General features: G+C 40.4%; 1 long non-coding RNA gene across 2 annotated transcripts; it reads left to right on the top strand.

Annotated features, from left to right (window-relative positions):
• The first annotated feature begins 1,783 nt into the window (after positions 1–1,783).
• On the top strand, positions 1,784–52,159 carry LOC149124919 (uncharacterized). Of its 2 annotated transcripts, XR_016212524.1 has the most exons (4): positions 1,784–1,855; positions 2,362–2,508; positions 49,359–49,448; positions 52,026–52,159. It is a non-coding gene; the product is annotated as an uncharacterized LOC149124919 (long non-coding RNA). The 2 variants fall into 2 exon arrangements; XR_016212523.1 differs by lacking the exon at positions 1,784–1,855 and having other exon boundaries at positions 2,241–2,508.
• Positions 52,160–60,948: the final 8,789 nt, after the last annotated feature.

Here is a 60,948-nt window from a genome sequence, read left to right as displayed (position 1 = left end):
GAATACATGTGTTGGGCCAGGCATTGTGGTGTAGCTGGTAAAGCCGCCACCTGTGCATCCCATATGGGCACGGGTTCAAGTCCTGGTTGCTCCACTTCCAATCCAGTTCCCTGCTAATGTACCTGGGAATCAGCAGAGGATGACCGTAGTAGTTGGGCCCCTGCACCTCCATGGGAGAACGGAACACATGGGATCCATTGAAAGATCTTTCAACCCATAGCATTTTTCCCTCTGGGGCCTCCAAATTGCTGGAAGAAGCTCCTGGACATTGGCTTCAGAATGGCCCAGCTCTGGAGGTTAAGGCCATTTAGGGAGTGAGCCAGCAGGTGGAGGATTCTCTCTCTCTCTCATTCTCCCTCTCCCTAGCTATCTTTTAACTAAAGAAATATTTAGAAAACAAACCAAATAGAAGTACATGTTCTGAAGTCCCAATTTCCAATGTGACTGTTTTGGGCCTTTAAAGGTCAATGAGGTCATACAGGTGGAGCTCTAATCCAATGGAATTAAGGTCCTTTAAGAACAGGAAGAGAAACCAGAGAGGGTATGTCTGGCATCTCTTGGTCTCTCCATTCACACACAGAGAATCATCTGTGAAGACGCTAGGAGAAGGTGCTGTCTTCATCAAACCAGGAGAACGTGTTTCACCACCAACCCTTGAGCTTAGACTTGTTCCCTCCAGAATTGTGAGAAAGTACATTTCTGTTGGTTAAGCCACATAGGCTGAGTATTTGGTTAAGGCAAATAAAACAGAATATTGAATTGTTTATGATAAAATCTTTTAAAAAGTTACATGATAATAGGTGCCAACTTCATCTGAGAAGACTATTCCCTTCCCAACTTAGAACTAACAATGTTAATAATGGTTAAATTTTAGAGGCATTTCTTTTAAAAATCAAGATTTGGAGGAGTGACATTTAATCTAGCACTTGAGATACCAATTGAGACATCTGCTTCCTAGGGTGCCTAGATTCGAGTCCTAACTCCATTCCCAAGTCCTGCTTCCTGCTAATTCAGACACCAGAAAGCAATAATGATGGCTCAAATAGTTGGGTCCCTACCACACACATGGGAGATCTAGATTGAGCTCCAAGCTCCTGGCTTTGGCCTCATGCCTGGCCTATTCCCGACCATTGTGTGTATTTGGGCAGTGAGCTAGTAAATGAGAGCTCTCTCTCTTTCTCTCTCACCTATCTTTCTATATCTCTCTACCTCTCAAGATAATTAATATCTTATTTTAAAAGGATAAAATCCAAAAGAGGGAATTTTTATTATCATTTTTAATCAAGACATCACTGGGTTTAATAGCCAGTAAATAGTTTGAATGTCTTGGAGATTTAAGGAAGTGTTCCGAGTTTAGGGTTAGGTTATAAAAAACATTGAGAGTACAAACTGATAGAAAATATGTTAAATACAAACAAAGAAACAAGGTACATAGCAACAAATTTGACAGACCTTTGGCAACACTATTATGGATAAAATTGCATAAACTTTATTTTTTAAAAACACTAAGCAATACTTAAATTAGTGGGATGTATCCCATGTTCTTGGATAGAAATGCCAAATATCAGATGGGTCAGTTTTCTAGTTGATCAATAGATCAATGCAATGCCAATTTAAATGTTGCACAACAGTAATTCCTTTTTAGACAATTTAACAAGTTGACTGTAAAATCTATATGGAAAGAGCGAAAGTCTAAAGGGTAACAAGCTTTATTGCATGTATCAGTGGTTCTCAAAACACTGTTTCTTTAAACCACTTCCACTAAAAGGCTTTTTAAGTGCACATTACTATCACTTGGGGAGGTGAGGTGCTAAGCCCGGATTTCTGGACATCAACCACCAAGGTTTCTGATTTAGTAAGTCTGTGAGGGGGCCCAGGAATTTGCGTTTCTAACAAGTCCCCAGGTTCAGTTGGTGCTGTAGGCGGGGAGACCACCCTTTCTGGAGCAAATGACTTGTGTACGCGCCCTGACATGGTCTTCTTTCTAGACCTTCCAACAAGGTTGCATAAAGATGAAACCCTGTGGCCGGGGCCGGGGCTCAATAGGCTAATCCTCCGCCTTGCGATGCTGGCACAAGGGGTTCTAGTCCCGGTCGGGGCGCCAGATTCTGTTCCGGGTGCCCCTCTTCCAGGCCAGCTCTCTGCTGTGGCCCGGGAGTGCAGTGGAGGATGGCCCAGGTGCTTGGGCCCTGCACCCCATGGGAGACCAGGAGAAGCACCTGGCTCCTGCCTTCGATCAGCACGGTGCGCCGGCCACAGCACACTGGCCGTGGCGGCCATTGGAGGGTGAACCATTAGATTTGCAGGAAAGACACGTGGGTTCCTGTGTCTGATGTGCCGGTTCTTTACAATGAACGTTAGGCTCCTAGTGTCCTCCCATCTGACAAAATGCATGGGATCAGATGACCTTCATGCTCTAGCACTCCTGGCATCTTTATCAGCAAAACGGGAGGTTCCATGGTGAGATGGAGTTTGACTATGAACACACAACATATGCTCCGAAACAAGGTGAGTTAGTATTGCCCATTTCTGTCTCTTTCTAGTTCAGTGAGAACTGATTTGTTCAGAATTATGTAATGTGTTCTATTGGGAATGTTAGGTCCAATAAAAAGATGAGAAGTTTCTAGAAATGCCATGGTTTGCCGAAATGAAAATGACTTTCTGTTGAAGTTTTGGGAAATAAAGGTGTTTCCTATCCAGTATTTGGGACAGCTGGCACACACAGAGGAAAGCACCTGAGCACTCTCACGCCTCTCCTTCCTCACTGACAGCATTAGGATTCCGCACTGCTCCCAGCCCAGGCTCACTCCCCAGCCTGACAGCAGGCTTTGCTCCTGCTTTCTCGGCAGAATCGCCCTCCCTCGGGACGATTTTCCCCTCTCTGAGCTACATCTCAATCAGTAGACGATTCACCGAGGAGACGGAGTTTGAATTCTGGCTTCATCTAGTCACACTCAATTGAACACAGAGGCCTGTGATCATTAAAGACCCCTGCTTTCTCCTGACAGTTTCATGGACGCCATCCAGAGGCACTCAGTGTGTGAATTTCACATCCCCTTGAAATTGGAGCTGCACACCAGCTCTGCTGTGACCTTTTCCTGTCGGCTTTTTTTCCTCCTCTGCAGTTTTTTTTTTTTTTTTTTTTTAACAGGCAGAGTTAGACAGTGAGAGAGAGACAGAGAGAGAAAGGTCTTCCTTTGCCGTTGGTTCACCCTCCAATGGCCGCCGCTGCAGCCGGCGCACCGCGCTGATCCGATGGCAGGAGCCAGGATCCAGGTGCTTTTTCCTGGTCTCCCATGGGGTGCAGGGCCCAAGCACCTGGGCCATCCTCCACTGCACTCCCTGGCCACAGCAGAGGGCTGGCCTGGAAGAGGGGCAACCGGGACAGAATCCGGCGCCCCGACCGGGACTAGAACCCGGTGTGCCGGCGCCGCAAGGTGGAGGATTAGCCTATTGAGCCACGGCGCCGGCCTCCTCCTCTGCAGTTTGAAAGGTATAGGCACATCAGAAAAATTTCACTAAGGACGATCACATAACAAAATGTGATAGAAAGGTCATCACATCCAGCAGACATTAATTTAGTTCAGATAAGGAGCTCTGCTCTATATTATTAAATATTTGGGGTGTAGAGACTATGGTTACTGCTATATATATATTTTTTTTTTGGAGTGAGTTAAGTAGATGGATCACTTGACTGTTCCAACTGTTTAATTCTTATTCAGGAAAATGTGAATTTGGATTTTTTGGGTTTGTTTTCATTTTTGCTTTTTGAGGGCACAGAGAATCAGCTTAATCCATATATTATATGGCTATTCCGAATTGATTTCAAACTGTGACTCAACTACCTATTTCAAATTGCATGTTTCTATCATTTTATGGCTCATGGCTTTGACTATCTTGTGACTGTTAGACATTGATCATTCCTACATTAATACCCAGTGATGCAGTTTGTTACTACAACTATTCCTTTAATGAATTCTTCTGGTCCTAGAGTCTTACTGTGTAAGGAGGGGCACTGTGGTGCAGAGGGTTAAGGTGCAGTTTGGTGATCCACATTCACTCTCAGAGTGTGGGTTCGAGTCCCGGATGCTCCACTTCCAATCCAGCTTCCTGCTAATATGCCCTGGAAGGCAGCAGCAGATGGCCCTGCTAGCCATGTAGGAGACTTGGAAGGACTGCTTGAGTCTTGGTTCAGCCTGGTCCCAGCCTCATCCAAGCCTGGCTGTTGCAGCCATTTGGCAAGTGAACCAGCAGATAGAAAATCTGTCGCTTTGCCTTTCAAATAAATAAATATGTCAAAAAGAAAAAAAATATTAGTGTATAAGCAAGACAGCAACTTGCTAAACATAGAGTTGCATTTTATAAAGTTTTGTGTCTTGAGAGACTGCAAAACTCTATTTATAGTGATTGTTTTCCAGGCCACTGAGATACAGATGAGGAAAGGATATGCCTGTCCTGTGTGTGGCTAGAAGGATATTTAAGAGAAGGCAGAGGGCTGAAGACCTTGGGCTTCCCTAATTCAGCATTTAATATTCCTTTTATAATATCGTTCCCTGCCTAGATGGGGGAAGTGAGTACATTGATTTGCATACAGGCTTACCCAGCTGAGAGGAAAGAAAGAAAAAGGAGATTTGCTTTACTTTTTTAAATTTTGGCTCCCACACATGAGGGAGACCAAGCGATATTTGTCTTTCTGTGTCTGAGTTATTCCACTCAGTATGAGATCCTCTAGTTGCAAATGAAAGAATTATATTCTTTTTTATGGCTGAATAATATTCCCCCGAAAAGGAAGAAATGCCATCTGTATCAATATTGCTGAAAGTATAGTTTTGTCAAGCTTTGTTTTATGTGTTTGTGAAACCAATGATTTAAAATGATATACTAAAATAGTCTTAATGATCTGCGATTATTTTCAATTTGACTATATATGAGTGAGATGGACATCGTTTCATTTGAATGTTGTTTATGGATAGCCCTTTCTTATATTCCTATGGAGCTATGGTTTTTCACCTCTTGAAATCCTTATTGAAGTTTTACCTGTTGAACTATTTAGTCGAGTACTAACTTGTTGACTATAATGTAAATTAAAAATATGCTATCACACAAATTTAAAGAAAGCAAGAAAGAGGGAGGAAAGGAGTTATCATTGTATTCTTAGACTTGTACCTATGGGCTACTTTGATTCTGTTCTCTTTGTTTTAATATAACATTAACATGAGAATTGATGAAAATTGTACTGTAGTAACTATCATGCATTTGTTGTGTCCTGAACATTTAGTCTAGTAATAAATTCCTTAAAAATAAAAAAATAATAAAGTGATCATGATGGCAAAACAGAAAAAAAAAAAAAAAGAAAAGGAAGAAGAGGCACAGCCTTCCTGGCTCCAAACCATCCCTCCACTACAGGACACTTGCTATAGGCAAAATTGGTAAGAGAATGAGTGGCTTAACATTCTGTGTGAATTTTGTCAAGATAGCCATTTTGGGGCTAAATTTCCCTTCTGTAAGTAATGTTTACCTTGTAGAAAGATTGTGAGATTCTATATTTGACAGGCAGAGTGGACAGTGAGAGAGAGACAGAGAGAAAGGTCTTCCTTTGCCGTTGGTTCACCCTCCAATGGCTGCCGCGGCCAGCGAACTGAGGCCGGCGCACCGCGCTGATCCGATGGCAGGAGCCAGGTACTTATCCTGGTCTCCCATGGGGTGCAGGGCCCAAGCACTTGGGCCATCCTCCACTGCACTCCCTGGTCACAGCAGAGAGCTGGCCTGGAAGAGGGGCAACCGGGACAGAATCCGGCGCCCCGACTGGGACTAGAACCCTGTGTGCCAGCGCCGCAAGGGGGAGGATTAGCCTAGTGAGCTGCAGCGCTGGCCTATATTTGAAACTCTTTGCAAGTAGTTATAATTGGCTTATACCTTGCCAAAGCGGTGGTATGTAAAATCCATACATTCTATGCAAGAAACTAAAGAATTATATAGAAAATATATTCCTACTTCTTTTTCCCAAAACCACTGATGTGGTTATATACACACACTGATATATGATACTGATACAGATTGAAAGTAAGTTACACATGAATATTAGAAAATATACTAAAATCTTTCACCTTTTACTAAAGATTTCCATGGAGAAAAAATGTTAAAGACTAACCACATATTTCATAGAATAACTAACAGAATTCTAGCAAAACCTTATAGAGATGTTAAAAATTCTATTTGTTGATAAGATAGTATTCTCTTAAAGTCCACCTACCATTTAAAGTAATACAAAGGAAACATTTAGTAAATAATAGCTATGCTAAGTGAAATAAGAAAATTTACATGTTATCTCTTATTTGTGGTAGCTAATATGTAGAATATAAAAATTGTGATGATGCCATTAGTTTTAAATATTGTTTCATTGAATCATACCATGACAGTATGTCCTACTCTATGAAGTACATGTCACAAAATGCTAAAAAAAAAAAAAAGCTATCGAACTTTAAAAAAATACATTTATAGAAATGAAAATAAGAAATAATACACACAGATACACAAATAGAGAAACTTGGAGAAAAAATAGTTCTAGTATGATGCTTTCAGAGACAGGTCCCTTAGGGAAAGAATATACTTAAGAACATTTCACAAAGTGGTGTAGGAATTGCATGAAGACAACTGACCCAGATCCATAAATTGAGTTGTAAATAAATTTTAGTTCTATTTTTAAGAGTACACTAAGAGGAGACTCCGTGATGGCACTAATGTGAGCCTGCTTCCCGGTGCCTCTACTGACAGCGTCAGAATCATCCGGGTGCAGATCAATATTATAGATTGCTGTTCCCTCCTCACAGTCCTCTCCATCCAAGTCTCCAAGACTGGAATACAGAAATCTGTATCTTTAACAAGTTTATCAGTTTCCCCAGGGTGAAAGCAGCTAGAGGTCACCCTGAATGAAAGACTCAAAGACAAGAGAGTGTAGCTAAAGGTAATGAGATGCAAACATGGCTTGTGCCCTGCAGACAGAAAGCAGGCTGAGTGTGTGATAAATCACTGCTCTGTCATGACCTTCAGAACGTCCTCTCCACATGGATAATGTCAGTCCTTGAGCCCTATTCTTTTGTGTGCATGGTGTTAGGCTTTTCTTGTGCCTTGAAAGCATAGGCTGTTATCCCTGGGAGTGCTGTTTACACTGAGACATAAATATGACACTTTATTGATTAGCAGGAAAATTAGTTGCACTGAAAGAAAAGTGGTACTAGTAATAATGTCTACTACTCGTATGGCATTTTTCAGTTTACAAACAGGCTTTTCAAACCTTATGAATTGATGCTGACAGCAATACTATGAGATGAAAGAAGTACCGTTAGCTCACTCTGTGGTTGTGGAACTTGGACTCAACTTCCATCACTTTTGTTATTGCAGAAATAAGATAGGTGTCCCTAAGCCATTTGTTATAAACAGAGAAAATTATTTTGGCTGAATGCAAATGCAAATGGATCCAATAATCTCTTTTAAATAAGAAAAAGCATATAACTGCATCATGACTGAAGACTCACTACACTAAATTAAAAACATATAAAATAAGTGGATTCTGCAGCTTCAGCCAATTCAAGTGTTTTAGTCCTTTAGAAATAAACCCAGATGAAAAGATGTATGCATTTATACCGAGCACCAAAGTACTCAGATTTAATCCAAATAGGAAACAGTGTATGATACGTTGTTAAAGACTGAAAATAGACTGGTGATTGATTAGGAGAGAGACATGCTGATTTTGACCAGCATGGAGGAACTGCAATCCCAAGGGGGAGCTGGAGAGAAGTGTGCAGTTGAGAGACACTGTGGAGCTGCATGGACAACACAAGCACACAGCAGTGAGAGGAGACACCACCCGTGATCATTGCAGCTGGGGACCGCAGGAGCAGCCAACTTCTGAGAGTAAGCACATGCCTCTGGATATCCACTCTGCTAAGCCCCAGGGGCATGGTTCAGAGATAAAAACATCACTGGAGAAAACCAACAACGTTTCCACAAATGCCTAAACATAAACAGAGAACTACACAAAGGAAGAGAGTGTGACTACCAAAAAGGAACACAACAACACTTCACTATTAGAATGTGAAGGTGAAGAGATGGATGCAATGCCTGAAATGGAATTCAAAACACTAATCATGAGATTATGCAGAAACACAAAGAAACCAATTCATGAATTAAATAAATCTATACATGAGGCTGGTGCTGTGGCGTAGCCGGTAAAACCAACACCTGCCATGCCTGCATTCCATGTAGATGCTGGTTCAAGTCCCACTTCTGATCCAGTTCCCTTTCTAGGAAAGCAGTGGAAGGTGGTCCAATTCCTTGGGCATCTGCACTCAAGTGGGAGACCTGGAAGACACTCCTGGCTCCTGGCCCTAGCCATTGTGGCTATTTGAGGAGTGAACCAGTGGATAGAAGATTTGTCTCTCTCTCTGCCTCTGCATCTCTGTAACTCTGCCTTTCAAATAAATAATCTTTTTTTTAAAAAGAAGCCCATACATGATATGTATGATAAATTTTGCCCAGAGATAGAGATATTAAAGAGAGATCAAACTGAAATATTAGAAATGAAGAATTCAATATAACAAGCTAAAAATACAACGGAAAGTCTCAAAACAGACTTGGTTATACAGAAGAATGTCTGAGCTTTCAAATACTTGAAAATATCTCAAACAAAAACAAAAATGAAGAAAAATTTAGAAATATTGAAAATAATGTTTGAGACTATAGGATACTGTACAAATGACCAAACATACAGGTTTTATGAGTTCCTGAAGGTATGGAAAGAGAGAACAGATTACAAGGACTATTTAGGGAAACAATGGAAGAAAACTTCCCTAATTTGAAGAAAGAAAGAGACATCCAAATACAGGTAGCACATAGAAATCCTAATAGACATGATCAGAAAAGATCTTACCCGTGACACATACATAGTCAAACTTTCAATGGTAAAGCATAAAAGATTATCAAGTGTGCATGGGAGAAACACCAGCTTACTCTCAGAGGATCTCCAGCTGATTTCTCACCAGAAACCCTGCAGATGAGAAGAGAATGGAGAGCTACAGTCCAAATCTCCTCAGCGATGGGTGTGATGAGTCAGACAAGGATCCTACCCAGAGGTGTCCACATCCTAATTCCTAGAAATTGTGCATTTGTTAACTTATGGAGTAAAAGGGCTTTACGTATTTTATTGTAAGTTTTGAGATAGGAGATGGCCCTGCATTAACCAGAAGGTTAATATAACTACCAGAGTTCTTATCAGAGGAGGCAGGAGAATCAGAGTCAAAGTCAGAGAAGGGCATGTGAAACAGGACACAGATGTCATGGTAATGTGGCCAAGAGCCGTGGGAGGCCTCTGGAAGGCAGAAAGGAAGGAACTGAGTCTCTGTGATGGCAGCAAGAAAGAACACAAGCTGTGTCACTGCTGCCTGACCTCCAGAAATGTGGGATAATTATGTTTCAAGCCATTGAATTTGGGCTATCGTTACCACCTAATACAAAACTAATGTAAGAGGACTAAGAAGAAGCCCCATTTGGGATGGTAATTTGCCAGGTTTAAAACATGCAAAAGTATTTCAAAAAGTTTGTGCAAAATGGAATTAAAGCATAAATGTATTTGAACATTTTGAAATCCATGTAGAATTATTTCACAGTATGTTTTCCAAGAATGTTTTGAACACCCTTCATATCTCCAACATCTTTGACCTTTATTCCACTGCAAAGAGGACCTATGTTATCTCTGGTATTTATACTGAAACTTGTGATTTATTTATAGTCATAAATTCAAGACAGTGAAGTTGCATGGAGTCTCACTCTAGGTCATAGACTGTAACCAGCAGGAACTCTGCCCTGTGCTGGTACCATCACACACAGAGTTTTCAGTTATCATGTAGGATTTCCAACTACCCCCGAGGCCACAACCCTGTGAACAAGATTTCACAAGTCCACTGCACAGTGGAGCTTCCAGCCAGCAGCCATGGGAGTGAGCCAACTTTGACATCAACACAGCACAGCCTTCACATAACTAGAATGACAGCTAACAATGGACTGTAACAGCATGAGATAACAAAAACTGCCCATTTGAGCTCTCTCCAAATCCCTGACCCACAGATCTCCTGGTATATTAAAATGAAGGTTAAGACATTGATGAAATCATCAGTAATAATGGGAAGAGCCAATAAACTTCCAACAACATCTACATCACTAGTGTTAAATGTGTATCAACAGCAGCTTCGCAGTTTTAAAGGATATGCTGCTAACTTCTGTTGATTTACTAGCCAATAGTCAAATACTGTTGACTTCTAAGTCAAGAGTTCAAACTTCAGTTCTCTCCTCTGGCCTCACATCACTAGAAAATGTCCCCTAAAACATCAAAGTCTTGTAATAAAATGTAATGCTTCCCTGTTTCAGCTTTGCTTTGGAATCTCTTTGTACTACATTCTCTGTTTTTGATAAGGACACCATTAGCCAATCAATTGTCAAAACATGAGGTCAGGTCTAGACATCGTATTCAACACCTCTCTCTCTCCTTTCATAATTGATCACTCACTATGTCAAGTTATTTTTCATCTTAACTCTTCTCAGTTGAATCTCATTTTCTCAACTATTGTTTCCATGGCCTTCATTATAAACCCTAACATTTCCTACTTGGCCTAATTAAATGACTTTCCAAACATTTCCTTTCTCATCTTTCTAATCCTGTCATTGTAATTATCAATGTAATTTGTCAATGCACTTGTTCCTGATAGTCCTTTTAATGATTTGCATCACCTTTTCCTAATAAAGATGTAACATTTTAGAATTCTTCCTTAACCTAATTTACTATTGACCCATATTTGCCAACTTTCACAGGGATGCAAAGAAAGAAATGGTTACATAACTGGTATTAACTCTGTAAATTATATTGTTTTTCCATTCACCCATGTGACTCAATAGGTGTTATGGTGTTTGACGTACCTCTGGTGCGATTGAGGTGCTGAATAGTGATGATAGAAGCCTGGAATAGAAAATCAAAGCAAATGACACTGCAAAGTTGTGCAGCTTCACACAGAGCCAGAAACACCTGGGAGCATTCTACAATTCAAGAAGTTATGCACAAAGAAATCTATCTCAAATAGATACTCAAGGCATAAGTGTGTTTCAGGATAAAAATTTGTTGGTATACTCTGTGATTCAACTAGAGATCTGGTCCACTGCTTGTCTCAACATACACATGTATTTGTGGGGGGGGGGGCTCACCATCAACTAAAAGAATAGACATATATATATATATATACATACACGTAGTATAAAAATATAAATAGTATAATATATAGATAGGTTGATATAGATACAGAGATAGATAGATAGATAGATAGATAGATAGATATAAATGAAGCCTCTTACAGAAAATTCTGTATGGTATGTTTAAATGAATTGAAAATGGTTTACTCATTTGTGTGAGGACACTGGATAAGGTAACTTCCATGAGGAAGGATTGCAGAACAGTTTATTTCTCCCCTTTCCTAAAAATAGAGATAGCGGGATGTAAAGAACCAGTAGTTATTTATATGTAACCCAGGATCTGGGAGGACAAATAAGAAGACTGATAATGAAAAATATGGGATAAATGTAATGGGTTGTGTTTTCAGAACAGTCTAAGTTGGTATTTGTGTCCCAAGGGGATGCTCACCAAATGGCCCTAGCTTCAGCTTGGCCTAGCTCTGGCTTTTGTGGCCATTTAGGGAGTGAATCAGGTGGAAGATGTCTCTGTCTCTCTTTCTGTCTCCCTCTGTCTCTGTAACTCTGCTTTTCAAATAAATAAATACTTTTAAAAAGAAAGAAACAGTATAAAATCTTATTCTATTTATACATAATTTGAATTTTATTATACAAAACTTCATAGATGATAGGATTCATACCTCCTATTTATTAGTATTTATCTTTTGTCATTACTAAATATCAAATCTATGCATAAACAATTGTTTTCAAAACACTTTTTTATTGCTGTTCTTTTAAAAATTATTTAAAGATTATTTATTTTTCAAAAGGCAGAGAACAGAGAGGGAGAGAGAGAGACAGAGAGAGCAAGAGAGAGAGAGAGAGAGAATCTTCCTTCTGCTGGTTCACACACCAAAATGGCTGTACCAGCCAAATTCAGTATCAAGAACTCCATCTTAGTCTTGCACATGGGCGGGTGACAGAGGCCCAAGTACTTGGGTCATCTTCCTCTTTTGTTCTGGGTGCATTAAGAAGGAGCTGGATGAGAAGCGGAGCAGTAGTGCAACACTGACCCCTTAAAAAAATCTAGGTATTTTCCCCCTAAATAGTTTTGAAAAGGATTCATTGATTTATTTGAAAGGGGGGGAGAGGGAGAGAGAGAGAGAGAGAGAGAGAGAGAGAGAGAGAGAGAGAGATTTACTTCCCAAATTGCTGCAATGGCAGAGGCTAGGCCAGGCCAACATCAGGAGCCAGTAACTCCATCTAGGTCTCCCATGTGAGTGGCAAGGAACCAAGTACTTGAGCCATCATCTCAGCTCCCAGACATTTTAGCAAGAAGCTGGGTCAGAAACAGTAGCTGGACTCAAATCAGCACTCTAATGTGGGATGCCAGCATCCCAAGCAGAGACTTAACCCACTGCACCATAGTGGCCACACCCTTAGTTTTTGAATAACATTTGTAAGAGTGACAAAAATTAGATTCCATTAGATATAATTTGTTGATACTACTACTCTTGTACTACTTTGTTGATACTCTTTTAAGTTGTTCCTTGTGCTGTAGGAATATAAAGTCTGGAAACTTTGATATTTAGATTCTCTGGACATCAGGTTAGAATCTATCCTGTCGAGGTAATTGTGCAAAATTTGGTAGGCAGAAGAGAAATACAATGCCATTATGCTGCTGTCAGCAGGTCTGTTGGCATTGGGTGATGGCAGACATAAATGTTTATCTGTGGTGTGGACATCTTCTCTGCTGGTGGCTAGTTCCATTGGTGATAGTGACTTTGATACCACTACCATTTGGGAATTCCTAACGACTTCTTTGAATTTCATTCTTCTACCTTCCCAGTGGCTTTGGAAGCCCTGTTTAATTCTCTATTTTCCACTCAGAATGCCTAGAGTGGGTTCTTTTTTTTTTTTTTTCAACTGAACCATACCAATAAAATGGTAATCTCTGTTAAGTGAATGGATATGTAGCAGATAAAAATCATGCTCACCTACAAAAGAACTTCCCAGCAGAATACCTCTGTAATCATTTCTCAAAGCCATCACCAGGCTTCTGTCATACAATGGCAATCTTCCTGCCAAGTTCACCATCCCTTGGCACAAGGTCACTGGCTTCATGGCCGAGCACACAGGTGTTCACTGTTTGGGTGTACAGGACCTGTAGGGACACTCAGGCTGTGCTCCAGGATTCACAGGTGCTCCTCAGTACAGAAATATTTTGAAAGTAAATGGCAGTTTTCCAAATCTTCAGAGAATACACACAGAATGTTTTTATGTGTAAGTTGTTCCCACATGATCTAAATCGCTGGTGTTTTCTAGAAGGGGAACATGAGTAGAATAAAAAGTACACCGATAGGAGTAGAAAACTTCCCAAATGACAATTTAGTTTTTGTTTTTATTTCCATTTAATGACATGCATAAACACATTAAGTGGGAACACTCAGTGGTTTCTGAGTCACTGGAGTCTAAAACAACTGAATCAGATATCATCTTACCTCAAAAGGAGATGAAGGATGGGAAACTTAATAGAAGAACATCCAAATAGTGGCGCAACAAAAAGGACTTTATCAAAATTTAATAGATCTGCAAAAACTACTATCAAAACAATGAAGAGCCTGAGATTCTTCTCAGTTGAGAAGTCTGTTAGAGCTTCTTGGATACTAGGTGATGACAAAATTTCCTGGGTCAGAAATGCAGGATAGTGTAACACTTATAGCAATAGTAGTAGGCAGATATCAGCATTTTTATTCTTTAGGAACCCAACTTCTTGAGCCATTACCACTGCATCTCAAGGTACACATGAACAGGAATCTAGTATCAGAAGTGGAGCAAAAACCGAACCCAGGCACTCCTCTGTGGAATGCAGGCATTGCAATAGGCATCTTAATGGCACGTCCAATGCCTGCCCAGACGTTTTTGGTAGGTTTGTTTGCTTGTTTAAGTTGGTAGGGTATGGAACGTTTTGTTATCCCACAATAGATAACGACTCGTAATTTTAGCACTGGCAGATTTGCTGCTTCCCCAGCAAAGACATAAATGTGGTGGTGACCTTCGCATCAACAAGCAGTGAGTGGAGTCTAGAAGGAATTTGAAGAATGTTCTAGAAAACTTGCATGGCCTCATCAGACAATTAGAATTCTGAACACCAAGGACAGTGTCTCTCTTAGGTCACAAAAGGAGGCCAGGAATGTATTATTGGAAACTGCAGGGAGGCAAGCCTGGATACTCAGAAGATGAGCAGCATGACTGCCTTCTCTAAAGTGCAAAGTAGAAATGTGCCTGATCCCCTGTGTGACCCAGCCACGGAACTTCCCAAGGAAAGTGTGAACTATGACCAGGGATTTCTTTGTCCTACTTAGAGAGAAATGTGAAAGTGGAAGATGAATTGAGGAAGGACTGTTAGACAGAAGAGAGCCAAGACTTGGTCTTTCTGAACATTCTTAACTTTCCCAGGTGGCAAGTGCTATCCAAGTAAAGAAGTGGCTTCTGAGCCAATATTGAATCTAGGGCATTGCCAGGCAGTGTGACTTATAGACACTTCTGTTAAAAATCAGAAACGCCCACAGTGGTGCCAAATCAAAGGATTTAAAAAAAGATTTATTTATTCATTTATTTGAAAGCAAGAGTTACAGAGAGGCAGAGGCAGAGATGAGAGAGAAGTCCTCCATCTGCTGGTTCACTCCTCAAATGGCCGCAATGGCTGGCGCTGCATTGATCTGAAGCTGGGATCCAGGAGCTTCCTCTGGGTCTCCCACGAGGATGCAGGGGCCCAAGGACTTGGGCCATCTTCTATTGCTTTCCCAGAGCATAATATAGTTGGATCGGAAGTGGAGGGCTTTTTCCTTTTCGCCACAGTGCCAGCCCCAAATCAAAGGACCATTAAGGGCCGGCGCTGCGGCTCGCTAGGCTAATCCTCTGCCTTGCGGCGCCAGCACACCGGGTTCTAGTCCTGGTCAGGGTGCCGGATTCTGTCCGGGGTGCCGGATTCTGTCCCGGTTGCCCCTCTTCCAGGCCAGCTCTTTGCTGTGGCCCGGGAGTGCAGTGGAGGATGGCCCAAGTGCTTGGGCCCTGCACCCCATGGGAGACCAGGAGAAGCACCTTGCTCCTGCCATCGGATCAGCGCGGTGTGCCGGCTGCAGTGTGCCGGCCGTGGCGGCTATTGGAGGGTGAACCAACGGCAAAGGAAGACCTTTCTCTCTGTCTCTCTAAAAAAAAAAAAAAAAAAAAAAAAAAAAAAAAAAAAAAGACCATTAAGGAAATTAAGGGTGTGCTCCTGGGATCCTCTCAATAAGGCAAACAATAAATAACTGATCATCTGGGAAGCTTTAAGTCATCCTCCCGCCACAGTCTCAACTGGAGCTTAGTGTCAAGAAGGGCTTGTCACAAAGATCTGCTGCTGTTTGGAAATCTAAATGCGTAATTTTCATAAAGAATCGTGGAAGGGGTGCAATACTTTTCTAGGGAACTAAATCCGCTGATCCCATGGCACCTTTGGTGGAATGCAAGTGATAATTCAAAATGAAGAGAGGTCATTGTGTCTGGAAAATTCTACTAAAACAAAGCAGGCTGGCACCATCACCAGCCACAAACCCATGTGGCTTCGGGTGGGGCTTACAGGAGGGGGAAAGAGGAGCCACAGAGCAGAAAGGGGAGCTCACTGCCCAGAGCACAGGGAAACGGGGAACTGTTTCCTGGACTTCAGGAATACTACAAATCACTAATTCCTTTGTGTGAATGCGAATGTCTACAGCATTCTGTGCTTGTGCCAACCATTAGTTGGGTGTATGAGAGACAAATCACTTGTCTTCTCTAGTCTCACAGATCCAACGATAGAGAACTGAACTCTAGGAGCTGGATGTAGGAACCACGAGGCAGCCTCCTCTGCCCCAGGCCCTAAACCAGATAATGAGATCCCAGACTTTGTGCTAATGCTGGGAGGGATGATGAGACTGTGGGGGCCTTGAGAGAAGGTGAGGGTATCCTGTAGGCCAAAAGGATGTACGTTATGGAGTTCAGAGAATACAAACAGGTCTGTGGAAATAAATCATTACTGTAGGCTTGCAATATTTAGGTGAAGAGTTCAGATTTGGGAGTTGGCATTGTGCCACAGCAGGTTAAGCTGCTGCCTGGGACAATGGTATCCCCTGCGATGGCTCAAGTACTTGGGCCCTTGCTATCCATATAGGAGCTGTGGATGGGTTCAGGCTTCTGGCTTTGTCCTGGCCCAGCCCATGCTGTTGCAGTCATCTGAGGGGTGAACCAGCGAATGGATTATTTCTCTCTGTCTCTCCCTATCTCTCGTTCTGTAACTCTGCCTTTTAAATAAATAAACAAATATTATTTTAAAAAAGTGGCTTTCAACATTTACTAACTATGACACTTTGAAAAAATATTTAACCTACCCAAGGGTAATTATCCTTTGCACTACAGTTATGATGTGGGGTGCTCAGTGAATATTTATTGGTGGTGATGTTTTAGCAATGCCCCTTGGAAGTAAGCTGCATTATGTGAGCTCACGTTTTTTCTTTTATTTCATCATAATTCCTCAATTTATCTTGATTACAGACCCCCAAAAAAATCCGACTAGTGATCAATGTATTACACCCTTTCTCTCTCAATACCACAATAAGGTCTACTGAGCTGTTGGTATATGAATCTCAGAACACTTTTCATATTCTTTAGGAAATCCATAAACACAAATTTTTTGTTCATTTACTTGCTTTCTCTCAAACATAACCTACTCATTGTAAGTTATCTTACAGTAGGAACTATTTTATTTTTTATCATTTTTGCCTTTATTTTTTGTTTTTTTAATTTAAATTTTAAAAATAGTTTTCATAGATTCAATATAGTTAATAGATACAATTCTAAGAATATGATATTCCTTTTACTCCCTTTTACTCCCTCTTCTCGTCCCCTTCCCTCCAGCCCAAGCCCTTACTTTCTCTTTTTAGTTTTTGAGATTATTTAAATTTACATTATAGTCAGAAGGTTTAATGCTTCAACAAATAAGTTTAACTAGTTAAAATAAAAAAGACCCTAATTTAGTGGGAATATGGACAATTGCTCTAAACAATAATTGAATGGAAAAAAAAAATTTCTCCCATAAACAGTAAGCTTTAAAGTAATCACAGATCATTAAAACTATAGTAATGGTCGGCGCTGCAGCTCACTAGGCTAATCCTCCGCCTTGCGGTGCCGGCACACCGGGTTCTAGTCCCGGTTGGGGCGCTGGATTCTGTCCCGGTTGCCCCTCTTCCAGGTCAGCTCTCTGCTGTAGCCAGGGAGGGAGTGCAGTGGAGGATGGCCCAAGTCCTTAGGCCCTGCACAAACATGGGAGACCAGGAGAAGCACCTGGCTCCTGCCATCGGATCAGCACGGTGCGGCAGCCGCAGCGCGCTGGCCTTGGCAGCCATTGGAGGGTAAACAACGGCAAAGAAAGACCTTCCTCTCTGTCTCTCTCTCTCACTGTCCACTCTACCTGTCAAAAAAAAAAAAAAAAAAAACAACAAAAAAAACAAACAAACAAACAAAACTATAGTAGTATAACATTCTTAACCACTGGTTTTATGAAGGTATAAAACAGATTTTTACAAAACTGTACCAGTACTGATACACCCAGAAATTTCTTCCTTTTTCCTTTTTTCCTTTTTGTTGTTTCTTCTTTGACTTTTTTTCAACTTTCATTTAATAAATATAAATTTCCAAAGTACAACTTTTAGATTATAGCAGCTTCCCCCCCATAACCTTCCTCCCACCTGCAACCATCCCATCTCCCACTTCCTCTCCCATCCCATCTTTCACCAAGATTCATTTTCAATTATCTTTATATACAGAAGATCAATTTAGTATATACTAAGTAAAGATTTCAACAGTTTGCACCCACACAGACACACAAAGTATAGAGTACTGTTTGAGTAGCAGTTTTACTGTTAATTCGCACAATACAACACATTAAGGACAGAGATCCTACATGAGTAAGTGCACAGTGACTCCTGTTGTTGATTTAACAATTTATGGTGTCAGTAATCACCCGAGGCTCTTGTCATGAGTTGCCAAGGCTATGGAAGCCTCTTGAGTTCACCAACTCCAATCTTATTTAGACAAGGCCATAGTCAAAGCAGAAGTTCTCTCTTAGCTCCCACATAAAACATTAGTTTAAAATGTTGAAAATCAAAATATTTGGCTTTACAGTAGGGACAAATTTTCAAATACATTTTTCATACTAGTACTTGTTAGTAAGTCAATTTTAAGTAACTATAAATACACACTAGAAAGCTTTGTTGAACAATTAGTGTGTTGTGTCACTCAGTGAGTATATGTTTCCAAGTGTGAAATCAAACCGATGTCAGACACAAATCCAAGGATTTTTGTAAGAACAGTTTATTCACCAGTTTTTCCCTGTCAAGTTCTCAAGCTTTATTTCTCATTGTGTCAGGCTTCTTCATGAGGACTGTGTGGATGGGTGTGCATAGATATGAGGCATCTTAAAAAACTTCTTGGAAATTTATATTACAAAAATTATCCATAGGATTCAATTTTTAATAACAAAATAAATGTTTCATTTCTATTTTTCCAGAAACGTTTTTAAGGTACTCATGTATGAAAGAAACACACATACATGAGTATAGATTTCTCTATTTTAATATCTAAGCATCTGTTTTATACAGGGGAGATGAAACTTTGATAATCTCCAATCAGCATAAAGACTATGGCTGTGTATTTATGGTCGTGCTCCTCACTACTGGGTGGACTCATGGGAATTCTTGCCTGGAATATATCTGTGCGTGTACAGGAGACTCTTTTTATCCTCGTCTTGATGCCTTTCCATTAACTGGTGTTTTAGGAAGAAAATTCACCCTCCGCCACAGGTGCCTAGTTAGAAGATGAGAATTTTTAAGAAATCTGCCCACTGCCTAGATGAAGGTGCAATGTCCATTATTCCTCACAACAGTTCATTTGCATATGTGTAGTCCTAGCTTCTTTTTCAAGGCCTCTCTCTCTTCTGGGCTGTGAAAAACCCAGTGTTTTATCTTCAACCTCTAACTCTTAGGACCCACTCTGCAATGTGTGAGCGGTAAGTGTTTCACATTTATCCTAATTACATTCAGAAAACAGCTTTCTGAAATTTTCTCAGAGAAGCCACAGGAAACACAGAAACAACTGGAACCAGAGCCATAAGTTGCACCAGGGCTTCTCTTTTCCCTGCTTTTCAGGGCCTCTTATTTACATTTGTTTCTGAGGCAGAAGAGTACTTTTTAATAAAACAACATTAAGTGATATGTGACCAATATTTCTCATTACATGACCGACATTCTCATGTTTCACAAACCACAGCTTCAACTCCAAGGGAGACTGTGTAACTTTCTTAGGTCTGCTTCTCCAAACTACAAAATTCAGGGACCATACTCTGACTGTTGTGGCACAGGCCTGGGATAGCCAGAGACAGACGATTACTTATGGTGCATGGGCCGGTCATGCTGGATGACGGAGATGTCCCTGGAAATCACATGGTCATGGAGAAATAGTGGCTGAGACGAGTGGGGTGTGTGTATTGAGAGGAGAGAGAGAGGATCAGGTTGAAATCATTCTCTAAGCAGTTCAGTGCCTATCACTACAGTAAATAACTCCTAGCTTGAGCTTTACCATTCAAATACTGGATCTTCAGTTTATCTTGAGAAAAATCCTTAGTCTGCTATACTAACATTTGGTAGTCTTTCTTTCACAATATGCAGTATATAAAATCCATGAACTGCAAGTTATGCTATATTCATGGATGAATGCCTGTGCTGTCTGATAGATAGATGCAGATTATATATAAAGAGCAAAGAGATCTAGATTTTACTCTATCTCCCCATCTTCTTATATCAGCTTGGGAAAACTGTTCATGGTCAGCAATATAAGAGGGAAAATGAAAATAATATATATCACAAGGATTAAAGGAGGTAAGGCAGGTAACATGGGTTCATAATGAAGTTTCCATGAAATCTGTCAACTGACCTCATGAATTTTTACCTTTTTAAGATAGGCAAAGAAGTCAATTGAATTGTTTTTGAATGAGCTACAAACTGTCTTCTAATACTAAACTAATCTTTCATGTTATTCAGAACATAAACTGGTCTTTCATATATCATTATTTGGACACTTGGTTTTTAAATATCAAGAAGAAAAATCTGTAATTTCCAAGCACAGTTTCAAAATTTTTAGTTCTAAATTGAATGTTATTCAAACCAAAGTTTGAGCATCAGTTTCTTGAACAATGTTAGCAGGAATGTATGCCCATTCCTAAGCCTGAATCTGGAAACAATGTAGACATAATTGTTGAAATACTTATTCTGTTACTCTAATTAGCAGTGTATTGACTTGAAAATGTATTTCCATGGATCTTTCACGGTTTCTTATACTTGGCTTCCCTCTCAGTTTTGAGCCCTATTGAAGATGGCTGTGTTCATCTACACATTTGAGTCTTCTGACTTCACAACACATTAATTTTATATCCATTGGTTGAAAGTGAGAAAGTTAATTGCATGCCTAATCATGTGCATGCATTTCTCAAATAAAATTCTTTTTACACTTAAAATCATGCCGTTCAAACAAGTCCTATTGTGTCATCTTATGCTTAAAATTCTCCTTTGTGCTAGGTGCTTCACAGATAAATCCACGTTTCTTAAGGAAGCATATAAGATCCTTTCCATCTACCCGTCTAATTTTCCTGCAGTGTTACTCTTGCAGCTCCAACCTTATTTGTATGAGGAGGATATCATCCTGGAATTCCACTGAAGAAAGAATTCCAAAGGACCACTTAATTGAGCCAAATGCTGCTCTTAGACCGAATGTGATGATATTTTTGTGACTTTCTCTTGACGTAGGAATCTGGAAGTAATGTGAATATCAGAAGGAAACAGCTGCATTGGAATAAGAAGCCCCAAAACTCGGGTGAAATGGATTTTAGACAGCATTGAAGGGCTGGGTTACAGAGAAATATCAAAGAGGATCTGACGAAGGTGTGGACACTTGAGGCATATGTGTGATCCAAAGAAGATATTTCATTGGTTTCTTTCTAATGTGAGAGAAAGTTAAGACTTGACGGTATGCTGACTTCAATAATCTTATGAAAAGAAAAAATCCATGACGCACAAGATATGCAGAAGACACTTTGAGGAATATTCCTGAGTAGAGAAGAGGAATGAAAGCTGGGGCACGATGGAAATCTCGGCTTCACAGAGGAACACACCTGTATTACCATGGATGGCCACAAGTAACAGATGCACAGTGGGCACAGGTGGGAAGATGTGACTGTAGGACGTCATGAAAACTTCCTTCAGTTTCCTTTACTTTTTCGGTGCATGAGCAAGCAAGATCTTGTGCTGACAGTGAGGATCGTGAAAAAGATATTACAGGTTTGAAGACAGAGGATCACAAGCTAAACACTTGTATGGTAGAAGGAGAGGCCAAATAGCTAGAACTACAAAACACTCTACATATTGTCACATGCTACTCACAGGACATCAATATTTAGAGCTGTTGACACATATGTAGATGATATATAACTACAAGCATATAATTATTACAAAGGAGAGAGAAGCACAATAAAACAGTGGACTTCCAGCTTTGGTGAGTCACCTGATATCCCGAAGTTTAACTCTTCCCTAATAAGCATCTGTTAGCTACTTTTCATCCCGTTGAAGAGAATTGTTGAAGGCATGTTCACTAAAATCACCAATAAACTCCTAACTCCTCTGGCTAGTGAGGAATAAACCCTACCAGGGATCAGGATTGTGGCACAGCAGGTTAGGCTGTTGCTTTGGTCACCTGTATTCCATATTGGAGTGCCCGTTTGTGTCCTGGCGACTCCATGTCCCATCCAGCTTTCTGCTAATGTATCCTGGGAAAGCAGTGGAAGATGATGCAAGTGCTTGGGCTCCTGCAATCCATGTGGGAGACCCGGATAGAGTTCCTGACTCCTGGCCCAGCCCTGCCTGTTAGGGCCATTTGGGGATTGAATGAATAGATTGAAGCTCACCCCCTACACATACCCCGACACTCTGCCTTCAAAATAAATAAATCTTTAAAAAAGGAGACAGATGCCCTAGCTTTCTGCATGTCAAATAACTTATTAATTAATTTTAAAAAAAGAAGGCAAGAATCCAAATAGAATACACAAAGGGGACGTTTACCAAATGTTTTGGTATCATTGCCTCCTCTCAGCCATGTAACTCATCGTCTTAAATATGGTCCATTTCTAAAGACATTTTTTAAAGTCATTTTCCCTTCAATGCAGTTTGAGCTGGGAAGCAGGCCCTCAGTCAATCAGAAGGCCCAACAGCTCAGAGGGGGATTATAACAGGTGTCAGTAAATAATCTGGGTATAAATGGGAGTGGTGTTGGCAGCCTGCCCTGGGGAAAATTTGATTGCAATTATTAGGCTTCCATCAATCTGTAGCTCGCTGGTGGGGAACACGTTTTGGGAGAAAGTTATTGCCTGAGGTTAAATGTCTGACCATCAGACAGCTTTCAATCACAGCATCTGTGGTGGGTTAGATATTATCTGCCAGCTTCATAAGGGCAGTGCAGCAGTTTGTCATTCAACAAAAAGTAGCATCACTCTGCAGAGCTGCTGGGATTCCTTCCTCTCACCTGAAAGATACTTAGAGTAAAACCAGCCTGAGAGAAGGGACGGAACAAATGAGTGTGACAGGTGCAGAGGATGTCGTGGACAAATCTGTGCTTACTGTTTCATTTCTTTCAATACAATTTAAAACACAGCTGGAATGATTTGAGTATCCTGTGACACCCATTCTAAGATCTGCTTTCTGTTTTCAATTAGTGTGTATTAGATATATTTCCATGTTGATGTAAATATATAACCATTTTGTTTATAGCTAATTTATATCCATTCTATATGTTCTTAAATGAAATCCTATTGATAAGGTATAATCCAATCTTACATGAAAGGATCAATGTCAAGTCCTTCTGTATGGCATGAAAATGTTACCAAAAATTGAACAAGGGGCTGGCATTGCAGTGCAGCCTATTAAGCCACTGTTTAAACCATATCAGAGTGCTGGTTTGGGTGCCAGCTACTCTGATTCCAAACCTATCTCCTGCTATGCTCCTGGGAAGGCAGTGGATAATGGGCCTAAATGCTTGGGTTTCTACTCCTCACGTTGGAGACCCAGATGGAGTGCCTGGCTCTTGACAAAGCCCTTCATTGGCTGTTGTGGACACTTGGGTAGTGAATCAATGGATGGACGATGTCTCTCTCTTGCTCTCTCTCTTTCTCTCTCCTTCCCTTCATCCCTCCTTCCCTTTATTTCTCTCTTTACCTCTCTCTCTCTCTCTCTCTCTCTCTCTCTCTCTGTTGCTCTACCTTTTAAATAAATGCATACATGTTTTAAAAGTTGGATAAAGTCTTTTTTTTTTTCCCAGAGTGTCTTGGCTTTCCATGCCTAAAATACTCTCATGGGCTCTTCAGCCAGATCTGAATGCCTTAAGGGCTGATTCTGAGGCCAGAGTGATATTTAGGACATCTGCCATTCTATGAGTATGCTGTGTATCCAACTTCCCATGTTGGATCGTTCTCTCCCTTATTGATTCTATCAGTTAGTATTAGCAGACACTAGTCTTGTTTGTGTGATCCCTTTGACTCTTAGACCTATCAGTGTGATCAGTTGTGAACTGAAATTGATCACTTGGACTAGTGGTACATGCCACCTTGATGGGATTGTATTGGAATCCCCTGGCACATTTCTAACAAGTCAGCTTCAGCATGTCCCAAATTGTACATCTCCTCCCTCTCTTATTACCACTCTTATATTTAACAGGGATCACTTTTCAGTTAAAATTTAAACACCTAAGAATAATTGTGTGTTAATCACAGAGTTCAACCAATAGTACTAGAACAAAAAAAAAAAACTAAAAGGGATAAAGTATTACATTGTACATCATCAGTCAGGACAAGGGCTGATCAAGTCACTGTTTCTCATAGTGTCCTTTTCACTTCAACAGGTTTCCCCTTTGGTGCTCAGTTAGTTGTCGCCGATCAGGGAGAACATATGATATTTGTCCCTTTGGGACTGGCTTAATTCACTCAGCATAATGTTTTCCAGATTCCTCCATTTTGTTGCAAATGACCAGATTTCATTGTTTTTGACTGCTGTATAGTGTTCTATAGAGTACATGCCCCATAAAGAAAAACACCTAATTGAAAGAACTCTGCGAGCGATCCCAGGGGAAAGAACAGGGCCAGCAAAGAAGGAGGTACCTTTCTCTGAAGGGAGGAGAGAACTTCCACTTTGACTATGACCCTGTCTGAATAAGATCGAAGTCGGCGAACTCAAAAGGCTTCCATAGCCTTGGGAACTCATGACTAGAGCCTAGGGAGATTACTGACACCATAAACAAGAGTGTCAAATTGTTAAGTCAACAACAGGAGTCACTGTGTACTTACTTCTGATGTGGGATCTGTCCTTAATGTGTTGTCCAATGTGGAGTAAAGCTATAACTAGTACTGAAACAGTATTTTACACTTTGTGTTTCTGTGTGGGTGCAAACTGATGAAATCTTTACTTAATATCTACTAAATCGATCTTCTGTATATAAAGATAATTGAAAATGAATCTTGATGTGAATGGAATGGGAGAGGGAGTGGGAGATGGGAGGGGTGCGAGTGGGAGGGAAATTATGGGGGGGAAAGCCATTGTAATCCATAAACTGTACTTTGGAAACTTATATTTACTAAATAAAAGTTAAAAAAAAAAGTTGGATAAAGTGCAATACAGCAGTATAGTGTAGTGTCAGGGACTAAAGACTATACTTTCTACTTGGTCTGTTTTTCGGAAAGGGACAGAAACATTAGGGATCAACAATGTCCTATGTATGCACAGTGCCAGTAGTACTGGAAGTCCCTGGGTATAGTTAAACTGACCCAAGGGTGACATAGTAAAATGAGAAAAGCTCACACTTACTACAATTTAGTTGAAGCTGTGATTTGGCCTCTGCACCTGCTGGTGTCACCCGGGCTGCCACGGTAGGGATGATGCACATCTGCTTTTCTCACGGCCTGGCTCTCCTTTCACTGTTCCGTTGTTTCACTACAGAAAACCAGGGTTTCCTTAAGAGGATAGGAGGATTGGGAATTTCAGTAAGGTGACCACGGGACATTTTATGGGTGATGGGAAGCAACAGTGCTTCTACTTTTTTTTTTTTTTTCACAGGAAGAGTTAGACAGTGAGAGAAACAGAGAGAAAGGTCTTCCTTCCATTGGTTCACCCCCAAAATGGCCGCTACGGCTGGCACACTGTGCCTATCCAAAGCCAGGAACCAGGTGCTTCCTCCTGGTTGGCACAGGCCAACAATGCTTTGTTAAGAGGGGAAGGGTGCCTATCTTGTCTTAAGGTCAGTAAGGCAGAAATGCATCAAAATAAAAGCAAACCTTTTATACACCCGAAGTGAGATAAGACTGCAATGACCCTGGAATTGAAAAAGTGGCATCATGTGTATTTGACATTATTGGAAAGTGTGAACTCTCACTGATTTTTGACGAATGCAATATCATTTATTGATGAAACAAGAGTATAAAATTTCTGTGTGAAAAGCCTGGTGTCAATACACTAAAGAGGCAAGGGTGTGGCCTAGCAGTGAAGATGCCACTTGGGAAGAACATGTCCAATGGGTCTGAGTCCCGCTCTGCTCCTGATTCCAGCTTCCTGCCAGTGTGTACCCTGGGAGGAGCAGGTGATGGCTCAAATAGTCGGGTCCTTGCCACTCTCATGGGAGACAGAATTGAAGTCCCTGGCTTTCATCTTCAACAGGAAGTTGGAAAATGAACTAGTGGATGGGGATTCTGTCTGTCACTGTTTTGTGTCTTTCTGTTTCCTTTTACCTCTCAAATAAATAAAGTGAAAATAAATAAGAAGGTTCTGAAATAGAGAACATATTTTTAAACACTCAAAACATTAACAAAATTTTTTATTGTTCTTAAAGACTGACTTCAAAGTTTAAATTTGTTATTTTTAACATTGCAGAACCTATACAATATTTATTTTACATATTTGTGTGTCTGTGCATTAGAGAGATATAAGATAATGTGTGTGATAAGAGATAAATGATATTTAAAATAGATCTGTCATTTGTACTTAGCCTTGTATTGAACTATGCACACCAAATCATGGAATCTGAAATTTTTAAATGCCTGTGAAGACATATACGCTTTGCCCTGGAGACAGAAACCAAGACATTTTCCTTGGACATCTGTCCAAAGAGATGGTGGGGGACTATTCCATTTATAATGGAGATCAGTGGCCTATTATTCTTAAAAAATTGTGTTTTGGGCTAAATTAGCACCTTAGTTTTGAGCTCAATTTTACATCTATGAATATCACAAATAGAAACAGCCAATCGCAGACTTACCTTCTGGCCTGAAGTCTAGCTGGAGACTGATGTGCTATTTCTCCTTTACCAGTAAACATATATGCTTTATGTTTGGATTACCCTATGATAAGACTTGCTCTGAATCATAGTCTTCCAGTTTGAGAATAACTATTAGTGTGGCCCAAGCAAAGAAAAGTTGAGTAACAGAGTCAACAGATCAGAGCTATTTGTTCTTCATTCCCTGTTCATCAGCCTCAAATGCTCCTACATTCCTGGCTGCACTCAGAACTGACTGAGAGTCATTGAGATCCACACAAGAAATGGAACAAAGTTGCTACCGTTCACTGCACTTACACTACGACACTACTAATTGAAATGAATTTCTGGTGCTGAGAATACTTTTTTTTTGTTTGTTTTCATTCACTTTGCTTTTGCTTTTTGTATGTATTCATAAATGCAACATTAGAATTCTCCCCACCATACCCACCCTCCCACTCACTCTCCCATCCTCTTCCTCCTCCCTCTCCTGTTTAGTCTGAGAAAGAAAAGGAAAAAGAAAGATATAAAAAAAGAAAATTAAAATAAACTAAGAAAACTGTTCCTCAGCAGTCTAGACAAAGGCTGTTCAATGTTATTGCTTCTCGAAGGTGATTTTGCTTTTTTCCCCTTCTTTTCCCTTCCTTCCTCCCCCTTTTTTCCTTTTAAAAACTTAATTATCTTTAAAAAATAACCCAAGAATAATGCCTCTTTTGTGAGCTTTTAGACAGGACTATAACTTATGGGACATAATAATATTCTCATTGAATACACTAAAAGGAAGTGATTCTTGAGAACAAGTTTTACTATTAAGTCTCATGATACAATCCTTTGGGGACAGAGGTCCTGCATGGGAAATTAGTACACAGTGACTCTTGTTGTTTATTTACCAAATAACACTCTTATGTGTGACATCAGTGATCACCCAAGGCTCTTGACATGAGCTGCCTTGACTATGGAAAACTTTTGGATCCAGTAGCTCAACAAAGCCATAGCAAAGTGGAAGTTTTCTCCTTCTTTCAGAGAAAAGTACAACCTTCTTTGGTGGCCACTTCTTTCCATGGAGTCTTCCCATAGAGGTCCTCTATGTAGGACATTTTTTTTATTTGCCAGAGTGCCTTGGCTTTGCATATCTGGCAGCTGAAAATATTTTGATAGGTCACTATGTCCTTTGGGGTCAATCATAATAAATCACAATTTATTTAAATGATAGATGGTAGAGATTATGCCTATTTTCATCAGCCAATAAATTCAAATTTTCAGAGTCTATAGGAAATGAGATTGAAATGATGTTTTTGTCCTATTCCTTAGCAGCCAAGCTATGAGGAAAGTCTATTTTTGCTGTATTGAAAATTTTTTTAAAGAATTATTTATTTACTTGAGAGAGAGAGAGAGAGACAGACAGACAGACAGAGAGACCTTTCATCTGCTGGTTCATTCTCCAAATGGCCACAACAGCCGGGGTTGGGCCAGCCTGTAAGCAGGAGCCAGGAGCTTCTTCCAGGTCTCCCATATGGGTACATGTGCCCAAGGACTTAGGCCATCTCTGCCGCTTTTTAGGTGCATTCCAAGGGTGATGGAGTGGATGTGGAGCAGTCAGACTCCCACCAACACCCATATGGGATGTGGCATTGCAGGTGGCATCCCAGCCAGCTAGGACACAACACCGGCCCCCTACTGACATTCTTAACAAGATCTGTCATTAACATATAATGATATAATTTGCTTCAATATTATGTCTATTCAAATGGGTTATCAGATCTCAATCCAAACCATGTATTAGGGTTTTTGTTTATTTAAACCCAAGTGCCATTTACTAAACAATCTTTGAATGTATCTAAGTTTTTATTTGTAATTGCTCATCTCAGCTAAGTATGAGTTTAAGTCATTAACCATAATACATGAGTTAAAGAATGCAGATTAAACTATATGAACTCATTTTAAAGGAGATTTACTTATTTATTTGAAAGGCAGAGAAAGAGGAAGGGACAGAGAGAGGGAAGGAGAGGGAACTTCCATCTGGTGGTTCACTCCCCAAATGGCTGCAATGGCTGAGCTTGGGCCAAACCAAATCCGGGAGCCAGGAGCTTCAAGTGATTTTTACACATCGGTTGCAGGGGCCCACACACCCATGCCATCTCCTGCTGATTTCCCAGATGCACTATTAAGATTCTGGATGGGACTTGACCTGCTGCTCTTATGGGATGCCAGTGTTGCAGGCAGCAGCTTAATCCACTGGACCACAATGTGAGACCTATTTATTTACTTTAATATTGACATTCCATATAGATTGAACCCTTGGAGCATTATCAAAGTTACTTGTTGATTAATTTTACATGAAATCAAAAAAATTTCAAAGGAAAATATTTCTCGCTGTAACTATACACAAAGCAAGCTAGCCTTCAGGTTTTTTATACATTCTTGTACATGGGCAAATAGGAAAGTGATTGACGATGCTGCCAAGTTCTCTCTAAGCCTACACAATATAGATGACACGTTTAAACTTGGCAAAGACCTAATTAATCTTGCATGCGATGTAAACCTTTTCTCCTTAACCTGATAACAGTATGGAACAGTAGGAAACCCTCAATTTTCATGATAAGGGAGCCCAAGTGTGAAGGATGTGTATAAAAATATTCAAACAACAATAAAATTACTTTTTTCTGTATCATAAAAAGAGAAGGGAAATCATACCCTGTCATTCTCGGAGGTATTTTCGAAGTACTACACAGCAGGCTTTTTAAGTACTGCCGTTGATCATAAAAACCACAGATCAAGTTAAGAAGCATTGTGTGTGTTTGTCGTTTTAAGTTGTTTCCTTTATCAACTTGACACATAAAGCCTATGGTGCTTAAATTGATGTTTACTCGAACTGCCGCTGAGCAATCCTTCTTTCACCCTCCAGGGAATCAGCCCCTTCCTTTGCAGCTGCTTGAGAAACCAATGTGTCTTCTCCACTTCACTCACAAGCTTGGGCTTTAATCAGGCTATCAGTGAAGGATACTTCTTTTTTTTCTTTCTTCTTCTTCTTCTTTTTTTTTTTTTGACAGGCAGAGTTAGTGAGAGAGAGACAGAGAGAAAGGTCTTCCTTCCGTTGGTTCACCCCCCAAATGGCTGCTATGACTGGCGCTGCACTGATCCAAAGCCAGGAGCCAGGTGCTTCTCCTGGTCTCCCATGGGGTGCAGGGCCATCCTCCACTGCACTCCATGGCCACAGCAGAGAGCTGGCCTGGAAGAGGGGCAACCGGGACAGAATCTGGCGCCCCGACCAGGACTAGAACCCGGTGTGCCGGCGCCGCAAGGCGGAGGATTAGCCGTGGTGCCAGCCAAGGATACTTCTTTAAGCAACAAAATGATGACACTCTTGCAAACACAGACTAGATACATGTCAAAGGTTTCATTGAGCACATCAATTAACAGCAAGACTTCGCGACTGGCTTCAAGGAGAATTCACAAAACCATACATGGTCTTCAAAAGTTCAAGTTGAGCGGACATTTGTCTTCGCTGATTAGAGTACAGTTGTCCAGTGTTAAGGGTCCAGATTCAGTGTCTGGCTGTGTTCCTTGACTTCAGCTTCCGAATGCAGACCTAGGAGGCAGTGGTGAAGATGCAGGTGACTGAGTGAGGACCTGCCACCCAAGAGGGAGATCTGGAATGAGTTCTAGGATCCCAGCTTCAGCCCCATCCAATTCCCATTTGTTGCGGGCATTTGTGGAGTGAACCAGAGGGGGGAGGTCATTCTCTCTGTGCCTTTCAACTAAACAAATAAAAATTTAAAAATTCATGTAAAAATGTGCACTATGAACAGACTGGGCGTGGATCTCAACAGATTTGTAGCTGTATAAGTATATTTCCAACCAACTTCCTAGGAAGGTTTTGAAGTACACATGTAGTAGTAGGTATTGACGAATGGTGAACTGGATTTACAAATACCATATGGGCAAAGTTGGTCAGTATCTGTGAGAAATGATTAATTGCTTTCCACTGGACAGAGTTTATTTATACACCTATGGACAAAATATTTGCCATATTTTCAGTTTTTATAACTTCACAGAGTTACAAAATATCTCAGACAACATGAAAGGAAAAATAACTAAAAGACAGCTACTTAGTAATCTTTCTCCCCCATTTCAGAGTTTCTCCTAAGTTTTCCTGACTATGATAAGCAGAGAGAATAATACTCAAAAACAACTTGGGATATCACAGTTAGCAAAAAGAATAATTAGGCGCAAAAGTCATTAATCTATTTTAAGTATTTAATAAATATTTGCAAAAGAAATACAAGAATTAAAAGAGGCATTGTACAGGGCCAGTGTTGTGGTATAGTGGGTTAAGACACTGTTTGTGACACTGGCATCCCATATGGGCACTGGTTCATGTCCGGACTACTCCAATTCCAGTCCAGCTCCCTGCAAAGAGCCGGGGAAAAGAGCAAAAATGGCCGAAGTTCTTGGGCCCCTGCACCCATGGGAGAACCAGATGAAGATGGCTCCTGGCTGTGACCTGGCCCAGCCTGGCATTTGCAATCATCTAGAGAAATGAATCAGCAAATGGAAGATAGTCTCTGTCTCTCTGTCTCTGTCTCTATCTCTCTCTGTCTCTGTCTCTCTCCCTCTGTCTTTTAAGCTTTACCTTCCAAATCAATCAATCAATCAATCAATCAATCAGATAAAAGAGGCATTAATATTACTTGCATAGTTTGTATTTCATGCCACTTTTCCAGCCTGTGGATTTCTCGTACATGGCTCCTGGCCTGCTCTCTGCCTAGCTCACTTTTCTAAACCCCTTTTCCCTTTTATAAAGCCCTCACCTTCATGTGTATTCCCCTTACTCTCTAAAATATGCTAAGCTATAAAAAATAGTAGTAATAACTTTGGGCAAAAGATATCCTCCCAAACTGAATACCATTTTTTTTTCAAGTTGGTCACAGCTGCATTCAAACCTTTCCCCACTTAATTATTTATAGACAATGATTTGGCAAACAAATGGATGAAGTCTTGGTATCTTTGTTGTTTTCTGGAAGTATTCAATAAACTTGTAAGGCAGCTTTAGATCCTGGATCAAATCACACCAGACATCTGCATATTTAGGGAAAAAAAGAGTTAAACTCCACTCATACTTTTTCTCTTTATTTCCCGTGTGTGTGACCACATATGTGTGCAATCCTATGGGTTTTAGTGTGAGAACTCCTAGCTGTGCCTTCCTTCTTTCCTATTCACACACACACACACACACACACAACCACACACCCTGCTAAGTCTGGTTGAAGGTCACTGTGGATCTATTTTTCCTAATGGCTGATTGGAGGCCCTGCATACTGAAAAGTCACTCAGATTGTTGCAGCCATGTGTTCTGTCTTTGGACCTCTCTTCTAATTGCTCTTTCCACCCTTCTTCACCATGCCCTAAGAAGTTGACCTGGTTGATTCCCAGTGGAAAACCTCAGTGAAGAAATAGGAGGGAGGGAGAACATGAGGCCAGATTGCCATTGCTTTAGCTCTGTCCCTCCCAAGTACCTGAGACTCACTGCACCTCTGAGCCAAAAGTTACTGCTTGCAGTGTCTCCTTTATGCTCTGTACCGGCGTCTTCCCTAAATTACTTCTGGGTCTTGGAGAGGTAACAGCTCTTTTGCTCTTACTACGCCAGTATCCTTACACTTAGCCAAGTGTCTGCTAATGCTGGGAAGATGTGTTGAGAAATGCAACGCTGGGTGATTGTATCATTGTGCAAACATCAGAGTTTGTACTTTTTTCTTTTTTTTTTTACAGTTACAAACTTCCACAGACCCAGGTGATATGGCCTCCTACACACCTAGGCTATATGGTCTACACACAGGGCCGAGACAAACAGAATGTCCAAAGTTATTTGACAGTTTAATTAAGTAGGAAGTTAGAAACTACTTGGTGTGTGAGGGGCCTAAGGAAAACAAAGCACTTGCAGAAAGGAATGTAGCAGCCACTAGCAGACTAGCCACCTCACACCTTGGAAGAGCCCAGTATTAGACAGACCAAGTCTTGCCCATACCCCAGTAACTTTATCCGTGGTCTCAATCTTCCTCTAAGGAAGGCATGCTCAGAGAATCCTCACTGCTCAGCACCTACTGCTCAAGCTACCCAGTCTCATAACTTTGGGTAATAAAACCTTGGGGTTAGGGCAGTGCTGTGGCTCAGTAGTTTAAGCCTTTGCTGCACCGGCATCCCATGTGGCTGCCAGTTCATGTCCCGGCTGCTCCTCTTCCAATCCAGCTCTCTGCTATGACCTGGGAAACAATGCCATTGTGGCCATTTGGTGAGTGAACCAGCGGATGGATGACCTTTCTTTCTGTCTCTCTCCCTCTTTCTGACTATAATTCTACCTCTCAAATAAATAAATTAAATCTTTTTTTTAAAAAAAGAAAGAATAAACAATAAGAACACAAATTTAGCTAAAAGGTTAATTTAAAAAAATATTTATTTATTTATTTATTTGAAAAGCAGAGTTACAGAGAGGCAGAGGCAGAGAGAGAGGTCTTCTATCCACTGGTTTACTCCCCAAATGGTCAGAACGGCTGGAGCGGGACTGATCCAAAGCCAGGAGCCAACAGCTTCTTCCGGGTCTCCCACGTGGGTTCAGAGGCCCCACTGCTGGCACTGCAGGCGGCTGCTTTATCTGCTACGCCACAGCCCCAGCTGCAGGTTAATTTTCCATAGAACAGCAAAGGCAAAGTTTTGAGATTATCATTATCTATAGGCCACATCCAATTATAACATCATTTTTCATATTTTAATTTCTAACATTAGGAGGTTGGAAAAATCAGTCAATTATTTGTCTCTTGAGAGAATTAGATGAGTTTGAGCTGGGCTCATTAAAGTATTAATGAATCTATGAGTTGTTATGTTGTTTATTCGGTTAAGGTGCTTACATTGCACATCAGAGTGCTGGATTCAGTTCCTGGCTCTAACTCCTGGTTCCGATTCCAGCTTCCTGCTAATGTGCACCCTGAGAGGCAGCAGTGATGGCTCAAATAATTGAGCTCATCCTCCCACGTGGGAGACCTGGACAGAGTTCTTAGCTGCTGGCTTCAGCACCAGCCTAGTTCTAGTCATTGCAGGCAATTGAGGAATGAAAGAAGATGAGAGAGTTCTCTCCCTCCCTCCCTCCCTCCCTCCCTCCCCTCTCCCCTGCTAAACTAATGAATACATGTTTTTTAAATGAATAAGAAAAACAGATGGGCATGCAGCACACACTGCTGCTCATTTTCAGCAGGGATTCAGCTGCTGTTCAGGGAGCCTGCATCTCACGCCAGAGCATCGAACCAAAGCCTGGCACTTCCGCTTCCAATCGTTTCCTGCTCATGCATTCTAGGAGGCCACAGGTGATGGTTCAAGTGCTTGGGTCCCTGCCACCCATGTGGAGACCTGGATGGAGTTCTTGCTCCTGGCTCCACAGTGAACCAACTCTTCTATTGTGGGCATTTGGGGAATGAATCAGGGATTGGGGGATTCTCATTCTCTCTGTCTCTTTCTCTCTCGCTCTCTCGCTGTCCACCCCCAATTTCTCTGCTTTCAAAGAATGAGATTTTTTTATTTCACTTTCCTTCTCTGACATTCTTCCTTTCTTTGTGTAGATCTGAGTTTCAGACTTGCAACCTTTTCCTTCTCTCTAAAAAAATCCTTTTAACATTCATTTCAAGACAGGTCCCTGGCCAACAAACTCCCTCAATTTTTATCTGAGAAAATCTTTATTTCTCTTTCCCTTTTGAAGAATAATTTCACATGACACAAAATTCTGGGTGGGTGTCTTTTCTTCTCTCAACGTTAAATATTTCACTCCCCTCTGATTGTACTTGACAGTTTCTAGGAGAAGGTGGATATAATTTTTATCCTTTCCCTACTATAGGTATGTTGATTTTTGTACTCTGGCTTCTTTCAAGATTATACTTTTGGCCGGCACCACAGCTCAATACGCTAATCCTCTGCCTGCAGCACCGGCACACTAGGTTCTAGTCCCAGTCAGGGCACCAGATTCTGTTCCGGTTGCCCCTCTTCCAGTCCAGCTCTCTGCTGTGGCCCGGAAAGGCAGTGGAGGATGGCCCAAGTGCTTGGGCCCTGCACCCGCATGGGAAACCAGGAGAAGCACCTGGCTCCTGGCTTTGGATCAGCGTGGTATGCAGGCCGCAGCGCGCCAGCAAGTGGCCTTTGGGGGGTGAACCAACGCAAAAGGAAGACCTTTCTCTCTCTCTGTCTCTCTCTCTCACTGTCCACTCTGCCTGTCAAAAAAAGAAAAAAGATTATGCTTTTATCATTACCTTTCTAAAATGAATATTATTTTTATATGTATTATTTTTGATGTTTTCACTCTTTGATACTCTCTGAATTTCCTGGATCTGTGATTTGGTGTCTGACAATCTGTGGACATTCTCCTTTATTATTCCTTCTTATATTGCTTCTGTTCCTTTCTTTGTTTCCCTTCTGGAATTTATGTTACATGTATTGTTATACCTTTGGTAGTTGTCTCCCAACTCATCAATATTTTCTTCTGTATTTTTCCAGATTTTTTTTTCTGTTTGCGTTTCAAATTTGGAAGTTTCTATTGACCTATCCTTAAGGTCAGCTATTCTTTCTTCAGTTGTAGGCAATCTCGTTGGCAGCTTGCCAGAGGTACTCTTCATTTCTGTTACAGTGTTTTCTATCTCTAGTATTCCTTTTTGCGTCTTCCATCTCTCTGCTTGCATTGTTGCTATGTTCTTGCATGCTGGCTACTTTATCCACTAGAGCCCTTGGCAAATTAATCATAGTTTAAAAAGTTCCTGCCATATAACTGAGCCTGGCTATTACTCTTCAAACCGTTTTTGAGTTTTAATACAACTTTCAGCTTTTTGCTTAACGCTCGACAAAATGCATTGACAAAAAAAATCTGCTATAAATAGGATGTCAGTTATGTGTTGGCAAGATGGGGAAAGAACTTGCATTGTCAGGTATATGATTAAATCTCATTTTCAGTGTCTCTGTGCCTCTTGCATGTTGACTCACAGGTCAGTTCCCCAAATCTTTAGGTGGGATAGGAGAGCTTGTTTCCCCTTCCTAAGGTCAGTTAGGCTCTGAAAAATCCCCAAGTTAGACCTTGGTGAAAATGGTTTCTCTTGAAGGCAAACTTTGTTAGGTGCAGAGTGCTCATGCCTATTTCAAATGGTTACATGCAATTAACTCATGCAGGAAATCAGCACTCAGACATGCCCACACATCCACATACTCACATACATGCATATATAAATGGAAGTGCCATTGCCCCAGTCAAATCATCAAGTCATCCCCTACTTGGCTACCTTGCTTTGGCAGTGGCACATTACATGCTCAATCATCCAGGCTGAATCCTTTTTCATTCATGCATTAATTCATTCAATTCTTTTTGGATTCCTGATGTGTCAGATTCTTGGGATATAGTGATAAATATACTGAAATTATAACTTTCTCATTAAAGCTTATTGTCTATTAGGAAAGGCAATATTTATCAAGGATGAGCATTATTTAAGTTAAATTACAGTGCTATGTTATGTGTTATCCAGAAATACTAACAGGAACACTTAGCTAGGGATAACTTTTTCTGGAGTTGGAAATGTCCACTTTAATTGGAGGGTGAGTTGTGTCTATCCAGGTGAGAGTTATGGGTGGGTGCCAAAGAGAAGCAAAACTATGGCACGTTAGAAAGAGAAAAGTAGCTCCTTATGGTGGGATAAAGTGTGGGAAAACAGGACTGGGGTGAAAGAAATAAGAAAGCCTAGATGATAAATGATGCAGGAGAGGGGACATCCAGTCTGTGGGCCATATAAGGTCTGCAAAGTCATTTGATCTGACCCTGTTAGGGCAACTCTAGGCAGGGCTTGAAATTGGATAAATCTATAGCAAGCTTCTATTTTTTTTCTCAGAGGAAAGCTGTATTTAATGGGAAAAACTAAAGGAGATGGCAAAATCATATAATTACCTAAACCAATTACCTCCTTGAGAGGCGATTTGCTAGGAGCTTTATATAAAGTGTTAGCAAATTGTCTAGAAAATAGAAAATGAGGAGCTGGATGACATTTCTTGCTTACAATATATGTATTTATACATTGTTGCAGGCTAATTTTCAAGTTGATAGTTTTGTATGGCCTGAGAATGATGCTATAAGTATCCAAATGATCCCTGGTAGAAAAAAGGTTCCCCATCCCTATCATGTAAATTATATTGAGATCCTCCAAATTGAAGTGGGAAACCATTGAAGGATCTGGAGTAAATGAGTACTATGATCAGATGTCTTAAGAGTGATCAGTCTGATTTAAGAGTAAGCTGTAGACTGAAGCATGGAAATTTTAAAAGCAAGAAGAGCATCCATAAAGACTCCCCAGTAAACACTGCAAGAAATAATGAACAATGAAAAGTGTATGGACTTTCTTATTGGAGAAGAGAACACAAATCCTACATGTCTTTAGGATCTAGACTCAAACTTAGATATGAAGTTCTGGTAAGAATTCTGTGTGGGCCAACTGTGAAACCTACCAGATGCAATAGAGTAAAAGTTTGCAAATTGAACCACTTTATTATCTAACATCAGGTTTACAGATTGACCTCTACGCAGCACATAATGGAACAGGCCAGAGTTGCATGCAATGATTTTGAAAGCCAAATTGACATTCAAACCACAGTCCACAAAGTGAGTCAGGGTATAGATTCTGACCCTAACATGTTGTCTAGTTGCTAAAGAGGGAGATTTAAATAAGAACTGGAATTTCACTACTTAACACTCACAATGCCCAAGATACAACCCACCAATATTCAACTTAGTAAGAACCAGGAAAAAATATCTGAATTTGAATAAGAAAGTAAAAATTTTTAAAACATCCAAACTAAAATAACCTGTTAGAATTATCTTCTAAGTATTCTAAAGCAAATATAAAAATGCTCCAACAATTACAAATGCTCAAAACAAATGAAAGTTAGAATTTTCAAGCAAATGATTAGAAGAAATAAAAGAAATACACATAGACAGATTTCTTATTACTCAAAAGACAGAAAGTAACAAATGCTGGAAATGATGTGGAGAAAGGGGAACTCTCATACACCGTGGGTGGGAATGTAAATTAGTGCAGCCACGGTGGAAAACAGTGTGGAAATTTCTTTGAAAACTAGAAAGACAATTGCCATATGATCCAGCAAAACCACAACTAGATGAAGACATGAACACATTATATATACAAAAAAAATTGTATCACCATATTTATAGCAGCATTGTTCACTATAGCCAAAATAAGGAATCAATCAAAGTGTCCATCATCAGATGAATGGATAAAGAAAATGTGGCATAAATAATGGGATATTACTCAGTTACAAAAAGAATGAAATTGTGCATTTTTGCATCAAAATGGTTGCAATGGGAGGACATATTGTTGAGTGAAATAAGCTGGAAACAAAGATGAATAATGCAAGTTTGTCATTGTATGTGCAAACTAAACCTAAAAAAAAAATCAAAAAAGCAAAAACAGAAAGAAATGTCTGTGTGTACCAGTATTCTTGCAAATATAGTTTTACCAAACATTGTTTCATATTTTGTCAAACAAACTGGACCAATCCAGTTGAAAAATGGGCAAAGAACTTCAATAGACAGTTCTCAAAAGAGGAAATACAAATGGTCAACAAATATATGAAAAAATGCTCACTATCACAATCACTAGCCATCAGGGAATGCAAATCAAAACCACAATGAGATATCACCTCACCCTGGTCAGAGTGGCTGAACTGCAAAAGACAGTAACAAGTGCCAGTGAGGGTGTAGAGAAAGAGGAGCACTTACGCTGTTGGTGAGAATGCAAATTAGTTCAGCCATTGTGGAAAACAGTTTGGAGATTTCTTAAAAAAAAAAAAAAAAAAAAAAAAGAAAAAACTGCAAGTAGACTTGTCATATGATCCAGTACTCCCACAACTGGGTATATACCCAGAAGACATGAACACACTATACACACCTGTGCCACCATGTTCACAGCAACAGTACAGGTTTCCCACATGGTGGCAGAAATGGAAGCACTTGGACCATCATCTGCTGCTTCCCAGGCACACACTGGCAGGAATGCTTGATCAGAAGCAAAGTAGCCTGGACTCACACCCAGTACTCTGATGTGGGATGCGGTGCCTGAAGTGGGGACTTTAAGCAGCTGTGCCACATGCCCGTCTCCAGAGAGTCATTCCTACCTTAGGAACCTAAGTCCCAGAAAGCGATCAAGTCTAAATAGTCCTGAATTCACCCATAGTGAAGTAGATTGTACAGATTAATGGCTGCTAAAGGATCCCCCTGCTTGCAATATTGATGGAATGATTTCACCATGGTTTGTGCAATGCCCACTTCTCACACTGTGGCTTGGGATGGAAGCTTTGACTATAATTGGGGTTGATGCATTTCATTGTGAGACAAGATGAGGTGCTTCCTGGCAGAAAGTACATGAATTCCTGCCCATTGGCTCAGTAAGCTGTCCACTGTGCAGGAAGAGACCCTTAAGACACAGAGTTACTGCAAAGAACATAAATGAGAAATCTTAAAAAAAGAAAAAGTAAGAAAACTCACATTTGTGGTTGAAGGCACAACCTTGAAAACCCCAGCGATGGCACCTTTTCCTAACCCTGAAAGTCTGAGATTAAATTGCATATGTGCCTAATGGAAATTTTATGTTGTTAATAGGATTAAGGATAAAAGCCTTGGAATGGGGAGCTATTCTTGCATACCCCAGTGAGCCCAGTCTAAACATTTGGCTTCTAAAAGGAGAAAGGACAGGCAGAAGGGCTGGACAAGGAGGTGTGACAGGATTCTCTTACTATCTGTTGCATCCTTTGAAGATAAGAAAGGGGGCCATGATCCAAGGACTTCAGTGCCCTCTAGAAGCTGGGGACAGATATCTACTCACAGCCAGCAAGAAAGCAGAGACCTTGATCACAAGGGATTGAATTCAGACAAAACCTCAACAAGCAGGAAGCAAGTGGACTTGTGGAGCCTCCAGAATAGCCCAGGCCCTGGAGACCCTTGATTTTAGCTTGCAGACTTCTGATCTACAGAGCAGCAAAGTCTAACCGTGTGCTGCCTCGAGTCACAAAGGCTGCAGACAGCTGTTCTTCTGGCTACAGAAAATGAATGCACAGGAAGGCAGTTTAATGGGGTGGAGAAGATACAATGTTGGAAAGCAGTCTGCAAAAGAGTTCCTGTTATGTAAAGATAATAATCTTTCTCGTGCATCAACCTGGCCTTTTCGCAGTGAGAATTGACTCTAGAATCAGGGTTATGCCGAAGGTAAGACGAGAGGATACTTACAGTGGAGGTTTAGCACATTTTTTTTTGACAGGCAGAGTGGACAGTGAGACAGAGAGACAGAGAAAAAGGTCTTCCTTTACTGTTGGTTCACCCCCTAGGGGCCGCTGTGGCCGGCGCGCTGCGGCCAATGTACCACATTGATCCGAAGCCAGGAGCCAGGTGCTTCTCCTGGTCTCCCATGGGGTGCAGGGCCCAAGCACTTGGGCCATCCTCCACTGCACTCCCTGGCCACAGCAGAGAGCTGGCCTGGAAGAGGGGCAACCGGGACAGAATCCGGCGCCCTGAACAGAACTAGAACCCGGTGTGCTGCTGCTGCAGGTGGAGGATTAGCCTATTGAGCCGTGGCGCCGGCCTAGCATATTTCACTGGCTTCATGGTGACCTTCATTTCATGGAAGTCAAGAAAAATCCGGGTCAATGCAAGATGTATGATAAAGGATTTCATCAGATTTTATGGGTAATACAATGAAGACATTCTCTAATATCCACTTGCAAGCTACATTTTCGAACTTTGAGCAGCAGAGTTTGTCTATGTTAGCAGGAAGTGGGATGAGGGAGAAGATATGAAGAAGAAAAATAGAACTTGCATTGTTTTTTAAATTCTTTGCTTCAAGAGACCCTGACATGGGGCTGGCATTGTGGCACAGTGGGTTAGGCTACCACTTGTAATGCCAATACCCCCTATGGGTGCCAGTTCAGGTCCTAATTATGCCATTTCTGATCCAGCTCTCTGCCAATGAACCTGGGAAGGCAGTGGAGGATGGCTCAAGTACTCGGGCCCAGGCTGCCCATGTGGGAGACTCAGGTGGATTTCTTAGCTACTGGCTTCAGCTTGAACCAGCCCTGATCTCTGGCCATTTGCAGAATGAACCAGCAGGTGGGAGATTCTCTCTCTGTCTCTCTCTCTCTGTGTGTGTGTGTGTGTGTGTGTGTCCCCATCACTCTTTATAAGTCTGACTTTTATTTGTTATTTGAAAGGCAGAGTGGCATGGTGGGGTGGGGGTTGAGGGAGACACAGAGAATCTTCCATCTTCATTCCTCAAAGGTTCTGAATGTTACCAACTGGGTCACGCCAAGGCCAGGACTCTGGCACTCCCTCTGGGTTTTCACAGAAGTGGCAGAGGCTCAAGCTGTTGGGCCATCTTTTGCTGCTTTCCCAGACTCATTAGCAGAGAACTGGATCTGAAGCAGAACAGATGGGACTTGAACGGACATTTTGATGTCGGATGCACGTGTCAAGAGCAGCAATTTCACCTGCTGTGCCACAATGCTGTCTCCACCGGTTCTATTATTATTTTTCTTTGTATAAAAATAGACTGACAAATTTTGATGATACAAGATAAAGAGAAATAAAGCAGTGTTGCTAAAGACGCTTGAATTCCTTCTTGCTGACTTCATATTTGTCCTCCAAATTAATTTTTTTTAACTTTTATTTAATGAATATAAATTTCCAAAGTACGGCTTATGGATTACAATGGCTTCCCCCCCATAACGTCCCTCCCACCCGCAACCCTCCCCTTTCCCACTCCCTCTCCCCTTCCATTCACATCAAGATTCATTTTCGATTCTCTTTATATACAGAAGATCAGTTTAGCATACATTAAGATTTCAACAGTTTGCTCCCACACAGAAACATAAAGTGAAAAATAATAGATGATTTTTTAAATGATGATGAAATCAGATCAGACCTATTGTCATGTTTAATCCCAGTGAGAGTCAAGTTGGGAATTGATAATGTCTTCTTCTTCTTCTTCTTTTTTTTTTTTTTTTACAGAAGATCAGTTTAGTATACATTAAGTAAAGATTTCAACAGTTTGCACCCCCATAGAAACACAAAGTGAAATATACTGTTTGAGTACTCGTTATAGCATTAAATTTCAATGTACCGCACATTAAGGACAGAGATCTTACATGAGGAGTAAGTGCACAGTGACTCCTGTTGTTGACTTTATAAATTGACACTCCTGTTTATGGCATCAGTAATCTCCCTATGCTCCAGTCATGACTTTCCAAGGCTATGGAAACCCCTTGAGTTCTCCGACTCTTATCTTGTTTAGACAAGGTCATAGTCAAAGTGGAGGTTCTCTCCTCCCTTCAGAGAAAGGTACCTCCTTCTTTGAAGACCTGTTCTTTCCACCTTTCCACTGGGATCTCTCTTATCTAGGTTTTTTTTTTTTTTTTTTTTTTTTTTTTTTTTTTTTTCCGGAGTGTCTTGGCTTTCCATGCCTGAAATACTCTCATGGGCTTTTCAGCCAGATCTGAATGCCTTAAGGGCTGATTCTGAGGCCAGAGTGCTGTTTAGGACATCTGCCATTCTATGAGTCTGCTGAGTATCTCGCTTCCCATGTTGGATCACTCTCCCCTTTATTTATTCTATCGGTTAGTGTTAGCAGGTACTAGACTTGTTTATGTGCTCCCTTTGACTCTTAGTCCTTTCATTATGATCAATTGTGAACTGAAATTGATCACTTGGACTAGTGAGATGGCATTGGTACATGCCACCCTGATGGGATTGAATTGGAATCCCCTGGTATGTTTCTAACTCTACCATTTGGGGCAAGTCAGCTTGAGCATGTCCCAAATTGTACATCTCTTCCCTCTCTTATTCCCACTCTTATGTTTAACAGGGATCACATTTCAGTTAAATTTCAACACTTAAGAATAACTGTGTATTAATTACAGAATTAAACCAGTCATATTAAGTAGAACAGACAAAAAAAACTACTAAGAGGGATAATGTATTACATTGTTCATTAACAGTCAGGACTATGCTGATCAAGTCACCGTTTCTCATAGTGTCCATTTCACTTCAACAGGTTTCCTTTTTGGTGTTCAGTCAGTTGTCACCAATCAGGGAGAACATATGGTATTTGTCCCTTTGGGACTGGCTTATTTCACTCAGCATGATGTGTTCCAGATTCCTCCATTTTGTTGCAAATGACTGGATTTCGTTGTTTCTTACTGCGGTATAGTATTCTAAAGAATACATATCCCATAATTTCTTTATCCAGTCTACCGTTGATGGGCATTTAGGTTGGTTCTAGGTCTTGGCTATTGTGAATTGTGCTGCAATAAACATTAGGGTGCAGACCGCTTTTTTGTTTGCCAATTTAAATTCCTTTGGGTAAATTCCAAGGAGTGGGATGGCTGGGTCGAACGGTAGGGTTATATTCAGGTTTCTGAGGAATCTCCAGACTGACTTCCATAGTGGCTTGACCAGTTTGCATTCCCACCAACAGTGGGTTAGTGTCCCTTTTTCCCCACATCCTCGCCAGCATCTGTTGTTGGTAGATTTCTGGATGTGAGCCATTCTAACCGGGGTGAGGTGAAACCTCATTGTGGTTTTGATTTGCATTTCCCTGATTGCTAGTGACCTTGAACATTTTTTCATGTGCCTGTTGGCCATTTGGATTTCCTCTTTTGAAAACTGTCTATTGAGGTCCTTGGCCCATCTGTTAAGTGGGTTGTTGGTTTTGTTTTTGTGGAGTTTCTTGATCTCTTTGTAGATTCTGGTTATTAACCCTTTATCTGTTGCATAGTTTGCAAATATTTTTTCCCATTCTGTCGGTTGTCTCTTCACTCTCCTCCTCCAAATTAATTTTAAAAATTCATCAGGTGACTTTTCATCAGATTCTCCTTCATTTTGTAGAAAATAAAATTTGGGATTACCTTACTTGCAAAACCTGGTATGAATAAATTAATTTACATTCTCTCTCTCAATATTGATATCTGTAACTGTTCTTTTATATGGGGCCATAGAAATTTTAAAATCTTGGACAACAAACCACAGGAAGAACCCAGGAATACTTTCCATTTTTATGAGTAAACTAAAGGCAGTTATGAGGACAGAGGTAGGAAATGAGAAGTTAAAGGTTTCCACCACAGGCAATTTTTCAAGCATATTTCTAGAGAACTATTGTAAGTGAAAAGTGAGACTCTAGAAACTGGTTAGCATAAAAGGTGTTAGCATGGAGTGTTCAGGAAAAAGCAGCATTGGCCAGGGGCCTTCTGGAAATGTGAATTCTCTCAAGCTCCCACCTAAATCTGCTGAGTCAGAAACTCTGGGCACAGGGTGTCAGTAGGTCCTGCAGGTGGTTCTGATAGACTCCCTGATTTAAACGGGCAGGCCCCTGTCACCTTTGAGGAGTCTTCAGGACATGCTTTGCCCACGGTGGAGAGACTGGTGTTCTCATCACCCTGAATTTTTTGGTTTGTTTTGAACATACTATGTAACTGGGTGCATTTATGTTTTAGTCCAGCAAAATCATCTGGTTTCATTTAAAATTTTTATTTACTTGGGGGGGGGGAGATAAACAGAGGGAGAGAAAGAAAGAGAAAGAGAGAGAGAGAGAGAGAGAGAGATCCCATCTGCTGGCTCACTCTCTAAATGCCTGGAATAATTGGGCTGAAGCCGGAGTGGGGAATTCGCTCAATCCATGTCTCCCACATGAATGGCATGGCATTCCTCCTATTTGAATACATCTCACGTAAATACTTTGCATTTATTTACACAGAATTTATATACCTTTGTTTGGTACTTAATTGCATATCTTTGCGTTGTTGCTTTCTTCTAGCATCTTTCAGAATCCCAAGTCAAACGAATATTTACAGAATTCATGCACTTAGGAAGAGGAAGAGAATAACTTAAGAAAAATATCCTTTTGACCCAGTAGGAATATTTCTGTGGCTGAAAATATATGCTAGAAGCATTTATTATTAAGGATGTCTGGAGACATTCATACATGAATTTAATCCTCACTTCATGTATTAGGTATACTATCTACATTTTTCAAAGATTTGTTACCTAAATGAAACTCAAACAATATCACTTGTCCATAGATTACCATGAGAGTTTAATGAAAAAATGCGAAGTACCTACAATGTTGCAATCCAAAAATATTACTTTATTATTGTTGTCATCATTGTTACTAATACTAAAATCCATGCTGTGTGACACAGTCTGTATGACTATTATGACTGTTAGTATACATATATTCTTGTGTTCTTGATAATGGTGCACAAGATATTCTTTTTTTTATTTTTTATTTTTTGACAGGCAGAGTGGACAGTGAGAGAGAGAGACAGAGAGAAAGGTCTTCCTTTGCCGTTGGTTCACCCTCCAATGGCCGCCGCGGCCGGCGCGCTGTGGCTGGTGCACCGCACTGATCCGATAGCGGGAGCCAGGTACTTATCCTGGTTTCCCGTGGGGTGCAGGGCCAAAGGACTTGGGCCATCCTCCACTGCACTCCCTGGCCACAGCAGAGAACTGGCCTGGAAGAGGGGCAACTGGGACAGACTCCAGTGCCCCGATCGGGACTAGAACCCGGTGTGTCGGTGCTTCAAGGTGGAGGATTAGCCTAGTGAGCCGCGGCGCCAGCCTAAGATATTCTAATATGTACTTAGTGCAACTTTTTCTAAATATTGAGGTTGTTCACTGGTAGGGAGGAAAAATTACTCAAGATACCATCAAAACTTTGTTAGCTTAATCTGAATTGTGTTAAAAGCAAGAGAAAGGATAAGAGAGAAAAAGGAAGAAAAATATAGGCAGACCACTGTGAGAAAGCTTAACTAAAAACCAAATTTACACGATAGGACAGACAATAAAAGTAGTGGAGAAAAATAATGAAGTGATAAAGGCACTCAAATTTGTAGCTTTTGTGACTTTTAACATTAACATTAACTTTCTCATCCATCATCTCATTGATTTTCTTCCCAATTCAATGAATAGATACAAAAGAAAATGAAGGTAAGAGATTTGATCACAAACAGCTAGTGCTTGACCATAGAGATTCTAAATGTTTTTTGAATGGCGTTTACAGGTCAAGAAAGAAATGATTTCTTTTTCTCTCCATTTCCTGGAGATAAATCCAGGGCAAACTAGGAATAAATACCTGCTAATCACCTCAGACAACTTTTTCCCTTGTCCCCTTAATCTCAATATGCAGTTATCACATCTGATTGTGTCCTTTAAACTTATTTCTGCTCATTCCACCCATTATCATCACCCTTATTATTTCCATTTCTTTATTTTATTGTTTTTAAAAATATATTTATTTGAGAGACACAGGGAGAGTGAAAGAGAGATCAACAGCTAGACAGGGAACCCCCAACAGCACCAAAAGCTCCCAGTGGCTGGGGCTGGGCTGATCTGAAGCTGGGATCCAAGAATTCAATTCAGTTCTCTTTTGTGGGTAACAGGAACAGGAGCCCAAGAACTTGAGTTATCTGTCACCCCTGCCTCTGAGTGTCTGCTTTCACAGGAATCTGGAAATAGGGGTTGGAGAGGGGGCATTTAATCCAGGTGGGATTCAGCTGTTTTAAATGGCATCTTGAGGGCTAGGACAAACACAGGCTCCCCATTGTGATTTTCATCTGGAGTAACTGTCAACACTTCCTAAGCAGGTTCAGGCCCCTCCAAAATATCTTCTTTATTCCCACTAGATTGGTCTTGCTGAACTGGCAAAGCAAGGGTACAATTTCTTCCATCAATCCTTGTCGCATTCCGTATGAAATGCAAACTCCTTGTCATGACACGTAAACCGATTCTTGATCACAAATCATTTTCTTATAGATTCCCCTTGCTCAAGTAACAGAGAATGAATTAAATGCCCTGGAGTAGCCTGTGTTCTAGAAACCATGCGCTTTACAGAAGCCATGTCCTCCCTTCTCCCACTAACTCTTCTGGGTCCTTCAAGACGCTGCTCAGCTGCAGCCTCAGCGCTCTTCTGCATCACCTCCCGGGCCCAACAGAGTGTTCCACCATCCTTGTAAGACAGAATCAGAGTCGTTGTTTTTCGTGGCTTTGTTTTCTAATGGGTTCATTCTTTCAACAAGTAGTTACTGAATGCCTGCTGTATTTTAAAATGCTCTCCCTTCTTCTGAGGCAAGCACACACCCATGAACCAGGGCACATTTTTACCTTACAAGGCTCATAACAGAAGGGAAAAGCGCTACCAGCAACCATTTCAATGGACTGTGTTACGTGTCTGAAGGGAGATTCAGTGCCTGTCTGATTTTCCCTCAGAAAATGCGCTTACCTGGTAAAGTTCTTCTTGGTGGAATTCATCTGAGAACAAGAACTTTATCCTATAATTCTTTTTCAGTACCAGTATCTGTATGTTAATGTTATGTATTGTGTGTCCATGGAGCTAATCAATGAATATGTATCATTTCCAAATATGGCTTCCTGGAAAGAAATTATACCACTAATCTCAGTAATCTCTTGATTATTATCATTAGAATATCATTTTCAGATTATTTTAAAATTTAGATTCCAATTTGAAAGAATTTTCTTTGGTAGTCTCAGAGCAAAAAGAAATGGCAAGACCCCTTCCATAATTGAGGACTATAGTAAGGTCTCTGAGAACTTGAATTTGGTACAGTGATCCAACAGCCATGACCCTGCACTGCGCTTTCCCTGTCCTCTTTTGTGGTACTAGCTCTAGTCCTACCTCAGGCTCAGGTATTTGCTGATCCATGTGCCAGGAGCACTCTTCCTCTAGATCGGAGACGGGCAACTTCCTCTTTTCCTTAGATAAACCTTCCATAAACATAATGCCCTCGTGTTTTCACTACTCTTTCTTTATTTCCATAAACCACCACCTTTTCCTTCCCATCAATAACTCAGATTAAATGCTTATTGTTCACTTCATTTTTCTGCCACTTCAATATAAATTCCATGACTGCAGGGACTTTTTTGTAATGTTGAATTTTCATTGACTGGAGCTTGTGGCGAGTGCTGAATTACCATCTGGTGACTATATTGTTGAAACTGTAGCTAGAGAGAAAGAGACGGCTGAGGATGAGGAATCTGGCAGATACTGAGGGACTGAGAAACAGAGGAAAACACAAGAAACATATAAAAGAATAAGCATGTTGTATTCTCGGGACAGGAAGATGACATTTGGAATCATTGACATCGAATGAACCGTGATTGATGCATACAGTTGCCTTCTGCAAATACTGAGAGAATAATTAACACATGATTCAGGGTCAAGGCTGTGCTGCAGTGGGTGAAGCAGCCACCTGCGACAAGTGCAGGTTTGAGTCCCGGATGCTCTATTTCCAATCCAGTTCCCTGTTAATGCTCTGGGAATGTCATAGAATATGAGCCCCTAGCACCTGTGTGGGAGACCTGGATGGTGGTCCTGGCTTCTTGCGTTGGTGTGGCCCTGTCTCACCAGTTGCAGCCAAATTGGGCAGTAAACCAGCAGATGGAAGATTTTCTCTCTCTCCCTCTCCTTGTAACTCTGCCTTTCAAATAAATAAATAAATCAAACTTTAAAAAGCAAGCTTTGCTGTATATAATGAGGTTGTTTTCTCTCCACTTATACTGATTCTCCTTGGTACTAGACCAACAGAGTGTTGTAAATGTCTATTTTTTTTTTTACTTCTTTTTGTTTTATTTAAGCATCTCAATTCCACAATCCTATCATTTTTTGCTATTCATATTTTGCAAACATTCATTTTTTATTCTTATAATTCTTTTTAAATAATTCAAATCTTTCGTACTGATTTTAAGGTATAGGCCATGGGAATTTTTTTTATAATTCTTTGATCAGGATTTGATGCCAAACATTCATGGAATTTAAATGCATGCCCATTATTTGGACAGAAGATGCCCTTGAATACTGAGCCATTATGAAACTTGGACTTGCAGATGAAATGAAGTTTGTTATGCTGCTGAGTCCAGTGAATCACATTGGATCATTAAACACAATATTCAAAATACAGTAAAATAAGAGTTGGTGATAGAAGAACAAACTGTTTGTTCTCATAAATGTGAACGTTTTTCCCTGTGTTAGAAAGCTAACTTTATGCCTTGCATTATTCTCTAAATGCAAAGGTTGGTGCAGGTATTTCATTCTTCATAAAGAATTTAGCCTGTTTCTTGAGCTGAAAATCATAATCATGTCTTCTCTCCCTTAACATGTCCAGATTAACACATGATGTTTAATTTTGTTTTCAAAAAGCTGAGACAGGAAAATGAATATTTGAATTTGGCAAAACTCAACAAATTTTCCAACTTCAGTTCTGTTTCTGAAGAGAGCTTTCACTTTTCCACAGTCCGATGGATTTGACTGCAAGGATTACTTGTCATATCCCCTCTGTGTTTATCAGTGACTAAAACCTATAGGAGAGGCTGTTAATGTCCTTCTCCTTATCTTCCTGCCAACCACCCATGAAAAGCATCCGTTAGGGACGTCATGTAGGAAAGCTTTGTCACTTTTCTGTGACTTGTAACTGAAGGAAAAGGTTATCATATTAGAAAATTTAACCTAATAACCTAATTAATATTATCCAAATAAAGTATAAATTTTTATGAAAGGGGTGGCTTTTTGGTGTCATCTTTTCACCATAACAGCAAAATTATAAATTTCTAAGTCAAATGAGCAGGACCTGTTTTTCTCTTTGTCTTACATTAGGTTTGCACATAAAGAATAAATTAGAGGCAGGTGTTGTGCCGTGGATTCAGCTGTTGCTTGGGACATCCGCATCTTCAGTTTGAGTGCCTGGTGAGAGTCTCTGTTACTCTGTTTCACATCCAGCTCCCTGCTAATGCACCTGGGAAGCAGAAGGTGATGGCTCAAGTACTTGAATGCCTGCCACCAATGGGGGAGACTGGGAAGGAGTTTTTGGCTCCTTGCTCTCTCTCTCACTTTTTTTTCTTTTTCTTTTTTTTCTTTTCTTTTTTTTCTTGACAAGCAGAGTTAGACAGTGAGAGAGAGAGAGAGAGAGACAGAGGGAAAGGTCTTCCACCCGTTGGTTCACCTCCCAAATGGCCGCCACAGCCAGCGCACTGCACAGATCCAAAGCCAGGAGCCAGGTGCTTCCTCCTGGTCTCCCATGTGGGTGCAGGGCCCAAGCACTTGGGCCATCCTCCACTGCCTTCCTGGGCCACAGCAGAGAGCTGGACTGGAAGAGGAGCCACCGGGACAGAATCCAGCACCCCGACTGGGACTAGAACCCTGGGTGCCAGTGCCACAGGTGGAGGATTAACCTAGTGAGCCGTGGTGCCAGCCAGTCTCTCTCTCTTTCTATCCTCTCTCTCCCTCTCTCTCTCACTCTCTCCATTTCAAATAAATAAGTTCTAAAGATTCTTAGTTTAAAAAATGGTAGTAGGAAAATATAATTTATCTAGACATTAAATGGAAGAGTTGGTGTATAGTAATAGAAGAAAAAAAAAGGTTAAATAATACTTGTTATGAGTTATCTTTTTTTTTTTTTTTTGGACAGGCAGAGTGGACAGTGAGAGAAAGAGAGAGAGAGAGAGAGAAAGGTCTTCCTTTACTATTGGTTCATCCTCCAATGGCCGCAGAGGCTGGCACTCTGCGGCCGGTGTATTGGGCTGATCCGAAGCCAGGAGCCAGGTGCTTCTCCTGGTCTCCCATGTGGGTGCAGGGCCCAAGCACTTGGGCCATCCTCCACTGCACTCCCTGGCCACAGCAGAGAGCTGGCCTGGAAGAGGGACAACCGGGACAGAATCCGCTCCCCGACTGGGACTAGAACCCGGTGTGCCAGCCTCGGGCAGAGGATTAGCCTAGTGAGCCGCGACGCCGGCCAAGTTATCTGTTTTGGAATCATCATATCAATTCAAGATGAAAAGCAGAGGAAGAAATGAGTATTTCAGAAAATAGTTTCCCTGATCCTACACAAATCAAAGCAGATTTATGAATTGTAATGTTTTTTCATAGAAATATGTGAGTTCTATGCTCTCCAATGTTTGTCTTTTATTCCCCCGACATATCATTTTTTTCTTTTCATTATTGCTAGTGATTGGGTGAGACTGTAAGGAATTCCTTACCTAAACAATTCTTTAAGCTTTTTGGTTGCATAAAAACAAATTTTATAAGTACTTTTGATTCTGTAGATGTTGACACATTCAGCATTTAGTTTTTTCTTGTTTTGTATCTATCATCTGTCTATCATATCTATCCATCTATTAGCCAGCTAGCTATCATCTCTCTATGTACCATGTATCTATCACATCTAGCCATCTATAATCTATATCGATCTATCATCTACCTAATGCATCATCTGTCTATCACTTCTATGTCTATCTTGATTTGGAAATATGAAGGTCAAGGATGCCAGGAGGCTTCAGGAGGAAAAAGTCCTCCAGACTGAAGTTGAGGAAATCAGTAACCAATGAGAAGCACAGCAGAGGGGACAATCCAGGCTCCCACAGTTAGGGAAACTTGCTTTCCGATGTTCCCTTAGAGCTTTCCTAGCACTTGCATTTGAGCTGTATTGGCCGTGCCTCTGTTTCATGTATTCTTATATTGAAGAGGAAAAGCTCTGTGTTGAAAACCTCAATGCATTTCCCAGTCTATCAAAATTAATTGAATGTGGCCAATGAATACCAATACATTGGCGTCATTGTACATGTTCCAGTAGACAAAGAAAATATTTTAGAAACTTCAATATCACTTGACAAGAAATCTGTTTAAATGAAAACGTTGCTAGCACACAGTGGTATAAGAAATATGCTGTTTTCCTTGATTAAGTACACCCACAGTCTTTCATAGAATACCCACAGGAAGCCCAGAAACATAATGGGAAAAGTGCAAAATCTATCGAGTGCTTTATTGGCTCTTTTATTCTCTGAATAGTGGTGGATATAAATACTCTCCTTGGCCTTAGGGCTGCTTTAAAAAATGCTTGTCTATATTAACTCAGATTGGGGGAAAAAAGCATCAGTGACTGCATTAAGCTTCCACAGGCAGAGATTGAAAAATGGTGCAATAATATTCTAAGGAGTTGGTTGAGATCAGAGCTGTTAAGGGAGTGACAGGTGGTGCACACATACCCAGGCCCTGACTCACTGAATTCTCTGCAGCACTTACTCCGCCTACACTGATAACCGCAGCCGTCACATCACACCGGACAGTCCTTCTGCTTCTGCTCCGTGGTTGCTGTTAAGAATGCATCATTTTTAGAACCTTTCAAAGAAGTAAAAGTGATTAATTTGTACCCTTTCCAGATTTTAAGTGCTATAATAACTGCTGTACCATTGGTGGAAGCATAATTTGTTCATATACCTTAAGCTTATCGGCCATGCCATCCTTTGTGTGCCTGTGTCTCCTCTGCAGATTCAGCTGCCCTCCGAGAGCGGCGAAGCTGGCTGTTCCATCTGTGTCCATAGCACTCAGCCCATGGGAAATACAGTATTTGATACATGAAGAAAAAGTAGGACCTTATCAGTGATAAAAATAAATATCTTTACTGGAATTTTAGCAGGAAAACATCCTGTGACTGTGTCCTTGTCTTCAGGTGTTTCAGAACCCAGTGAGGTTTCACACTGAATTTCTGGGGACACAACCCTATTTGCACATACTTCCCAAGCCCTGAGCTGCTGGAATTGCAGTTTCAAAGTGGGTGAAGTGAGAGGTGGTGGAGCAGGTCAGGTTGGGACAGGTGTCACCTACCAGAAAAATGGATGTAAGAGACTTACAAAATTGTTTTCAGATTTACAGAATATTTCTGGGAATATAAGAGAAAAAAGGAGGTGGGGCACATTGGTGTGCAGCAGGTTAAACTGCCACCAATGATTGCTGAATTCTATACTGGAGTGTCAGTCAGAGCTCTGGCTACCCTGCTTCCAATCCAGGTTCTTGCTAATACACCTGGGAAGGCAGCAGGAGATGGCCCAAGAACTTGATCCCTTGCAGCCAATGTGAAAGACCTGGATGGAGTTCCTGCTCCTGGCTTTGACCTGGCCCAGCCCTGGATGTTGTGGCTATTTGGGGAATGGACCAGTGCATGGAAGAGAGAGAGAGAGATGTGTGTTTTTGCAGTGTGATTCGTGTATTACAAACAATGAGTTGAACAGGAATTGTACAGAATTGAATGATCCCCGAAAGGCCCAGCTGATTGAACTGCTGGGCCATTTTCATTGGAAAGAGCTCCCTCTCGGGAAAAAAAATCAGTTTCCTGAAAATTATGAGTGCATCCTAGACAGACTTCCTGCTTACTCCAAAATGAAATTACTCTCTGGAGTTCGTGTACCTTCCAAGACAATTATGTCAGTGCTGGGTCCAAGGGGCAGAAAGAGCTGTTAATCCTACCCCACTCCTCCCTCCATGTCACCCACCACACTCTCCCTCCCTATGGATCCTGTCAGGTTGATGCAGCTGATGGGCTGGGTGGTTGTCCTTAGGATTAGGGATTGGCAGATGATGCCGAGACATTTTTGTCACCAACTCTTTCAAATGGGCGTTTTCTTATTTTTTTTTTTTTTCAGAGCAATTCATTTGAACTGATCTTTTTCTTCTATCTTTTTTATTTTCACATTTTTTTTCTTTTTCTTTATGGTCATGTGGAATGTGTTGAATTTTTTCAGATCCCTGAGCTCCTGCCAGTCAGAATTATTTACAGACCATTTCATGTTCCTGGAAACAGCCTAACTATATATATTAGTACCTGGAAAGCATGTCAGAGATGTATTTTAGCTACAGATCTTTGGAAAGCAGGAATAGATTGGCTGAGCAGAATATACATTGTATTATGTTATATTATATTACATATTATGTTATGTCATGTCATGTCATATCATATCATGTCATATCTCTGTCTGAAATCCTTGCCTCATCAATCCAGGACTTGCTGTGTGCACAGAAGTGAGGTGAGAGACTATAGGAACATTAGATTCATCTGGAGGGAATTCAAACTACACACTTTGTGTAATATTCTCCCCATCATTTCAGACTTTGCTCTCATGAGGATGAGAGTTGGTTTCATCACATAAAACCTCCTAACATGGCCTTCCCCTGAACAGCCACTCCTCTGAGGAGTCTTGTGAGTGGAAGGACACCTGGAGGAGCTCAGCTGGAGGTGGGGGTGGGCCTGGGTCTGTTTCTGTCCTTGGTCAAAGGCATGCTGGGGAACAGACTCGTTGGAAGGGGAAGGCAGGACAGCGACCAAGGACCTCCTTTTACATGGCTAGAGCCGTATCTGGTAAGACTGTAATGAAACGTCTACTACCAAACATCATTTGTGGAAAGCTAAGAGTTGCCAATACTTTGAGAGCCATTTAGTCTGTATATATGAAATACATGACATTTGCTCACCTTGTATAAATTAAAAATATAACAAGTGAAAGGTAGCAATTTTAATTTTTATAAAAATTATCTATTAAAATATTTTCCAAATATCTACATAGTCATTCAGACATTTCTAATTTTATGATTTAAGCTTAGCACCACCTTTTCATTCACAAGCTAACACTGTCCTTTCTGTAGTGCATTGTGTCAACAAAATCAACTGATATGAAACTTTGATCAAACCCAAAAGCTGAAAATACTTTATACAGGACACTGTTTAATATATTGGCATATACCACATTCACCAGTAAAGATTTTCATCTTTTTTGGTAAGATAATTATTTAATATTTCCTAATAGTTATTAAGGATTTATGAATCATTTACAGCAAAATGATGAAAAGGTTATCTTATTGATCATGTATATGTATATATATATATTTAGAAGGCTTTTATTTAATATATATAAATTTCATATGTACAGCTTTTGGAATACAGCAGTTCTTCCCCCCATACTCGCCCTCCCACTCCCACTCCCGTCCCACCTTCTATTCCCTCTCCCATTACATTCTTCATTAAGGTTAATTTTTAGTGATTTTTATATACAAAAGATCAACTCTATACTAAGTAAATATATTAACAGTTTGCACCCACACAGACACACAAAGTATAAAGTACTGTTTGAAGACAAGTTTTGCCATTAATTCTCATAGTAGAGTTCATTAAGGACAGAGGTCCTACATGTGGAGCAAGTGCACAGTGACTCCTGTTGTTGATTTAACAATATTGCTCATATATATTAAATAAAGCCTGCCATTAATCTCAGGTGGTAAAAGTAACAGGTAAGAAATGATATGAATTGAAATTTTACTCCTAAAGGAATGCTTCACAATGAGGCTAAATGCACAATGCTCATGTATGGGTATAACTGCAGCGGTATTCACAAAATTAGAGATTACAGCCAAGGTCACTTCCTAACATTTCCTTGATAAATATGTCACTATTCTTGGGTTTATTCATGTTTAAATATAAATGCTCATGTTCTCAGATGGTCTTGTACTCATTTCTCCTTTTCATATTATAATACTGTGTACCATGTTATTTCTAAAAGGATGAAAAAGATATCCATTCACAGGGAAATAATTATATCAACAGACTGCTCTCCAAACTCCCAATTAACTGGCTGGACAAACGGGAAGAAAATATTACTTTAATCATTATGCCAAGAAATGCATAATGTTCCTATTTCCTTTATCATTACCAATGCAGTCTAATTTTTTGTTTCTAAATTTTTATCTTCTGACATGCTTAGTGATTGATTCAACTTGTTAGTAAATCATACATTATAATTTGATTCTTTAAAACTATTTTTGAAGCCTTCTTCTATTCTTAGCTCAGGGTAACATTAGCTAATATCATACAACTTCTACAGAATGGAAATTTCACACACTCCAGAAAATTCTCATCACCAGGCTAACGAATTGGCTTAATACTGGAAAGAATATATACAATAAATACGACTGTCATGACTGAAGTATTCAGAGATGGTTCTCAGGCAAGGCTTGATCCAGGGGTTCAGTCTGAATCCCTGAATCCCCAAGGATTCAGATTCTCTAATTCGTGTTGGTCTAAATTCTGCAGCGGCACCTTCATATCAAGCTCTTGTAGTTACTATGGAACAGAGTTAACGCTTCATTTCCCCACAAAATTTTGTGAGCACTTATTGTCATTTGCATTATTTCTGATTGGAAATGGAAATAACTACCATGGCATGGAGGCTGATGACCATGGGGGCCATCCCTACACGTGTGAAAGAAATCAATTCTACCAGAATCTTACAGCTATCAAGACGTAGGAGTGTAGTTTCTTAAAAGAACACGGGGTATCATTCAGCAGAGAAAGTAGCCCAAACCCACCAGTGTCCTGGCCCACTCTCCTTTAATGAGCCTGTCTTCCACGCTACGGGAAGCTCTCAGGTAATTATACCTCACACACCACAATCTCACTTGCAAGCATCCTGCGTGCTGAGGGTTGTCTCTCCCTTAGTGTTAACAGTGTCTGTTACCAATAATCCAGCTCTCAGCTGATTCTGTTAACAGGTCCACAATCCTTGAATCTTGTTACCCTTTTGTTTCTCATATCTTGTGACTTTCCTCCCCTTTCTTTATTTGCCTTCTATAGGAAATTATTATTGATAATCCTCTATATAAATCTTTGACTTCATCACAATTCATCCTTTGTGGTAATGATCTGAGAAAATCTTCATCTTATTAAATGCAGCTTTACTCCTATAATACACCTACACCTTCTCAGCCTAATATGGCTGGAGAACAGCACAACACTGAATTATCCCATCTCAAATATATGCTGATTAAATCAAAGCAACATAACAGAGTTCTGCAATATATTTTTTTGTTCATTCGGTCTCTTGTTTTCCCTATCTTTTATAAAATTTTATCAATTTATTTGAGAGGAAAAAAAGGCAGAGTCTGAGAGAGAGAGAGAGAGAGAGAGAGAGAGAGACAAGCAGAGAGAGAGAGTTTCCATCTCCTCATTCACTTTTCAAATGCTTGCAAATGGCCAGGGCTGGACCAGGTTGAAACCAGGAGCCAGAAACACAGTTTATGTCTCCCACATGGGTGACAGGGAGTCCACGACTGAATCATTACCTGCTATCTCGTGGGGTATGCATTAGCAAAGAACCAGAATCAGGAACTGGATCTGAGACTCAAACTCAGGTGCTCTGGTAGGGGATACAGGTGTCTCACCTGGCATCCTATCATTATGTCAGATGCCAGCTCCTCTCTAGGTTTCCTTCTGTTTAATATTTTTCCTTCCTTAAGCCTTTAACACTTTTCTCCCCCACCTCATGGACATACATGATCAGTCTTCAATAAGTTCATGGAAAATGTACTACTATGAAAAAAAACAAACATTTTTGCACCAAAATAATAGTTACCTAATTCCATTTTCCACAAACTCTTTGAAATTCTCTCATACTCCTACAATGTTTTGGTCCTTTTAAAACACTGGAATCAGGGGCAGCACTGTAGCTCAGCGGGTTATATGCCCTGGCCTGAAGTGTGGACGCTGGTTCGAGACCCAGCTGCTCCACTTCTGATCCAGCTCTCTGCTACGGCCTGGGAAAGCAGTAGAAGATGGCCCAAGTCCTTGGGCCCCTGCACCCACGTGGGAGACCTGGAAGAAGCTCCTGGCTCCTGGCTTCAAATCGGCACAACTCCTGCCATTGTGGCCAATTGAGAAGTGAACCAGTAGATGCAAGACATCTCTCTAGCTCTCTGCTTCTCCTCTCTCTGTGTAACACTTTCAAATAAATAAATAAATCTTTTAAAAAAACCCCACAGGAATCAATTATTTTTACGAAAATTTCAGTGACAAGTTTACTACTTTAAATAAACACCTTAAAGATCAGTTAGGATAAAAGTCAAAATCTTTCAATGGGCTTAATTCCTTCTCTGAAATCATAGTTTCATCTATGCTGTTTTCTGTGACTTTTGGAATATACCAGCTGTTCTTACACTTCAAGGCCTTTGAACCTCCTATTTCTTATAGTTGGAGTGGTCTTTCCTCAGCTATGGCTCTGACTCACTTCCTCACTGCCTTCATTGAAATGTAACCAACTCAGTGAGATCAATTTCAAGGCCCATTTAGAAATGAGATCCAGCCATAATCCTTCACATTTCCACACTTTCTCGTTCTATGCTTGGTTGACTTTTTGAATAGTACTCATCATAGATGATAGGTAGATACTAGAAAGATGGAGTTGATAGATACAGATATAGGTAGACAGATGATAGATACACAGATAAACAGACAGACATGCACTTATGTGCACCTAACCCACACCCAGATATAAATAAGCACCAAAGATATAGAGATTTTTGGCAATTCTGTTCATTATAAAGTCCTCAGCATTTAATACAGCACTCAACAAAAGGCTGCAATGAATATTTTAGGAAAATAATTATAATTTGCTTCTTTTGTGTAGAGTTTATGTTTCATTTTCAATGTGATGATGCAAGGGAGCTTCAAAAATTCATGGCAAATATGTATTATGAGGAACTTAGACATGGTTTTCAAATACTTTTGTAAAAAAATAAGTTCATTTCTAAATTATTTTTTCTTTAAAATTTTTAAAGTGCCTTCATAATTAGAAAATCACAAACATTATTGGAAGTCCCTTCTACTAACCCAGATCTACTAAAGCAGGTTGTTCTCTAATACATAAGTTGGAAATGCAGAGGAGTAGACATTTTCTCTTCCATCACAAGATTTATGATCAAGTAAAACACATGTCAGATTAACAAGGAGTAACACGTAACTTTATTTAAGTTTGATATGACATGGAGCCATCATAAATGAAGACCTAAAGACACTTAAAATCTCTTGGTTTTTATGGGTAGTCATGCAGAAATAATATTGGAAGACTAAAGGGTATGACTTAATGGTAACAAATTGAGGAAGGCAGACATGTGATCCAGGAGTTGAGAAGATGCTTAGAATGACCCATCCCATATCCAACTGCCTGGGGTCCATAGCAGCCTTTGACTCCACTTCCAGCTTCCTGCTGATGTGGACACTGGAAGGCAGTGGTGATGGTTTAAGTACTTGGGTTCCTGCCATCCATATAGGAGAACCAGATTGATTTCTGGTGTCTTGGCTTTGGTCTGGCCCTGCCACAGCCATTACAGGCATTTGGAGGGTAAACCAGCTAATGAATGATCTCTGTCTCTCTCTGTCTCTGCCTTTCAACTAAAGAATTACATTTAAAATACAACAAATCAAAAACAAAAAAATAATTAAGGGGGGATTATCAAATCCTGTTTATTCAGATTATTCTTTGCATCTCTGTGTCTTTGTTCCTTTATTCTAGGGATAGGAAGAGTCCATGAGGGATTAAAGACCCATTGTAGAGGAACATCGGAAAATTCTTTTCTGAAAATTCATTTCTACTGGGGAGAATGATGGGAGAAGGTCAGAGAGCTTTCTGCTTCTGGCAGTTCCTCAATTGTCAGTGTGAGTATTTGTGGCAGCTCTCCTGAACCCCATCAGCATATACATTATCATCCTGATTCTTGACTGTGTTGGCATTCAGTTCCATTATTCCTTTCTCCAGTTCTATCTTTTGCCACAGATCTGGACTTAGCTGGGAATATACTACTGTCACATGTACAGTCTTCCCCTCTTGTTCTCACTTCACTGAGCACTTGGAGTAGTAAGATCGCCAGAGATGTAAGGGGTTGATAGGGTAGAGAAAGTGGTGCAAGTCATGGCAACTGGGTTCATGTGGAGTGTGAAGATTTGATAAGGGTGAGACATCTTATACAGGAATCAGCTCTGCTCACATCAGTAAATTAAGATTATAAAGATGGAACATTATTGTCCCTGTTCTGCCGAATGTCAACCCCACTTGTTAATATGCAATCTCTCTACAATTTATATGAGGACTCTGCAAAATTGATTCAGAGGAACCTCCTTGTGATCTGAGCACGACTGTCAAATGTGTCTCTAGAGTATTTTTTTGCTGGCAGCATCTGCTGCTTTTTGAAGACTTAATGGCTTGAACACAGCCTCCTCTTTTCCTTTCCATTAGTATCATTCACATTTTGAGCAATTAAGTTTCTTGTGATGCCTCTCACAGATGAGTTATGAAGTGATGATGAGCTATGAAGTGATCAATTCAGAGACAGACATTGGAGAGGGGCAAATGCTTGAGAATAAGGAAGATTTATCTCTAGAAATACATCTTATCTACTGTTTCCTATCATTTTTCTCTGCAGAGTGGCAAGATAAGTTTTCACAGCCAAACTGTGAATAAAGATTATTACCCATAAGAACAATACAAGCACAGTTTTATTATAATGCCATATTCATTTATTTTCCATTTGGTTTTTGCAAAATAATATAATAAAGTTGGAGAGTGTCTAGTTCAAGAAAATAGAGATAGCAAAAGAAATTCATACATTTGGTTATCTGAAAAAAACCACAATTTTTATTTTTAAATATAACAATTTTATTGGAGAGTAGAGAGAAAACTAGTGCTAAGAAATTTCTTAAGCAAATTTTACAGATGAATGCTATAGGATTATCTAATTTATCTGAATGAAAGGAAATACTATTACAATTAGATAATAAGTCATATGACATAAATCATATGTCTGGGCTTTCTGTTAGGTTTAACAAATACCTGACAAATATATCTGAAACTCACTAATTAGAAAACAAAGAAGTATAGCTGGGTATATAATATAAAGACTCCAGAAATAATAAATCTATTTTGTAATCCATAGCCTGAGTCAGAAGTACTACCTTCTACATGCACATTACATTGTAGTTCAGGGTTCTCTGCATAGGGAGAATTATAATTTAGGGATGTTCCATGTATATCTAAGATGCCATATGTATGTAATATCAGTATAATATAACCACAAAGAAAACAGGCAGAGCTAAAAGGAAAATGAAAATTGCTTAAAAAGACTTAAAAGAAAAAATACTGATTTGATCCTTGGATTTAAATGTTAGAAACACATTAATTTATGGAACGTAAGTTTTGGAACTAGAGAGAAAATGAATTAAAGGAAGCTCTGTAGGAAGGAAGAATGGCATAAGGAGAAGGCGCATGAAGATGTTCTGGTTCAATTCAGGGGAGAAAGTATCTGTGAGACGCAAGATCAGGTGATTGTAAGCAGAATCCGATAGCTGTCGAAGAGGAACACAGCCAAAACTTCACACTGGTTGAGAATGGAGTCTGTGGGATAAGAAAACGAGGATCTTCTTTTAGCAATGCTAGAGCTCCTCTATGTTCCCATGGTCCTTTCAGCCTGACTACCCCCAGGAACTCACCTGAATCAGGAGGCATCCCTTTTCCAACAGACCCTGGAAAAGTCAAATTCAGTGAAGAAAAAAATGGAAAATCTACTTTGGAAATACAAGGTATCAGGCCTGCCGCCGTGG

This window comes from Oryctolagus cuniculus, chromosome 8, assembly GCF_051225735.1.
Source record: "Oryctolagus cuniculus isolate XC-2025 breed Fujian yellow rabbit chromosome 8, ASM5122573v1, whole genome shotgun sequence".
Classification (NCBI taxonomy): Eukaryota; Metazoa; Chordata; class Mammalia; order Lagomorpha; family Leporidae; genus Oryctolagus; species Oryctolagus cuniculus.
This window is presented reverse-complemented; position numbering and strand designations above follow the sequence as displayed.